Source organism: Oncorhynchus nerka, linkage group LG28, assembly GCF_034236695.1.
Source record: "Oncorhynchus nerka isolate Pitt River linkage group LG28, Oner_Uvic_2.0, whole genome shotgun sequence".
Classification (NCBI taxonomy): domain Eukaryota; kingdom Metazoa; phylum Chordata; class Actinopteri; order Salmoniformes; family Salmonidae; genus Oncorhynchus; species Oncorhynchus nerka.
The window spans coordinates 12,003,825-12,075,913 of NC_088423.1; the positions used below are offsets into that span (position 1 = coordinate 12,003,825).

The 72,089-nt window shown below is 43.7% G+C and overlaps 2 protein-coding genes across 5 annotated transcripts in view; one reads left to right on the plus strand and one right to left on the minus strand.

The window, feature by feature from the left end:
- Positions 1-1,889: 1,889 nt before the first annotated feature.
- LOC115112866 (monocarboxylate transporter 4-like) lies at positions 1,890-30,947 on the minus strand. Of its 4 annotated transcripts, XM_065012635.1 has the most exons (8): positions 14,137-14,270; positions 9,355-9,632; positions 7,957-8,100; positions 6,586-6,722; positions 5,914-6,381; positions 5,493-5,673; positions 4,005-4,225; positions 1,890-2,802 (listed from the first exon to the last, which is right to left on the minus strand). In XM_065012635.1, exons 2-8 carry the CDS (start codon positions 9,575-9,577, stop codon positions 2,755-2,757), a joined length of 1,422 nt encoding a protein of 473 aa, XP_064868707.1. In that variant the 5' UTR covers positions 9,578-9,632; positions 14,137-14,270; the 3' UTR covers positions 1,890-2,754. The 4 variants fall into 4 exon arrangements, with proteins under 4 accessions (XP_064868707.1, XP_064868706.1, XP_064868705.1 ...); XM_065012634.1 differs by lacking the exons at positions 1,890-2,802; positions 14,137-14,270 and adding an exon at positions 30,863-30,947 and having other exon boundaries at positions 3,718-4,225; XM_065012633.1 differs by lacking the exons at positions 1,890-2,802; positions 14,137-14,270 and adding an exon at positions 23,863-23,950 and having other exon boundaries at positions 3,718-4,225.
- A 38,077-nt stretch (positions 30,948-69,024) lies between these two features.
- Positions 69,025-72,089, plus strand: part of LOC115113815 (fatty acid synthase-like) — a 58,615-nt gene continuing 55,550 nt past the window's right edge. Inside the window, exon 1 of the mRNA XM_065012631.1 lies at positions 69,025-69,202. The gene's annotated coding sequence lies outside the window, so the exon portion shown is untranslated. The remainder of the gene's footprint in view (positions 69,203-72,089) is intronic.

A 72,089-nucleotide genomic window follows, 5' to 3' on the forward strand; every position in this document is an offset into this window, starting at 1 on the left:
AGGCTGTGACCCGACCTGGGAACCCTCACCAAGGTGGACTGTGGACCACCTGGGTACCTCCCTTTCACCAAGGAGGACCACACCAAGAAGGATGTGACCCGACCTGGGTTAGAAAACTGTGTCCCGACCTGGGAATCCTCACCCTGTTTGAGATGACCTGGGGAATCCTCACCAAGAAGGGGTATTGAAATCTTACCCTACAAGGTCCGGACTACTGTTGGTTTTCTCATTAATGGCTGCCACCTGGTGTCTTAAGCCTAAATGAGTCCCTGATAAGAGGGGAAGAATGACATTAAGCAGTGGAACGGTCTTTAAGGTTCCAACATTTATTATCATAGTCAAATACAAACCACTCCTGTATTCACAACCATTGACCCATAAAGGGTGATTTTGGACAGCCTTGAACATTCTCCTGGTGCTGTACCTCAACAAAAAAATGATGATTCTGCTGACTGAGATACCCTACGAAGTGTGTTTACCATTGTTCTCAAGCCGATCTCAATGTCTAGGTGCCAATCCCATCTGAAGTGATTAAGGGCCGTTGTTTATTTGGCACATTGTGCTACCACCAAGACTACCTCCATCTATGGTACTAAATACAACACATCCTGCCTATGAGGATTGGAGAGTAGGCCTTGGATTAAACACTCACTAACATGTTTGTGTTTCCATTCCCAATAGAGCATCTAAAGAGAGAGTCAACAGTCAACACGATCCAGCGTTAAAGAACCAGCCACTTTCTCCGCAGAACAGATATTTATTGGGATGGTATAGGAACACGTCAAGAAGCAGCCGTATCTCAGAAGAATATGAATAGAATAAATCCACATGAACGTTTGACATTCAACCATGAGGGTGCTCGTGGACATGGTTGTGGTTTGTAAGTGTCTGCAGATCTATAATTCATTAATACAAAGATCTCACACAGACAGACAAGATAAGCAGATCAATATATACAATATACCAACATGCAGAAACATATAGGACAATACTGACTACACACAGTTTTACAAGTGCAAAGCCAACCTTCGTAGAGCAGAGCAAAGTGCTTCACTTTGTTTAGCTGGGATAACTTATCAGGTGACATCACAGGCATTGTAATACACTGCATCAGTGTAAGAAAATATCGAAATACCACTATATATTCTATTACTGGGTAATCAGCTTTTCATATGGTCAATTTCACAGCATCCCCAGATGCCAATGTATCAGGTTTAAGGCACTACTATATAAAATAGGTCTTACTCCATATTACATCAGTGGGCTGGGGTTAGCTATGTCATATCCTGTCACATGTTAAGGGGTCCCGCTTTTCAGATCTAAAGAGATAGACAGTTGTGTAGGGTTTGGTTAAGTTTGGATACACCAACACTACACAACACAAATCTTTGTAGACTGCCAACATTCTTACTACACCTGTCAGCGTAAACAACATAGACAAATGCTTGAAATATCCTTTAAAATGTACATCTGCAGTCCGAACAAAAACACTGAAACAAGCACTGCATTCTAGCAGAAAAGTGACACGCTAATGCCCTCAGTATATATATATATATATATGTCCAGTTCAATGTGATTTATCAAACATCTCAGCTATGACAAAGTCCTTACATTGGAAGACAAACAGTGAAATATATGTAATAAAATAAGGCTTAAACTTATTCAGTTCATGGAGTAAATATATATTTATATCAGAAACTGTGTGTGTGTGTGCACGCGTGTTAGATTACTTTTATTGAAAGAAACTGACAATGATTTATGAGAGATGCGCTCATAAAATTTCACCAAGCACCTAGACCTTACTGTAACCTGTATAACTCAGTAACATTATACCATAAAGACCTAGTGCAGTCAAAAACATGATTTCTGGGGTTTTTTTTGACACGGAGGTTGGAATAATACTGTGAAATTGTGAAAATGCCCTTTAAGTGTAAGAGCTTTTGAAAAGACTGCCTGAAATTGAAGCCTGTTTTGGTGGGATGGAGTTGTCCTGCCTGGTGACATCAATAGACCAATAAGAAACAGAGTTCCAAACCTCTTTGCCAAAACTGCTAGTTTTCCCTTCCACACTCAGACCACTCTGACAGTATTATCAATATTCTTGCTTGAGAAATTGCTCTTTGCTAAGAAAGCTTTATTTTATTTGACCATTTTAATTGAAAACAATCACAGTAAGGTACTTAAATTGTTACCCAGAAATGATTTGCTATTGAGATTTTTAAAAACTGTTGCATTGGACCTTTAATCAAATAGTATATGTCACACCATCAATCATACAATAACCCATGTTGCCTGCAACCTGCCACAACATGGGTAGTTGAAATAATACTTTTGTGGCTACTTTCTCGAACACAGATCACATCTAGTCCTGAACTAAAAAACACTTTCAATTAAGAATTTCCATTGAGCATGTTTCTCAGTCCAGGACTAAGCTGAATCTGGGTTTGGGAAACCAGCTCGAGGTCTTAAAAAAATTAAATTAAAATAAAACTCTTCTCGTACAGAGATGTTTCTTGTCACTTCAAGATCTCACGTCACTGGAAGCCACTGTCACCCAGGAGGAAGGAAGTCACTTCAAGATCTCACGTCACTGGAAGCCACTGTCACCCAGGAGGAAGGAAGTCACTTCAAGATCTCACGTCACTGGAAGCCACTGTCACTCAGGAGGAAAGAAGTCACTTCAAGATCTCACGACACTGGAAGCCACTGTGACTCAGGAGGAAAGAAGAGTTCCATAGTTTCTTTCATCTCTCCTCACTGGGGAGTGTCTCCGTAAACAAATACCGTCACTGTGGAAATGTCCTGGAAATGAAGTTGTTTGTTATTATTTTCTGTATCAACAACTGATGAGTCAGGCAGTGACAAGTATTGGTTAGTTCAAGGTTGAATGGGTGTGTGTGCACATGCTCTTTGGTTCCTGCAAGTGTGTGTGGCAGTGCGAGTCCAGAAAACATTTAGTGTTCTTTCTGGTATATGCGTGCTGGTCCGTACACAGCAAATTCTCCAGTGTTAAATCTACCACTCTTCCAGTGTCTATATGGGTCCACACTTTCCAGTGTTAAATTAACAAACCGCTTAGTGTAAAGCCTTATTTTCAAATTTCCCAGGTTGTCTTTCAAGTAAATTGTGGAGTTACCACCCATGACTGTATTTGTTAATGACAGAGACATGGTTGTTGCATTTGTTCATTTTCAGTCTTGTGGCCTTCACCAACTGAGATCCTAAGCAAATGTTATCATTAAAATTGAATTCTTTATGACAATACATATTTCATAAGGCCTTATTTTGATGTATCCTGTGAGTGGCCTGAAACTCACGGTTTGGCCTGCAAGTAAATTTATGCTGGCTTGCAAAGTGATGTGTAATTCCTAATGGAATCCAGCCAGAGTGGGATATCCAACATTTGGAATGTTTTATTTTTTATTCAGAATGATTGCCAGGATTGGGAATACTAAGATACTGTAGGAGACTACCAAAAGTATCTAAACTGGAACAACCATTTCAGTAATGGGTGCAATAAGTCCAGGTAACATATTGGATTAGTTTAGAAAAATGTACGTTATATTTGAGTAGAACAAGATTAATTAATCTGCAAAAACATAAAACAAAGATTTGGAAAAAAAACATGCAATTTACCCTGCTGGGAAATATGATAATGGTTGGAGTCAAAGCTGGTTATTAACACCAACATTGGGGTTCTATTACACCACTCAGTGTTAATTTAACTCCTATATCAACACTAGATATGTTACTGTAAAAACAACACTATGTAACACTGTGCATATTAAAGTACACAACACCAAACACACCGCAATCCATCCCTCCCTCCCTCTCTCCGTCAGAGTGTGTACGCATGTCTTCCCTATTGGTGCTTCATCGGGCTCATCAGTCACTCTCTCCGTAATTCATTAGCAATCTCCCCTCTATCACAGAGCAGTCTCTGGGTTCCCCACCCCTCCACTCTTCTCTGCTCCCTCCATCGCCTTTCCCGAGCCTGCCCTCACCCCGTCCGGCTGCTCGCTCTCAGTCTTCCCTCCCTCTGGCAGGCTGTTGAGCTTCTCCATCTCTGCGGGGGCTCCATTCTCTAAATGGGCTTCGGGCTCGTCTGACTTCTTCTTGATGCACAGGAAGTTGCCCAGGCAGATGACAATAGAGGCCAGAATGACCTCACAGCCAGCAAGCAGGAACACATGCATGTAGTTATGGGTGGTGTCCAGCAGACGACCTACGCAGAGGAAAGGAGAAGAGAGAGGTTATACAGGTATGAAGAGTTCATTACCTCCTATCCATTCAAGGAATTTTATTTTACCTTTATTTAACCAGGCAAGTCAGTTAAGAACAAATTCTTATTTTCAATGACGGCCTAGGAAGTGGGTTAACTGCCTGTTCAGGGGCAGAACAACAGCTCTGGGGGTTTGAACTCGCAACCTTCTGTTTACTAGTCCAACGCTCTAACCACTAGGCTACCCTGCCGCCCTAGCGGCATAAGCGGTTTACTACTAGCTAAAGCAGTTTATTAGTAGCTAAAAAAAATTATTATGTCATTTCTGTCTATACTGGCTTCTGATTGTTTGAAGACTTCGTTCTAGACCACTAACCCAGGCTCAGCCCTAACCCCATGCCCACACCCAGGCTCAGCCCTAACCCCATATCCACACCCCGGCTCAGCCCTAACCCCATGCCCACACCCCGGTTGAACCCTAACCCCATATCCACACCCCGGCTCAACCCTAACCCCATATCCACACCCCGGCTCAACCCTAACCCCATGTCCACACCCTGGTTGAACCCGAACCCCATATCCACACCCCGGCTCAGCCCTAACCCCATGTCCACACCCCGGCTCAGCCCTAACCCCATGTCCACACCCGGGCTCAACCCTAACCCCATGTCCACACCCGGGCTCAACCCTAACCCCATGTCCACACCCGGGCTCAACCCTAACCCCATGTCCACACCCTGGTTGAACCCTAACCCCATATCCACACCCCGGCTCAACCCTAACCCCATATCCACACCCGGGCTCAACCCTAACCCCATGTCCACACCCCAGCTCAGCCCTAATCCCATGTCCACACCCCAGCTCAACCCTAACCCCATGTCCACACCCGGGCTCAACCCTAACCCCATATCCACACCCGGGCTCAACCCTAACCCCATGTCCACACCCTGGTTGAACCCTAACACTAGCCATAACCCTAATATTAACCCTAGAGTCATGTCCACACCCTGGTTGAACCCTAACACTAGCCATAACCCTAATATTAACCCTAGAGTCATGTCCACACCCTGGTTGAACCCTAACACTAGCCATAACCCTAACATTAACCCTGGCGTCATGTCCACACCCTGGTTGAACCCTAACACTAGCCATAACCCTAACATTAACCCTAGCATCATGTCCACACCCTGGTTGAACCCTAACACTGGCCATAACCCTAAGGACATGTCCACAACTAACTCTAACCTAATGCTTCCCTGTGGGTACCGACCTGCTCCAGGCGGTCCCACCAGCACAGCTATTGCCTCCATGAGCAACACCAGCCCTAAAGCGCTGGAGAACTTCTTGGTGCCCACGATGGCCATGAGAACCTCGAACTGCAGCGCCCCTACCATCCCGTAAGAGAGGCCAAAGAAGATACAGAACACCACCAGACCAGGGTAGTCTGTCGCCTGCCAAAAGAGAAGCAACATTTAGTTACATTATACGACCATAGAAATAGAATTACCATTACTGATGAATCATTTTAATTATATGGATCCAATAGCTTCGTATCTCGAGATCCGGTCAATACAGAAATGCCATAATGATACAGTAAATGTATTAAATATGATTTATGTATTGTTAACATCCATATACAGTGTAAATAAATCCATCCAAATAATATCAATCAAAACTCGTTCCAGCCTTACCTGTGAGCTGACCACGTCGGTGATGCCATTAAAGAGTATGGCGAAGCTGAACAGATACACACATCTAGGACGCACCCACTTCATCCCCGCGATCAGCCCACACGTGGGCCGGGCGAAGATATCAACAAACCCTAGGATGGTGAGGAGGAGGGCAGACTTGGTGTCTTCATTCCCCATCTCCTTGGCATAGCTCACCACAAACACAGGGGGTACAAACAGACCCAGTACCATGATGGACGCAGCTATGGCATAGATGAGGAAACCTCGGTCTTTAAATACGCTAAAGTCCAGGAGCTTCTTCGGAGGTTTGGGCTTTTTTTCTGCTTGGTCTACAGCCTGTAACTCCTGGTCCTGGGGCTTCTTGGGGCCCACCAGGGGCCTCATCAGGGCCCCACATGCGCAGCAGTTGAGCAGCAGACCTCCCAGGATGAGGAAGCCGCCTCTCCAACCGTAGTGGTACTGCAGTACCTTTGGGGGTGAAATATGAAGAAAAACATTAACAATATCGATGATCCGTAACTCCAACAGAGCATATAATTTCCCCATTGTATTTATTTTAATCGTTCATCAGAGTAGCACACATCTTTCATTGTGTTCATACATGTTTCTCCCTACATCATAATACTGATCTACAACTGCAGAGAGGGAGACTGAAGAGGAGAAGTGTAGTACCTGTCCCAGAGGCGAGAGGCAGCAGAGGGCCACGGGGCTCCCGGCAGCAGATAGTCCGTTAGCTAGAGGCCTCTTCTCACTAAAGTAACGATTCAGCATGATCAGAGATGGCTGGAAGTTCAGTGCCAGGCCCAGACCTGGTAGAAAAGGGAAACAGTTCAATTGTGTGTGTTTACTAACCCGTTATAACTCCAGTACAGAGGTAGATGTGTGTTTACTAACCCGTTATAACTCCAGTACAGAGGTAGATGTGTGTTTACTAACCCGTTATAACTCCAGTCCAGAGGTAGATGTGTGTTTACTAACCCGTTATAACTCCAGTCCAGAGGTAGATGTGTGTTTACTAACCCGTTATAACTCCAGTCCAGAGGTAGATGTGTGTTTACTAACCCGTTATAACTCCAGTCCAGAGGTAGATGTGTGTTTACCAACCCGTTATAACTCCAGTCCAGAGGTAGATGTGTGTTTACCAACCCGTTATAACTCCAGTACAGAGGTAGATGTGTGTTTACTAACCCGTTATAACTCCAGTACAGAGGTAGATGTGTGTTTACCAACCCGTTATAACTCCAGTCCAGAGGTAGATGTGTGTTTACCAACCCGTTATAACTCCAGTACAGAGGTAGATGTGTGTTTACTAACCCGTTATAACTCCAGTACAGAGGTAGATGTATGTTTACTAACCCGTTATAACTCCAGTCCAGAGGTAGATGTGTGTTTACTAACCCGTTATAACTCCAGTCCAGAGGTAGATGTGTGTTTACTAACCCGTTATAACTCCAGTCCAGAGGTAGATGTGTGTTTACCAACCCGTTATAACTCCAGTACAGAGGTAGATGTGTGTTTACTAACCCGTTATAACTCCAGTCCAGAGGTAGATGTGTGTTTACTAACCCGTTATAACTCCAGTCCAGAGGTAGATGTGTGTTTACTAACCCGTTATAACTCCAGTACAGAGGTAGATGTGTGTTTACTAACCCGTTATAACTCCAGTACAGAGGTAGATGTGTGTTTACTAACCCGTTATAACTCCAGTACAGAGGTAGATGTGTGTTTACTGTGTAGATTTTTACTAACCCGTTATAACTCCAGTACAGAGGTAGATGTGTGTTTACCAACCCGTTATAACTCCAGTACAGAGGTAGATGTGTGTTTACTAACCCGTTATAACTCCAGTCCAGAGGTAGATGTGTGTTTACTAACCCGTTATAACTCCAGTACAGAGGTAGATGTGTGTTTACTAACCCGTTATAACTCCAGTCCAGAGGTAGATGTGTGTTTACTAACCCGTTATAACTCCAGTACAGAGGTAGATGTGTGTTTACCAACCCGTTATAACTCCAGTCCAGAGGTAGATGTGTGTTTACTAACCCGTTATAACTCCAGTACAGAGGTAGATGTGTATGATACTGGTGGCCAAGGACGCCAGAATCATTCCCAAGGAGGCAAAGAGCCCTCCCACCATCATCACTGGCCGACACCCAAACTTGTTCACCAGCACACTGCACAGTGGACCTGCAGACACACACATATGCACAATGAGGTGTGTGTAAGGCCAGTACAGAGCTGAGTAATAAAAAGTGTTCCAGTTCTCTGCCCCTTCCACTTGGAATGAGCTACAAAAGGACAGGCAATTACAGGAGCCTCTCTTTGAATGAGTTTAAATCTAAAAAATGGTGGAAAATGAATTGGGGGGCTGTCAATTTCACCAAACCTCTCCCAAAAATGTATTCTGTTCAATGTAGATAATGTGTGCTTAGTGCTTTAGGTTGTAAATGTCTCTGAAATTTTGTGCTGCTATTTTGGCCAGGTCTCTCTTGTAAAAGAGAGGTTTCATTTCAATGCGACTGACCGAACATAGTAATATTGTTGTATTAGACATTTTGTAGATTTTCAGTGGTAAAGTAGTGGTGTAACAATGTGTTGTATGATGCATTGTTTAATTTAAATGTTTTGTGATGTAATTCCCTCCCCCCTTACTGGGGATCAATAATAAACCCCAGGAAGAGTAGCTACTGCCTTGGCAGGAACTACTGGGGATCAATAATAAACCACAGGAAGAGTAGCTACTGCCTTGGCAGGAACTACTGGGGATCAATAATAAACCTCAGGAAGAGTAGCTGCTGCCCTGGCAGGAACTACTGGGGATCAATAATAAACCACAGGAAGAGTAGCTGCTGCCCTGGCAGGAACTACTGGGGATCAATAATAAACCCCAGGAAGAGTAGCTGCTGCCCTGGCAGGAACTACTGGGGATCAATAACAAACCCCAGGAAGAGTAGCTTCTGCCCTGGCAGGAACTACTGGGGATCAATAACAAACCCCAGGAAGAGTAGCTTCTGCCCTGGCAGGAACTACTGGGGATCCATAATAAACCCCAGGGAGAGTAGCTTCTGTCCTGGCAGGAACTACTGGGGATCCATAATAAACCCCAGGGAGAGTAGCTTCTGCCCTGGCAGGAACTACTGGGGATCCATAATAAACCCCAGGAAGAGTAGCTTCTGCCCTGGCAGGAACTACTGTGGATCCATAATAAACCCCAGGGAGAGTAGCTTCTGCCCTGGCAGGAACTAATGGGGATCCATAATTAATACAAATACCTAGTCAAATAAAATGACATACATGAAGATCCTGTCAGTTTGGTATAGACTCTGGAGGTTGTAACGCCCAGGTCTGACACCTTCTCTGCTCTTTCTTGTACTAGCTCACCATTGGGAAAACACTTCAGTTGGATATACACAATACCAGTATGCATGCGTGTGTGTGTACCTGTGCCATAGAGCATGGCCAACAGTATAGAAGAAATCCATGCACAGTCGCTATATCCCACTCCGAACTCCCTGATCAACTCCTTGAAAAACACACTGACAGCCTTGGGGAAGGCATAGGAGAACCCAGTGATGACAAACCCTCCGGCCAGCACGGCCCAGCCCCACCCTCCGTCTGGCGCCTTCACATCACTAGGCTCATCGTCTACCACGGCTCCTCCCATGATGCTCTCTGCTAGGAGATTCCCTCAACCTCTGTCCCGTCAGCTTGGGTCAGAACTGAGAGAGAAGAGACGTAGATGTAGACAGTAATAGAGAAGTGGGTAACATCAGGGTTAGACACACAGTGTATAAGGGAGGGTCAAGTTATTACTACAAGTTATGAGATTGGGGCACCAGTCCATTATTGGTCTTCAAAGTATAACTCCATAAGACTAAAACATTAGTAATACTTGGTAGTGAGCGTTAGATCTGTCTGGTACCAGAAACAACACTCCTGTAAAAAAACACATTTGTTGAAAGATAACAAATACACCACAGATGATACAGAATAAAGGAATGGTGTTTTGGGATAGGGATTTTCTATAAAGTGAAAGCTACTGTAGTTAACAATAAAACAGCATGGATACAACACTTGGCAATAGGCCGAGGCCTAGAATTTAAGAGTTGGGAAATAATGGCTTGTCTGTGGTACATAAGCTCATATTTTAGCAATGTGTATCAATTATCAATAGGCAGAGTCATAAGATAAGGCCTACAGCTTAACGCCAACAAGCAAAGAAAGGCAGTTGTGTGCTTATTTATCTGTGTTGAACTCTGGGAGCTTCTCAGGGGCTCTGGTACACATTCCAAAGTTCTTCCTTCCATATAAATCCATAAAGTGGAGAGGACTCAATGTCCTAAGGGTGTCTATCAAGAGCTCAAAAACATATTTGTGTGCTACAGAGGTCATCCAGGAGGGAGTCCCCTATGGGACATGGACAGTTTGACAACAATTGAATAAAGGCATTCACAGTATTTTATAGTTCTAGGGATGGTTTGACTCAGCCTACGTGACCTCTGATTGGCCGAGCTTCAGGTCAGTCCTTCCATTTGAGTCACAGTGTGAAAGAAGGTGTGACTGAGTTAGGTCATGTTCATAACAATGATGTCCATAACTGGCTGTACCTTCAGTCACAGAACCTGTTTCAATGTTCATGTCATTTCCTTCTGTTTCCGTGGATACCAAAATTGACATAGATCATGATTAAAACATTTTTTTTTAAAGTTATTACTATCTGAAATAAAAATGTACACGAAGCATAGTGAAAGACATAGCATAGTAACACAATGATATCGGACATTCTCAAAAGGACACTCGGAGCCAAAGAGTAGGAAATGTAAGGTTTTGGCACTCTGTGTCCTTTGGGGAAGAGAATGTAAGGTTTTCAGTGAGGTTCAAACTCTTATTATTGTAGCAGTCTGGTCCCATGTTGTTTTCCAGGGACTACACTCTGCAACATCTGGTTGTTGTGCAAAGTAGAAGGGTTTCCATTGATAGAGGCCATTTGCTGCCGGGTCCAAGGCTAGTTCCATTGTTATTCAATGGTGCCATTTGGGTGGCTGTAATCTCAATTTGAAAGGGGGGGAGACAGAAGAGGGAGAAGGGTATTTCTCTGTGTGTTCCTGGATGAGCTGAAACCAATGAAGAACTATAACAGCAAATCAAAACAAGGAGACATCCTGTTCCAGCACCCACACCCTGCAGAAAAGACACAGCAGCGTCCTCCACAGTACAACAACAAAAAAAGCGCGCAGACTTTCACATCAATTGACTTACGTCAATGGGACACTTCTGGGAAAATTCAGATCTGCAGTTAGACTATCGGTTATATACTCCTTCAGTGTCTATTAGCCCTCTGATCTCTCATTTATTTCTTTAGTACAGAAAAAAGGTTTGGAGTCAAGGTTTTACACAATATCTGTGATATTTTTTTATTTAACCAGGTAGGCCAGTTGAGAACAAGTTCTCATTTACAACTGTGACCTGGCCAAGATAAAGCAAAGCGACAGAGTTACAAACAAATGTACAGTCAATAACACAAAATAAAATAAAGATTTTTCTATTTATGATCCCTTGTGTGCAAATGTAGAAAATAAATAGGCGAAATAATTACAATTTAGCATCAACACTGGAGTGATAGATGTGCAAGTAGAAACAATGGGGTGCAAAAGAGCAAGAGGATAAGTAACAATATGGGGATGAGGTAGTTGGGTGGGCTATTTACAGATTGGCTATGTACAGGTACAGTGATCGGTAAGCTGCTCTGACAGCTGATGCTTAAATTTAGAGAGGGAGATAAGTCTCCAGCTTATTTTTTAGATTTTTGCAATTCGTTCCAGTCATTGGCAGCAGAGAACTGGAAGGAAAGGCGGCCAAAAGAAGTGTTGCTAACACTGCTGGAGCGAGTGTTGTGGGTGGGTGTTGCTATGATGACCAGTGAGCTGAGATAAGGCGGGGCTTTACCTAGCAAAGACTTATAGATGACCTGGAGCCAGTGGGTTTAGCAACAAATATGTAGTGAGGGCCAGCTAACGAGAGCATACAGGTCGCAGTGGTAGGTAGTATTTGGTGACAAAACGGATGGCACTGTGATAGACTGCATCCAATTTGTTGAGTAGAGTGTTGGAGGCTATTTTGTAAATGACATCGCCAAAGTCAAGGATCGGTAGGATAGTCAGTTTTACGAGGGTATGTTTGGCAGCATGAGTGAAGGAAGCTTTCCAGATTTACTTTTGGATTGGAGATGCTTAATGTGAGTCTGGAAGGAGAGTTTATAGTCTAACCAGACACCTAGGTATTTGTAGTTGTCCACATATTCTAAGTCAGAACCGTCCATAGTGATGCTAGTCAGGCGGGAGGGTGTGGAAAGCAAATCGGTTGAAGAGCATGCATTTAGTTTTACTAGCATTTAAAAGCAGTTGGAGGCCACGGAAGGAGTGTTGTATGGCGTTGAAGCTTGTTTGGAGGTTTGTTAACACAGTGTCCAAAGAAGGGCCAGAAGTATACAGAATGGTGTCGTCTGCGTAGAGGTGGATCAGAGAATCACCAGCAGCAAGAGCGACATCATTGATATATACAGAGAAGAGCCGGCCCGAGAATTGAGCCCTGTGGCACCACCATAGAGACTGCCAGAGATCCAGATAACAGGCCCTCCGATTTGACTCACTGAACTCTATCAGAGAAGTAGTTGAACTGTCCCAGTAGCCAACAGCAGTCTCTTATATAAGGAGGCTGCAGTGAAATAGTGTCAGGGAGGGTAGCCGAGGGGATGACTGTTTCATATTTTAGGTTATTACCTGCTGAGGGGGGGATAAACTTTGAGGAGGCCAGGATCATTCCCAAGGAGGCAAATCACAGATGTGGCACATCATTGTGCACGTTATGTTACACATCATGAAATATATTTATACAAATTACAGACAGTAGCCTATAAGTAGCAAAATAGAAATCAATTAATTGAATATGAAATGCATTTCACAGTGATTGACATAGGCCTATACTGTTTATATGTTAATGAAGTCAGTTTGAATAATATTTAGCCTACGTTGCTCGTTTGTGTCAATTGCAGCTCTGGAAGAGAGAATCAACACTACAGTGGTGAAAGTGGAGTGGGGTCGTGTTTTCTGTGATTTATATTCATAAAAGTATTTTTTTTACAAAAATGCATCTCTCTCCCAAAGGGCTTTATTGGCAAGGGAAACATGTCTACATTGCCAAAGCAAGTGAAATAAACAAACAGAAATTAACAGTAAACATTACACTCAAAAGGTTTCAAAGGAAGAGACATTTCAAATGTCATTATGGCTATGTAGTGTTGTAACGAGGACAAAAGGGAAAATAAATAAACAAATATGGGTCTGTAGTCAAAAATATATAGAAAATAGCATATAGCTCAACTAGGTTGGCGCTCTCCCTCCTGCCTTCCCTCACACTTCTCTCCTAAAAAGCTCTGTTAACGTCAGAGATACGCTTGTTTTTGTGAGGAAACATTAAAAATAACAGGAATTTCGCAATATGAAAAGCGTATACTAAAATACTACATGTCATGTTTTAAAATTGATATGCATCTTACCTCTATATTGTTTTATGTCCTGATTTGAGAAAGAAAAGATGACGAGTTCAACGTGAGCCTGTCAGTTTGCCTTAATTCTCTCACAGCATCTGGCCTAGCTGACACAATGCTATTTTACAGATGAAAAAAAAACACTTTTGTCCTCCATTGATTTACCCATCCTAATTTTGACCTACAAGAGTAAAAACTCCAATAACATTTTGTTTATGATAGAGACATGCGGTTTGGACCATTGGTTTTCTTAGAGGAGTATCTGCACAATGAACACATTTTACTTGTTGGTCAAAAGATGTGTTTGATTGGACACCTTATCACTATTGAATAATGCAACCAAACCATATTACAGTCTTTAAAAATGCAAAGAGGTGGGTGGGGCTTAAGAGGGTGTGCACAACGCTGAATGTGTGTAGACAAAGGAGAGCTCTCCAGTAGTACAAAAACATTCAAAAGGACATTTTCTTAACAGTGTGGTTACAAGTTTGTCAACAGAATTACTTTCCACTAAAAAGCCATCTACACATTCAGAAATACTTTTTTTGCCAGCAAGTGACAGAATAAATACAACTTGAATATTGTTGATAATCTAGCGACACTGATTAATAAATATGTTTAAAAAATCTAAGTAAACATCAGATTCCACAGCATTGAATCTGTAGCAAATCACCTACCCTTGAAGCAGCTGTAACTCTCTGAATGGGATGTGAGGTGCACGTCTGCTGTATGAACTACTCCAGTGTCGCATGTAACCGCCTGGCTCCCAACCAACAGGCAAACATACACTTCTCCCCTAGCCCCACCTCTATAACCGGGTATCCCAACCCCTCGTGCTCCATGCAGCATTCAGCCAGCACTCCACTATCAGCTCTCCTAAAATAAGATTGACATTTCCCATCCCAGGACACATGCACGATTACTAGGATCACTTTCTCTGTGGATAACAGGCAATGCTGTACAGGCGGGAAACATTCAGACCTTTAACGAAGAGGGGTGCACTGTTACCGTGTTGCTCACATTGCCTACAAGGCCGTGTCAGTTTGGGATTGGACATCCCACGGCATCAAGATCGAATGCTTTCCTGCTAGGACTTCTGCCAGGCCAAACTGACATACACCACATTTGCAAACACATTATCTCGCACACCTGTGGCACTGATCCTTGTAGACCACTGATTGACTATGACAGAGTACTGATGTCTGTTCAGAATATTCAGGGCTAAAGATCCAGTGGGACCAGGCAGGTTGTGTCACAGGCTAGATGTGTTCCCCTCTACACCAACACTATAGCTAACAGTATGGGTCTGGCACAGGACAAGCCTTGGGACCTGTTATTTTATCATCGGGGCTTCCAGAAGCCAACAAGTACCAACCAACCATATCCATGTGGCATTACGGTCTCTCTTGGCTTCAGGAATACGTTTCCTGCCAAAGCAGTGAACATCTGTTGAACCCTGATTCCTAAACCAGTAGTTAACTTAAGGCACAATGTAATGATTAAGAGTGAGAGTATTCCATTCATGGCTTGGATGACCAAGCACACAAAACACTACAATCTCGGTCACCTGTTATAACTACTGTTCTAGACCTTCTTGGACTGAAGAATGTAGGCACACCTGGACATCTCAGAATATATATAGTTCATTTACAAAGTATTCCCTTGCCTTTTTCCACATTTTGTTACGTTACAGCCTTGTTCTAAAATTGATTAAATTATTCTATACACAATACCACATAATGACAAAGTGAAAACAGAGCAAATTTATATTTAAAAAAAAACCTGAAGTATTCAGACCCTTTGCTATGAGACTCGAAATTAAGCTCAGGTGCATCCTGTTTCCATTGATCATCCTTGAGATGGTTCTTCAACCGTATTGGATTCCACCTGTGGTAAATTCAATTGATTGGACATGATTTAGAAAGGCACACAAATGTCTATACATCGTCCCACAGTTGACAGTGCAAAAACCAAGCCACGAGGTCGAAGGAATTGTCCGTAGAGGTCCGAGACAGGATTTTGTTGAGGCACAGATCTGGGGAATGGTACCAAAACATTTCTGCAGCATTGAAGGTCCCCAAGAACACAGTGGCCTACATCATTCCTAAATGGAAGAAGTTTGGAACCACCATGACTCTTCCTTTTGGGCCGGAGGTAGCCTAGTGGTTAGAGCATTGGGCCAGTAACTGAAAGGTTGATAGATCGAATCCCTGAGCTGACAAGGTAAACATCTGTTGTTCTGCCCCTGAACAAGGCAGTTGACCCACTGTTCCTAGGCTGTCATTGTAAATAAGAATGTGTTCTTAACAGACTTGCCTAGTTAAATAAAAGGTTAATTTTTTTTTTTTAATACAAATCCCTAGAGCTGGCCGCCTGGCCAAACTGAGCAACCAGGGGAGAAGGGCCTTGGTCAGGGAGATGACCAAAAACCTGATCGTCACTCTTACAGAGCTCCAGAGTTCCTCTGTGGAGATGGTGGTCCTTCTGGAAGGTTCTCCCATCTCTGCAGCACTCCACCCATCAGGCCTTTTTGGTAGAGTGGATGTCCTTGAGTGTCTCAATGTCCGAGTGGCCCATCCAAAGCCCAGACTTGAACTCGATTTAACAGGTCTGTAGAGACCTGAAAATAGCTGTGCAGCAACGCCCCCCATCCAACCTAACAGAGCTTGAGAATAGTGGGAGAAACTCCAAATACTGGCGTGTCAAGCTTTTTTTATTTGATTTAACTAGGCAAGTCAGTAAAGAACAAATTCTTATTGACAATGACGGCCTACACCGGCCAAACCCAGACGATGTTGGGCCAATTGTGCACTGCCCTATGGTACTCTCAATCACAGCCGGTTGTGATACAGCTTGTAGAGTCATACCCAAGGAGACTCAAGTACTGTGTATAGGGTCTGTGAAACCAGTTTTTTCCCCCCCTTTATTTAACTAGGCAAGTCAGTTAAGAACAAATTCTTATTTTCAATGACAGCCTAGGAACAGTGGGTTAACTGCCTGTTCAGGGGCAGAACGACAGATTTGTACCTTGTCAGCTCAGGGATTTGAACTTGCAACCTTCCGGTTACAAGTCCAACGCTCTAACCACTAGGCTACCCTGCAAATAAATTTGTCAACATTTCTAAAAACCCGTTTTTACTTTGTCATTATGGGGTATTGTGTGTAGATTGATTTCATCAATTTTAGAATAAGGCTGTAACATAACAAAATGTGGAAAAAGTCAAGGGGTCTGAAAGCTTTCCGAATGCACTGTATGTTCTGTACACTGTAAAAAATGTTTTGAGTCAACTTAAAGCTAGAATCCTTACTTGAAACAATAACACTGCAGACACCACGCCTCTGTTTTGATAAAAAAAAGATGAGGGATGGGCCTGGAGAAATGTAACAACTCTCAAATGTATAAAACAGAGCAATGGATACAAGGACTGACCCGGCATGGAATCAAAATGAGAGTTTAAGCCATGTTGAGGCTATACATTGTTTACAAACATTGGGGTAAAACAAGCATATTTTGGGTTCTGATGGGGTATGACAGTTGAAGTAAGCTTGAGGCAAGTATAAGATAGTGGCTTGCGAAAGTATTCACACACTTGGCATTTTCCTATTTTGTTGCCTTACAACCAGGAATTAAAATGTATTTTTTTGGAGGTTTGTATCATTTGATTTACACAACACGCCTACCACTCTAAAGATGTACAAATATTTTCTTGGGTGAAATAAACAAGAAATAAAAACCCCAAAAAACAGAACTTGAGCATGCATAACTATTCACCCCCCAAAGTCAATACTTTCTAGAGCCACCTTTTGCAGCTGCAAGTCTCTTGGGGTATGTCTCTATTAGCTTGGCACATCTAGCCACTGGGATTTTTGCCCATTCTGCAAGGCAAAACTGCTCCAGCTCCTTCAAGTTGGATGGGTTCCGCCAGTGTAATGCAATCTTTAAGTCATACCACAGATTCTCAATTGGATTGAGGTCTGGGCTTTGACTAGGCCATTCCAAGACATTTAAATGTTCCCCCTTAAACCACCCGAGTGTTGCTTTAGCAGTATGCTTAGGGTCATTGTCCTACTGGAAGGTGAACCTCCATCCCAGTCTCAAGTCTCTGGAAGATTGAAACAGGTTTCCTTCAGGAATTTCCCTGCATTTAGCGCCATCCACCATCCCTTCAATTCAGACCATTTTCCCAGTCCCAGATGAAAAACATCCACCATGCTTCGCAGTGGGGATGGTATTCTCTGGGTGATGCGGTGTTGGGATTACACCAGACATAGTGTTTTCCTTGATGGCCAAAAAGCTCAATAGTAGTATCATCTGACCAGAGTACCTTCTTCCATATGTCTGGGGAGTCTCCCACAAGCCTTTTGGCGAACACCAAATGTGTTTTATTTTTATTTTTCTTCAAGCAATGGCTTTTTTTCTGGCCACACTTCCATAAAGCCTAGGTCTGTGGAGTGTACGGCTTAAAGTGGTCCTAAGGACAGATACTCCAATCTCCGCTGTGGAGCTTTGCAGCTCCTTCAGGGTTATCTTTGGTCTCTTTGTTGCCTCTCTGATTAATGCCCTCCTTGCCTGGTCTGTGAGTTTTGGTGGGCGGCCCTCTCTTGGCAGGTTTTTTTGTGGTGCCATATTCTTTCCATTTTGTAATAATGGATATAAAATGGTGCTCTGTTGGATGTTCAAAGTTTCTGATATTTTTATATAACCCAACCCTGATCTGTACTTCTCCACAACTTTGTCCCTGACATGTTTAGAGAGCTCCTTGTTCTTTATGGTGCTGCTTGCTTAGTGGTGTTCCAGACTCTGGGGTCTTTCAGAACAGGTGTTTATATACTGAGATCATGTGACACTTAAATAAAGTCCATCTGTGTGCAATCTAACTAATTGTGTGACATCTGAAGGGAATTGGTTGCACCAGATCTTATTTAGGGGCTTCATAGCAAAAGGGGGTGAATAAATATGCACGCACCACTTTTCCGTTTTTTTTTGTTCATTTCAATTCACCAATTTGGACTATTTTGTGTATGTCCATTACATGAAAAACCAAATAAAAAACATTTAAATTACAGGTTGTAATGCAACAAAATTGTAAAAATGCCAAGGGAGATGAATATTTTTGCAAGGCACTGTATATTCTTCAAGAATCAACTCCAAAAATGGATGTAGCAACCAAGGATTCTAGCTTTAAAATATCAAGGCAACAAGCTGCAATAGGATTGTGAGCTTGCTCAACAAAATAGTATTGCATTTGATTTAACATAAAATTTTAAGGCAACCAAACGCAATAGGATTGTTTAAATGAGCAATAGGAGTTTGCGCAACAATTGGACATATAGCTGAACCAACTTTCAGTTGAGTGAACATGCAATTCAACCATATTTTCATATTTCCCAGGGTGCATTGCCTTGCGAGTGAACTGAAGTTACTTACCACCCATTACTTTATTTGTTAGCGACAGAGACATGGTTGTTGTATTCAATGGTTCTTAGGCCAGGGCATTCACCATGTGATTGTCTAAGTGAATATGTCATCATAAAAATTAAACTATGACAATACATAACACAAGGTCTTTCTTTGAGGACCTCATTACACCCTAACCTAGTGGTCTGAAACTCCTGGTGTACAAGCCACATCAAGCCTGGAAGTGACATTACACTGGCTTGCAGTGATGTGTAATTCCTATTGGAATACAGTCATTGAGGATTTTCAACAATATGACATTTTAAAATCACCCGCAATCTGCATTGAGAAAGACTTCCAGGGTGGGGAATATTGATTATGGAGACTACCTAAATCTCATTAACTGGGACCGCCATCTCCGTATCAGGTGCAACAACTAATAACAGATTGAATGAGTTTAGACAAAATGTGTTATGTTTGTGTAGCATAAGATTAAATCAACGTACATGCAAAAACACAGGTATTGAAACAAACAATTGAGAAGAAAAAAACCTGCAATAGAGCATTCTGGGAAATATGATAATGCTGGGCGTGGTTTTGAGCAAACATTAATTTGTAATTTTACTCAACAAGCTGGTTCAAATTCAGCTCACTTCGAGCAGTTTGTTGAGTAAACAAACTTTAGCAAATTCATGTCCTTTTGAAGTCACAAAATAATGCTGATTAAGCAATTGGTGAATTTATATATATAGTATTTTTTTGCCTCAAATCTCACTGACTTATCTTTGCTATTAGGTCTTATTCATACTTTCCATGAAATAGCATGGGAGTCACATTGCTCCAAATGTCTTTCTGAGAGAACAGGCTAAAGGCTGAAACCATCAATCTTGTTTCAGAATTTGAACGTGTGAAATCCCTGGCGATAAAACAAGATCGGAATAATGCATAATCTCTTTCTAATGTTTAACAGCTTTTTCCTGTTGAGGCTGAGCAATGTTATGATCCGAGCCAGGGAGAGGATGCCCGCGCAGATCATACACCACAACAGCCTACGCGCTCAACATGACAGTAGCAACTTACACTGTAAACGAAAACTAATTTATATGGTTATTTTGAGAGTTATCAAAATGAAAATACTGCAACATACTGTAAATGGTGCACTGTAAAAAAAAAGATTTAAAAAACTTACTGGCAGCCAATTACCTGCAAGTTACTGAAGAAGTGCTTTCTATACAGTAATGTACTGTTAAGCTAAAGTTTCTTTGGAATTTACAGTAACTTACAGGTAACTGGCTGCCAGTAAGTTACCGTAAAAGCAAGTAACTTTTTTTTTTACAGTGCGAGGAAATAATTGCTGTATTCTCCATCCAACAAGAATAAAATACTGTATTTTTGGAGCACCAAAAACCTTTTCACCACTAGTGGGTGCATGGTATTGTTGTTTCCTAGGCGTATTAACAAATTGAGGTGTGCCTTGTAAGAGGCTATATTTGTTGCACCCGTTAGTGGGTTAGGGTTAGAGCGCTGTACCAACCTCTATGTGGTTATAGACCCCATCACTTTTAAATGTATAGGGGACAGAATGGAGTGGCAGAAAGTGGGAAACCTTTAATAGTTGAGTATTTTGATGTGTCCTTTTGGTCTGTTTTGCCCTGTAGTTGCTGCCAGTTTGGAAGCCTTTGTTAAGGCCTCCAGCTGTAAGTGTAAGTGAAATAAAACACCAAACATTCATTAATAAGCTGTCGTGTGTAAACCTGCTTGCACCAATCCCATGTACTGTAGTTACAGCTAGTGTGAAATACAAACCCCTACCCCTCAATGAATTTGATTCATTCATCCATTCAGATTACGGTAGCATTTACTCTTTTTTTAACAGTCAATAAAGTCAATCAAACAGTATTGTACGGTGTGTCATTACACAATACTTGCTTTGATACTGTATTTCATATTGCAGTACACCTACTGTAATTCTAATACAGTAACTTCCCACTAGCTGTAAGTTACTGTCAAATTCACTCTCACCTTTACAATATAGGCTATAGCCTAGTTGAGAATTCTCAACTCCACAATATGTAAATCACACCTCATGGAGTTGAGTGGCGATGGGTTTTGGCGGAGTGTACCTCCAACTATACTGAACAAAAAATACAAATGTAACATGCAACAATTTCAAAGGTTTTCCAGAGTTCCAGTTCATATATTGAAATCAGTCAATTGAAATACATTCATTAGGCCCTAATCTATGGATTCACATGACTGGGAATATAGATGTGCATCTGTTGGTCACAGATACCGTAAAACAAAAGGTAGGGGGTGTGGATCAGAAAAACAGTCAGTATCTGATGTGACCACCATTTGACTCATGCAGTGTGACACATCTCCTTTGCATAGAGTTGATCAGGCAGTTGATTGTGGGCTGTGGAATGTTGTTCCACTCCTCTACAATGGCTGTCCAAAGTTACTGTATATTGTCGGGAACTGGAACACGCTGTCGCACACGTTGATCCAGAGAATCCTAAACATGCTCAATGGGTGACATGTCTGGTGAGTATGCAAGCCATGGTAGAACTGGGACATGTTGAGATTCCAGGAATTGTGGACAGATCTGTGACATGGGGCTGTGCATTATGCTGAAACATGAGGGGATGGCGGCGGATCAATGGCACGACAATGAGCTTCAGGAGCAGGTATCTCTGTGCATTGAAATTTCCATCGATAAAATGCAATTGTGTTCGTTGTCCGCCTGCCAATACCATAAACCCACCGCCACCATGGGGAACTTTGTTAACAACGTTGACATCAGCAAACCACTCGCCCACATAACGCCATACACGATGTCTGTGGTTGTGAGGCCGGTTTGACAAACTTCCAAGTTCTCTAAAATGACATTAACGGCTTATGGTAGAGAAATGAACATTAAATTCTCTGGCGACAGCTCTGGTGGACATTCATGCAGTCAGAATGCCAATTGCACGCCCCCTCAAAACATCTGTGGCATTGTGCTGTGTGAAAAAACTGCACATTTTAGAGTGAGTGGGACACGATAGTGTGTCCCACCCGCCAACCCCTCTTTTACGCTACTGCTACCCTCTGTTCATCATATACGCATAGTCACTTTAACCATATCGACATGTACATACTACCTCAATCAGCCTGACTAACCGGTGTCTGTATGTAGCCTCGCTACTGTATATAGCCTGTCTTTTTATTTCTTTACCTACCTATTGTTCACCTAATAGCTTTTTTGCACTATTGGTCAGAGTCTGTAAGTAAGCATTTCACTGTATTTTGGCGCACGTGACAAATATACTTTGATTTGTCCCCAGCACATGGTGAACCTGTGTAATGATCATGTGGTTTAAACAGCTTCTTGATATGCCACAACTATCAGGTGGATGGATTATCTTGGAAAAAGTGAAATGTGCACTAACAGGGATGTAAAGAAGATAAATAAAGAAGAGAAATAGGAGAACTAGGAAATAAACACTTCTAAGATATACATTAATGATTTATATATGATATGTATTGGTCAATGAGAGGATTTGAAGCCACCGCTCGGCCATATTGGCACTCCCCAGAAGAAGCAGTCGTCCATAGGAATGAATGGAATTCTACAGTATTTCAATTCAAATGTTTCAAGGATTGTAGTGGGAACAGTAACATTTGTACTTTCTAAAAACTGATACATGTTTTTATATATTTTACATTTTTTGTGTTCAACCTGCATAATATAATGTAAAAGTATGTATTAAGATGTCTAATAAAAAAAAACATGTCAAAAACAAATTTAGATATTAATAAATGCATTTCTATAGCTTCTAAAATATGTTTTACAACTGTGGGTGAGTGCCAAGATGGCGGCGCGGTGTTTTTAAAACAGCGCCCCCGTCAGTCATTTAGTGTATATATAAATCATTGATAAACATCCTACCGTAATATGTTAAATACCATCAGTTGTGATATGGAACTTCACCTGTTTGACTTTGCCTAAAAACACATCTTCCTATCACAACAACCTGTTTGGCTACTAAAACTCATCACATCTACTAGTCTGAAGATCCTACTTTGAATTGCATTGAATTCTACGTTTGGCATAAATGCGCGTTTGGATCATTAAAGTTTCATTATGTTGAATAAAATTATATTTTAACTTACTTCAACGGTTGGCCGTGTGGTTGGTCCTTTTGTATGTAGGAATGTGAGACAATATATACACAGGAAAGTATAATTACATCAATTTTTCAAAGCGCTGCTTATTCAAGCCATTATGTTGAATAAAATTATATTTTAACTTACTTCAACGGTTGGCCGTGTGGTTGGTCCTTTTGTATGTAGGAATGTGAGACAATATATACACAGGAAAGTATAATTACATCAATTTTTCAAAGCGCTGCTTGTGAGTTCATATTTCTATCACCCGAAGCATGGCACAAGATGAAAATACATGCATATGAGACCCATGCATATTTTCCGAGCTCTGTGCATGATTCAGGTGGTGGAAATCTGGACACATTACCAGCCCTTTGAAAAGTTGATGTAATTATACTTTCCTGTTGATATATTCTCACATTCCTACCTGCAAAAGGACCAACCACATGGACAAACGATAAAGTACGTTAAAATATAATTTAATTCAACATTCTTGCTTGTAGAGGTTGTGAGATGAAACTTACTTGATCCAAACGCTCATTTATGACTGACATTGAATCAATCCAAAGCAATTCAACGTCGGGTCTTTAGGCTACACAGCTACAGTTGTGCAAAAATGACCATAGGTGCATACAGACAAAAATAATAAGTCATGCAATATGGATATGAAGTGATGACTTTGTATTAAAGCTCTTATAATGAAGCTTTATAATAAACACCACTGAATGAGGCTGCAAGTCACGATTTATCGACAAAACGGACCTCAGCAATCGGTGACATACAAAATTATCAACGGGTATGGAACTTCAATCATGCCAATGTTCAGCAGTTGCCTAATTCTCAGGGTTGTTCATACCTGAGGATGCTTTGTCTTCTGGTCCGGACCATGAGTTCACGCCTCCTTCTCATGCGCGTTTTTTATTTTAGGGAATGATCTAGAAAACTTGCGTAAGAGGGCTCGGTCCTAAAGCCCTCCTTTTTCACATATTTATTCCATGTCTGTGGGTTATACGTTGGTATGATACCCATTTTGTCGGAGGTAGCTAAATGTTGTGTAATAATTTTTTGTCATTGTGGGCAGGAGTTTACTTTTTGTTCTTCACAAACCAATTTTGTACTTGGAATAATTACACAGATGGACAACGCCAGGGTTTCCACAGAAACATGCGATCAAGTTTGCATTCAACGCTTTGTTTACATGCTAACGGTGATACATTTATAGCTAAATATATATATATTTGCATCATGTAGGCTAGGAGCTATATTAGTTGCATGCTGTCGAGGTAGCGTTAGCCAACCACCTGCTAGCTTAGCCCTCCTAATGTAGCTAACATCAGCTACGAATATCTGCTGGCAGCTGTCATGTGTATCTGTGTATCTGAAATGTATGTCTCTCTCTTTCTCGCTCTCTCTCTCACTCTATTTGAGTAATGTTCAAATCAAATTGTGTTAGTCACATGCACCCGAATACAACCTTAGAGTGAAATGCTTACTTACGAGCCCCTAACCAACAATGCAGTTTAAAAAAAATACGGATAAGAATAAGAAATAAAAGTAACAAGTATATTAAAGAGCAGCAGTAAAATAGCAAGACTATATACAGGGGGGTACCGGTACAGAGTCAGTGTGCAGGGGCACCGGTTAGTTGAGGTAATATGTACATGTAGGTAGAGTTATTAGAGTGACTATGCATAGATGATAACAACAGAGAGTAGCAGTGGTGTAAAAGGGGGGGGGGTTGTAATGTATTATTTATTATGTATCTCATGACTCCTTGCAGCCTGCATAACACAGGCTGTAGCTAGAGAGGCGACAGCCCCGTCGATGATAATGGGGGCGTGCTCGGTCAACCTTTTCTTGTAGTCCACAATCATCTCCTTTGTTTTGATCACGTTGAGGGAGAGGTTCTTATCCTGGCACCACATGGCCAGTTCTCTGACCTTCTCCCTATAGGCTGTCTCATCGTTGTCGGTGATCAGGCCTACCACTGTTGTGTCGTTGGCATGCAGTCCTGGATTTGGAAAGGGACACACCCGTCTATATAAGATCCCACTGTTGATATGCATGTCAGAGCAAAAACCATGCCATGAGGTCGAAGGGATTGTCAACAGAGCTCCGAGACAGGATTGTGTCGAGGCACAGATCTGGGGAAAGGTACCAAAAAAGTTCACAGTGGCCTCCATCATTCTTAAATGGAAGAAGTTTGGAACCACCAAGAATCTTCTTAGAGCTGGCCACCCGGCCAAACTGAGCAATCAGGGGAAAAGGGCCTTGGTCAGGGAGGTGACCAAGAACCCGATGGTCACTCTGACAGAGCTCTATAGTTCCTCTTTAGAGATGGGAGAACCTTCCAGAAAGACAACAATCTCTGCAGCACTCCACCAATCAGGCCTTAATGGTGGAATGGCCAGGCGGAAGCCACTCCTCAGTAAAATGCACATGACAGCGAGCTTGGAGTTTGCCAGAAGGCACCTAAAGGTCTCTCTGACCATGAGAAACAAGATTCTCTGGTCTGATGAAACCAAGATGGAACTCTTTGACCTGAATGCCAAGCATCACATCTGGAGAAAACCTGGCACCATCCCTACGGTGAAGCATGGTGGTGGCAGCATCATTCTGTGGGGATGTTTTTCAGGGGCAGGGACTGGGAGACAAGTCAGGATCGAGGCAAAGATGAACAGAGCAAAGTACAGAGAGGTCCTTGAGGAAAATCTACTCCACAGCGCTCAGGACCTCAGATTAAGGTGAAGGTTCAACACAGGAGTGGCTTCGTGACAAGTCTCTAAATATGCTTGAGTGGCCCAGCCAGATTATAGGGTCTGAATAGTTAGGTAAATGTATTATTTCATTTTTTTTTAATGTAAATAAATTAGCAAACATTTATAAAAACCTATTTTTGCTTTGACATTTTGGGTTATTGTGTGTAAATTTATAAGGGGGAAAATAAACTATTTAATACATTTTTGGATAAGGCTCTAACCTAACAAAATGTGGAAAAAGTCAAGGGTTCTGAATACTTTCCGAAGGCACTGTAAGTGATTTGAAGTTTTAACTGTCTAAGACTGTCACTTTGCCTGAAATATGTGAAAGCCCTCTCCATGTTTCTTCCGTGTTCTCAATTTTGAGAGGTCATCTAGTGTCATGGTGGTGTCAGTGACCGGTGTAAGTGTATTTCCTGATGTCATGGTGGTGTCAGTGACCGGTGTAAGTGTATTTCCTGATGTCATGGTGGTGTCAGTGACCGGTGTAAGTGTATTTCCTGATGTCATGGTGGTGTCAGTGACCGGTGTAAGTGTATTTCCTGATGTCATGATGGCTTTTGCATCCAGTGTGCATGTGTACCTTCCAGTGCCATGAGGGCTTCGGCCTCTTGTGAGTGACTGTATGTGTGTGTCCTCTTTCTGTGACTCAGCGCTCAGGCTGGTGACATTCAGAAGCAGAGAGAGGAGTACGAAAGGATGAAATGAGATCTCCAACATAAGGCCCATGAGGTGGAGGGAGAGCTGGCTATACAGAACCAGGTACACAAACACAAACACACACACACACTTGACAAGGGAAGTGGGAAGGTGCAGTGCTACTCTCTAGTTTTAACATAAGAGTGTCATCATGTTTTCACCACATCAGCCAGATGGGAGAGACCTTTACATTCACAACCTAGACAAAAGAGCAGTTAATCTACCTTGATTAAATCAGTCAATCACCATTAGACCACCTTCCTGCCAAGCCTATGTTGAACCTGATTCTGTGTGTATTTCAGTCTAAACTCTGGCATGCAGTGTGTCCTGCTGCTGGCTGTTGTCCTGGCTCTTTGCTGTGTCACTCAATCTCTAGATAAAATACAATTTCACAACCTAGACAAAAGAGCAGTTAATCTACCTTGATTAAATCAGTCAATCACCATTAGACCACCTTCCTGCCAAGCCTGTGTTGAACCTGTTTCTGTGTGTATTTCAGTCTAAACTCTGGCATGCAGTGTGTCCTGCTGCTGGCTGTTGTCCTGGCTCTTTGCTGTGTCACTCAATCTCTAGATAAAATTAATTTAAAAAATTGAGCTGCAGTGTATGTGTGTATTTGTCTGACTGTGTGTGTATGATTGTCTGTGTGTGGGTCTGTGGTGTGTCTGTATGTGTGTTTGTGTGTGTAGTTGTCTGCGTGCGGGTCTGTGGGTGTGTGTGTGTTCGCGAATGTGTGTGTGTGATTACCCCCCTTTCTCAAATCTGTGAGGTAAGGAGAGAATCTGTGAGGTAAGGAGAGAAGGTGCTAACACCTGCTGTGATGAATGAGGTTGGGTGAGGCTAGCTGGTCTGCTGGTGCTGGCTCTGTCTATGGAGTCTAGAATAGGTCAGCTGGAAATATACCTTCCGTGGAGGTCTGTATGGGCTGTCGGAAACCTCATCAACAATTCATCATCCTCTATTTAACTACTATGACACATCCAGATGAATTTGAGGAATTCTATATACGTTAATCTCCAAGGATTTTCTCTCTATCCATCACATGTTCAGGAGATGATGACAAACTTTGACAATGAAATGGGGCAGGGAGAGCATGAGTTCAACCTGAGGATGGATCTTTAAAGACTGCTGAACAATTAATCAAATTGGCCACCCGGACTATTTACATTGACCCCACCTTTTTTATTTTGTTTATTAGTAAATATTTTAATAACTCTATTTCTGCATTGTTGGTTAAGGATTTGTAAGTCAGCATTTTACAGTAAGGTCAACACCTGTTGTATTCGGCGCATGTGACAAATACAATTTGATTTGATTTGAGATGAGATGAGAGCCGTGGTCCAGTCTCACAAACCCAGGGTAAGGAGCAGGTGTGTAGGTCTGTGTGTAAACACTGCCAGGAAAACTGCTGAATAAAATGGGATGATACGTGCTGATCCCTGACAAGCGCAAGTGTGTGTGTGTGTCTCTCCCAAGGTGAAGCTGCTCTCTAAGGAGACAGCGGTCCACTCCCAGGCCCAGGCTGTGGAGGCCCTGAAGGCCTCAGAGGATCTCTGTCAGCACACACAGCTACAGCACAGAGACTGGGAGATAAAGGACATCACCTCCGTCAAGGACGCACTTAAAATGATTCATGCCAGTCTTATTTCCCATGGTCATTTCAAAGGAGCTAGAAGACAAACTAAAAGCTATGCAGACCAAGAGGAAGAGAGAGAAGGAGAGGAAGAGAGAGGAAGGGAGAGGAGGAGAGAGGAAGAATTATACAATAAGAAGGGAGTCCTAGATCTTACCACTACTACTATACAAATGCAACAAACAGGCACAAAGACAGACCAATTAGCAGCATAGGAGTAGAAGTCCTAGACTAATGGTGGTCTATTGGATGGTGTCTTGATATTCCCATCTGTAGGCATGATGAATTGGACTGGGGAGTGTGTGAGAAAGAGGCTCAGCTGGATGCATTACGGGACGCTTACAGAGAACGGCTACGACTGGCGGAGACAGATACCGATCATCTACGGTCCCAACTGGACGCTATGCCAACACACACACACGCAGGCCCCGGAGAGACCACAAGGAAATACTGCGAAACAGACACACACAGTGTCTCACCTGTCTATGTGTGTGTGCATTCTGTGTTAACTGGGTCTGTGTTTTGACTGTGTGAGTGTGTTTTATCCATGATGTGTGTTTTTTTTCTGGTCCAAGGCCCTGGATGATCACAGTGTTTGTACATGCTCAGAGTGTGTGAGGCTGTATGAGGTCTTCAGCTTTCCCACTCGGCCCGAAATGTATAAATTATATATTTTCGAAACAGAGACCAGTTCAGAATGAACCAGACGACAGTCAGACCTGTTCCGAATGAACCAGACGACAGTCAGACCTGTTCTGAATTAACCGGATGAACGTCAGCCCTGTTCTGAATTAACCAGACGACAGTCAGACCTGTTCCGAATGAACCGGATGAACGTCAGACCTGTTCCGAATGAACCAGACGACAGTCAGACCTGTTCCGAATTAACCGGACGACAGTCAGACCTGTTCCGAATTAACCAGACGACAGTCAGACCTGTTCCGAATGAGCCGGATGACAGCCAGACCTGTTCCGAATTAACCCAGGCGACAGTCAGACCTGTTCCGAATTAACCGGGCGACAGTCAGACCTGTTCCGAATGAACCAGACGACAGTCAGACCTGTTCCGAATGAACCAGACGACAGTCAGACCTGTTCAGAATGAACCGGGCGACAGTCAGACCTGTTCCGAATGAACCGGGTGACAGTCAGACCTGTTCCGAATGAACCGGATGAACGTCAGACCTGTTCCGAATGAACCGGATGAACGTCAGACCTGTTCCGAATTAACCAGACGACAGTCAGACCTGTTCCGAATGAACCGGATGACAGCCAGACCTGTTCCGAATGAACCCAGGCGACAGTCAGACCTGTTCCGAATGAACCGGGCGACAGTCAGACCTGTTCCGAATGAACCGGGCGACAGTCAGACCTGTTCAGAATGAACCGGGCGACAGTCAGACCTGTTCCGAATGAACCGGGCGACAGTCATACCTGTTCAGAATTAACCGGGCGACAGTCAGACCTGTTCCGAATGAACCGGGTGACAGTCAGACCTGTTCCGAATTAACCGCGCAACAGTCAGACCTGTTCCGAAAGGCCCATGGAAAAATAAACCCATGCTGATGTGGCCTACTTGTCCTTAAAAACTGTCTATAACAATTACTAAAAAACTATTAGTTGTGTTTGGATGTGTAGCCTGTGGTTCAAAACTTTGTAGCCTATTGTTTTATTGGTTTGTACAATAATTATTCTCCACCTCACGGTTCAGCTGCTAGAGATTTGAGCTGGAAATGCATAAGGCCTATATTTCAAAAGTGAATATAAAGGAAGAGGAGTTTAGGCCTAACCCTAGAGAGACCGAGAGGAAGATAGAGATATGTCGGCGACATGTTCAACACCGACATGCATTTCTTTATACTTGTCACATAGGCCTATAGGCATACTGAATGAGGATAATTTGATCATTTTCTATCAGAATTATTTTCTTAATGATAAGCATTATATTGTTAGATTAACTCTGGTAGGCCTAAAACATTCTTCCTCGCCTAAAGTTGCTTAACTTTATTAGAGTAATATCAAAAGTATCGTTTAAAGAGAAAATACCAACAGGTATTAAATAAAGTTCTGCATCTCGCCCTCTGGTTTTTCCTTTTCACCGTGTGAGTGTGATTAGCACTATAGTAGATCAATCGGTATTCTATTATATTGCTGCAAACACATTACATTTGGAACTTAATTTGGGCAAAGAAAATGGCTTAACAGAATGAAACACTTGTTTCATCTTTAATGAATTGGTTTAAACCTTCAAAGGTTTTGAACAGGCTTATATTGCTGCAATTACCAACAAAGTCGAGTGCCTACCGTAGGCCTACCCAACAAATGACAGCAATAGGCTAATGCTATTTATTTTATAATAGGCTTACTTTTAACTTATCTCAAATTAATCACAGAGCACAAAATTAAAAAGACAGTTCGGACTTAATTTAGCCAAAGAAAATGTCTCAACAACATGAAACAAAACACTTTTTGCATATTTAAATAACTGGTTTAAATAGGCCTATAATAATAATAATGATAAAATAAATGCTAATAAATATGAAAATAAAACAATAAAAGTAAACAAATTGTATCAAACTTGAATAGCGAGTTGTACACATTTGGCCACTACAGTATAAAAACTTGTCCAAGGACATTCCCCTTTTCGGCTTCTTTTCACTCGTCTCCTCAAACGTTCGTTTTACAATAATACAGTGAAAATATACAGAGGAAAAACACAGCCTGCAAATTGTAACACAACAATACCAAATGGATTCAGGACTCACCTCCAGGATGCTAAAGGTACTCTTGATGAAAGGAGGTGAACATTTTAGTGTAGTTTCGGTACAACAACTAACCTGTGTTTTATTGTGTTGTGAAGGCTTCGTATGGAGCTAGAGACAATGTGTAGTGGCACGTACATCACTCAGGTCTCTAAGGAGACGGTTGTCAAGGACACAGAGCTGCTGGCCCTTCAGTAGAGAGAGAGCAAACTACAGTCCGAACTGGATCGGAACAGGGGGGAGATGGAGAGGTCTGCTTGTGTGGGTGTGTGCGTACGACATGCGTTTGTGTTAAAACCATAAGCAGTGTGTGCTTGTCCTAGCTTTAAAGGGTCATTTATCAACGTCATATTCATAATCTTCAACATATGTGAACATGGCTCATTTCTATGTTTTCTAGTAAAGAAGATAGATGAAGATACACTGCATGGCCAAAAGTATGTGGACACCCCTTCAAATTAGTGGATTCAGCTATTTCAGCCTCACCCTTTGCTGGCAGGTGTATAAAATCGAGCATACAGCATTGCCATCCCCACAGACAAACATTGGTAGTAGAATGGCCCGTACTCAAGTGCTTAATGACTTTCAACGTAGCACCGTCATCAGATGCCACCTTTCCAACAAGTCAGTTCGTCAGATTTCTGCCCTGCTAGAGCTGCCCTGGTCAACTGTAAGTGCTGTTACTGTGAAGTGGAAACATCTAGGAGCAACAACGGCTCAGCCACAAAGTGCAAGGCCACACAAGGTCACAGTACGGGACCAGCGAGTGCTGAAGCGCGTAGTGCATAGAATATGTTATATGTTCTCAGTTGCAACACTCACTACCGAGTTCCATGCTGCCTCTGGAAGCAACGTCAGCACAAGAACTGTTCGTTGGGAGCTTCATGAAATGGATTTCCATGGCCGAGCAGCCGCAAACTGCCTAAGATCACCATGCGCAATTCCAAGTTCGCCGTCATTGGAATCTGGAGCACTTTATACTCGTTCTCTGTAGTGATGAATCACGCTTCACCATCTGGCAGTCCGACGGACGATTCTGGGTTTGGGGGATGCCAGGAGAATGCTACCTGCCCAAATGCATAGTGCCAACTGTAAAGTTTAGGGGAGGAGGAATACAGTGTCTTGCAAATGTATTCACCCCCTTGGCGTTTTTCCTATTTTGTTATATTACAACCTGTAATTTAAATGGATTTTTATTTGGATTTCATATAATGGACATACACAAAATAGGTGAAGTGAAATGAAAAAAATTCTAGAAAATAAGAAACAGAAAAGCGTGGGTGCGTATGTATTTGCTATGAAGCCCCTAAATACGATCTGGTGCAACCATTTACCTTCAGAAGTCACATAATTAGTTAAATAAAGTCCACCTGTGTGCAATCTAAGTGGCACATGATCTGTCACATGATCTCAGTATATATATACACCTGTTCTGAATGGCCCCAGAGTCTGCAACACCACTAAGCAAGGGGCACCACTAAGCAAGCTGTCACGCCCTGACCTGAGATATCTCTGTTTTCTTTTATTTTGGATAGGTCAGGGTGTGACTAGGGTGGTTACACTAGTTTTTGTATTGTCTTGGGTTTTTTGTATGCCTAGGGTTTTTGTAGGTCTAGGTGATTTGTATGTCTATGGTGGGATCTTGTCTATGTGTAGTTGCCCCGTTTGTATAGCTTCACATTTCGTTTTGTTAGTTTGTTCAGTGTTCATTCTTTAAATAAATAAGAATATACGCATACCACGCTGCGCCTTGGTCCGATCCTTATAACGAACGTGACAGAAGATCCCACCACAAAAAGACCAAGCAGCGTGTTCAAGAGGAGTGGACATCCTGGGCCCGGGAGAAAGATGAGTGGAGGACATCCTGGACCTGGGAGGGGACAAGACCCTGCCATGGAAGCAGGTGGAGATAGCGCAGGAGGAACGGCGACGATACGAGGGGACACGGCTAGCACGGAAGCCAGAGAGGCAGCGCCAAAAAATTGGGGGGCACACGGGTAGATTGGCTGAGTCAGGGGTTAGACCTGAGCCAACTCCCCATGCTTACCGTGGGGAGCGTGTGACTGGTCAGACACCGTGTTAGTGATGCGCACGGTGTCTCCAATTCGCATTCATAGCCCGGTGCGCTCTATTCCAGCTCCTCGCATTTGCCGGGCTAGAATGGGCATCCAGCCAGTACGGATGGTGCCGGCTCAGCGCTCCTGGTCTCCAGTACACCTCCTTGGACCAGGATATCCTGCGCCGGCTCTGCGCACTGTGTCTCCGGTGCGTCTGCACAGCCCAGTGCGTCCTGTGCCTGCTCCTCGCACTCGCTCTGAAGTGCGTGTCTTCAGCCCGGTTCCACCTGTACCGGTCCCACGCACCAGGCCTCCAGTGCGCCTCCATAGTCCAGTACATCCTGTACCTGCTCCCCGCACTCGCCCTGAGATGCGTGTCTTCAGCCCAGTACCACCAGTGCCGGCACCACGCATCAGGTCTCCAGTGCGCCTCCACAGTCCAGCGCTTCCGGCGACAGTTCCCAGTCCAGAGCTTCCGGCGACAGTTCCCAGTCCAGAGCTTCCGGCGACAGTTCCCAGTCCAGAGCTTCCGGCAACAGTTCCCAATCCAGAGCTTCCGGTGACAGTTTCCAGTCCAGAGCTTCCGGTGACGGGCCACAGTCCGGAACCTCCAACGACAGGCCATAGTCCGGAACCTCCAACGACGGGCCACAGTCCAGAACCTCCACCGACGGTCCACTGTCCGGAACCTCCACCGACAGTCCACAGGTATGGGGCTGTTTTTCATGGTTCGGGCTAGGTCCTTTAATTCCAGTGAAGGGAAATCTTAATGCTATAGCATGGGGCTCCCGAGCGTTCTAATGCACTGCATCTCAGTGCTAGAGGCGTCACTACAGACCCTGGTTCAATTCCAGGCTGTCTCCACCGACTGTCCACAGTCCGGGGTCTCCACCGACGGTCCCCGGTCCGGGGTCTCCAGCGATGATCCGCAGTCCAGAGCCTCCGGCGATGATCCACGGTCCGGTTCTACAAAGGCGGAAGGATCAGCGTAAAGAGGGGGGGCTGCGTCCAGAACCGGAGCCGCCACCGAGGGTAGATGCCCACCCGGGCCCTCCCCTATAGGTTCAGGTTTACGGCAGGGAGTCCGCACCTTTGGGGAGAGGGTACTGTCGCGCCCTGACCGTGAGATATCTCTGTTTTCTTTATATTTTGGTTAGGTCAGGGTGTGACTAGGGTGGGTACGCTAGTTTTTGTATTGTCTTGGGTTTTTTGTATGTCTAGGGTTTTTGTAGGTCTAGGTGATTTGTATGTCTATGGTGGCCTGATATGGTTCCCAATCAGAGGGAACGTGACACAAGCAGCACCATGAAGACTTAGGTAGCGCCCCAAATAGGTCACGGATAAAGTTGTGGAGAAGTACAGATCAGGGTTGGGTTATGAAAAATATCAGAAACTTTGAACATCCCACGGAGCACCATTAATCCTTTATTTTTTTAAAATTAAGAATACTTCTAAAGCAACAATCGAGTGGTTTAAGGGGAAACATTTAAATGTCTTGGAATGGCCTCGTCAAATCCCAGACCTCAATCCAATTGAAAATATGTGGTATGACTTAAAGATTGCTGTACACCAGTGGAACTCATCCAACTTGAAGGGATTGGAGCAGTTTTGCCTTGAAGAATGGGCAAAAATCACAGTTTTCAGTTATTTTTTGTCTTATTTCTTGTTTGTTTTTTATCTTCATGTTGTGTAAATCAAATGATTTAAACAAAAATCTAGTTTAATTCCAGGTTGTAATGCAACATTTAACATTTACATTTAAGTCATTTAGCAGACGCTCTTATCCAGAGCGACTTACAAATTGGTGCGTTCACCTTATGACATCCAGTGGAACAGCCACTTTACAATAGTGCATCTAAATCTTTTAAGGGGGGGTGAGAAGGATTACTTTATCCTATCCTAGGTATTCCTTAAAGAGGTGGGGTTTCAGGTGTCTCCGGAAGGTGGTGATTGACTCCGCTGTCCTGGCGTCGTGAGGGAGTTTGTTCCACCATTGGGGGGCCAGAGCAGCGAACAGTTTTGACTGGGCTGAGCGGGAACTGTACTTCCTCAGTGGTAGGGAGGCGAGCAGGCCAGAGGTGGATGAACGCAGTGCCCTTGTTTGGGTGTAGGGCCTGATCAGAGCCTGGAGGTACTGAGGTGCCGTTCCCCTCACAGCTCCGTAGGCAAGCACCATGGTCTTGTAGCGGATGAGAGCTTCAACTGGAAGCCAGTGGAGAGAGCGGAGGAGCGGGGTGACGTGAGAGAACTTGGGAAGGTTGAACACCAGACGGGCTGCAGCGTTCTGGATGAGTTGTAGGGGTTTAATGGCACAGGCAGGGAGCCCAGCCAACAGCGAGTTGCAGTAATCCAGACGGGAGATGACAAGTGCCTGGATTAGGACCTGCGCCGCTTCCTGTGTGAGGCAGGGTCGTACTCTGCGGATGTTGTAGAGCATGAACCTACAGGAACGGGCCACCGCCTTGATGTTAGTTGAGAACGACAGGGTGTTGTCCAGGATCACGCCAAGGTTCTTAGCGCTCTGGGAGGAGGACACAATGGAGTTGTCAACCGTGATGGCGAGATCATGGAACGGGCAGTCCTTCCCCGGGAGGAAGAGCAGCTCCGTCTTGCCGAGGTTCAGCTTGAGGTGGTGATCCGTCATCCACACTGATATGTCTGCCAGACATGCAGAGATGCAACAAAATAGGAAAAATGCCAAGAGGGGTGAATACTTTCGCAAGCCACTGTAATGGTATGGGGCTGTTTTTCATGGTTCGGGCTAGGTCCTTTAATTCCAGTGAAGGGAAATCTTAATGCTACAGCATGGGGCTCCCGAGCGGTCTAAAGCACTGCATCTCAGTGCTAGAGGCGTCACTACAGACCCTGGTTCGATTCCAGGCTGTACCACAACTGGTCGTGATTGTAAGTCCCATAGGGCGGAGCACAATTGGCCCAGCGTCGTCATTGTAAATAAGAATTTGGTAAGGATTTGTTCTTAACTGACTTGCCTAGTTAAATAAAGGTTAAATAAAATAAATAAACAATGACATTCTAGACGATACTGTGCTTCCATCTTTTTGGAAAGGCCCTTTCCTGTTTCAGCATGACAATGTGCCCATGCACAAAGCGAGGTCCATACAGAAATGATTTGTCGAGATCGGTGTGGAATAACTTGACTGTTCCATGTTCCAACATCAAATGAAAAGCCTTACCAGAAGAGTAGAGGCTGTTATAGCAGCAAAGGGGGTACCAACTCCATATTAATGCCCATGATTTTGGAATGAGATGTTCGATGAGCAGGTGTCCGCGTACCTTTGGCCATATAGTGTAAGTGATTCCAATTAAATCGTCAACCAGTTAATAGACTATGCCTACACATAATTAGTTAAAATTACACAATGCACACCGATGATGTCATTTCACGCAGACATATGTTGATCTTTGGGTGGTGCTGTAGAATATGAAGTTGAAACATTTTGGAATTTCCCATTAACTTGTGTGTGTTTGCATGTGTGTGTTTGCATGTGTGTGTGTCCGCGTGTATGTGTGTGTCCTCAGACTAGTGCAGAGCTGAGAGAGAAGGAGATAGAACTACAGGACATGGTTACGGCACACTGTTACCATGGAGAGAGACCAGGCCCTGGGTCGGCCACTCAGAGAACAGTTGAGAGACCAGCTAAAACATGGGAGGGATGTCGTCCAATCATGTTAGAGCTTTAACTACTTGTCACAGAGTGAAAGGTGATAGTGATGGGTTACAGTAACATGACAGGCCTGTTATGAGAGAGAGAGAGAGAGAAGATGTTTAGGGACAGTCGTAGCCAGATGTCCTTCTGTGCATCTATTTCTGTGTGTAAGAGACATGTTCAGTATTACTAACCCCTTCACCCCAGAAACCAGTGTTGTTCAACAGTTATTCTAGAAAGCAGCAGGAGTCCTCCACTTGTAGTGGAAGTTGGAGTAGGGTGTTAGAGTAGCATACTGTGGGGGACTATAGTGTTGGAGAGGGGGAGGGTAAAAAGGAATGGCTGTGACTGACATTACCCCAGGACCCCTAAAGCTTACTACAAGCTCTACGAAGACGAAAGATTCGGAGTGTTGCGAAGTCATTTTCCGGCACAAATAATATGTAATACGCTCCGGCATTCGCCATACTTTTCTGTTACCTGAAAATGTAGACACGCCATATTATTCCTTCCACAGCCGTGGGGGCAGTGTTGTCTCTTGGTTCCTCTGTCTGATCTTTAGGTTATTCATCAAAGTAGCCTTTTTTGCACTGATAACCAGGCTACGAGCTAGCTACTATTAGCAAGGGAAGATGACTCTTCCTTGTTTTCACAAAATGAAAAGACTTGTAGTAACCTTAACCCTCGAGTGATGTTACCACAGCTATTCTGAAGAACAGCAGGAGCCCCAAACGTGTCCTGGATAGTGAGAGAAGGGGAGTAGGGTGATAGACAGAAGCATGGGGAGGAGGGGAGTTTGGGTGTGAGAGCTGGATTTTTTTTGAGGGACCTTAGCTAGGGCATGACTGAAACAATATCCCCTCGCCCCAGGCTGGCCATTCATCTTGAGCATTTAAAGGTCTTTAAATAGTTCAACCAGTGATGCTGCAGCCCACTGACAGATCGGCATGTACCCTCTCTCTCACACATTCTGACTGATCTTATGCCACGCCAACAGACTACAGCCACCCTTACTCTTTCACATTTGTTCTTTTTTAATCTTTATTTTAAATAGGCCAGTCAGTTAATTAAGAACAAATTCTTATTTACAATGACGGCCTAGGAACAGTGGGTTAACTGCCTTGTTCAGGGGCAGAACGACATATTTTTACCTTGTACGCTCGGTATTCGATCTAGCAACCTTTCAGTTACTGGCCCAATGCTCTAACCGCTAGGCTACCTGCCGCACCCGAGCTAACAGACAACAGCCAGGACAAAGTGACAGACTGGAAGGGAATGGGGGGATTATGACAGAGACAGGAGGGCTGTTGCCAAGTGAGGAGAGGTAGCCTTTAAATGCCCCTCGGCTCCTGTTAACCTCTACGGGATCGGCGACCCCCCCCCCCTCCCACTGGACGGTTCAGCTAACGTGCGCTAATGTGATTAGCATGAGGTTGTAAGTAACAACAAAATTTCCCAGTAGATAGACATATTTGATATGGGCAGAAAGCCTAAATTTTTGTCAATCTAACTGCACTGTCCAATTTACAGTAGCTATTACAGTGAAAGAATACCATGCTATGCTATCAATAAACCAATTAGGCACTGTCACGCCCTGGTCTAAGTATTTTGTGTTTTCTGTATTATTTTGGTCAGGCCAGGGTGTGACATGGGTTATTTATGTGGTGTGTTTTGTCTTGGTGTTTTTTAGGTTATGGTCTATGGTTGCCTAGAGTGGTTCTCAATCAGAGGCAGGTGTTTATCGTTGTCTCTGATTGGGAACCATATTTAGGCAGCCATATTCTTTGAGTGTTTCGTGGGTGATTGTTCCTGTCTCTGTGTTTGTTTGCACCAGATAAGGTTGTTTAGGTTTTTCACGTTACGTTTATTGTATCGTCATTATCTTTATTAAAGATGTATGAAGATAACCACGCTGCATTTTGGTCCTCCTCTCCTTCGACGGAAGAAAACCTTAACAGGCACATCTGGGCAGACTTGATACAACACTTTGAACAGAAATGCAGTGGTTTATTTGATCAGTCTTAAACTTTGCACATACACTGCTGCCCTCTAAATTGCGCCTAAACTGGAATAATATATTGTGGCTTTACTCTTGCATTTCAAAGATGATGGAAAAAAATTTTTTTTGTAAAATGCATGTTTTTTCTTTGTATTATCTTTTATCAGATCTAATGTGTTAATTCTCCTACATTCTTTTCACATTTCCACAAACTTCAAATTTTGTTCCCTTTCAAATGTATCAAGAATATGCATATCCTTGCTTCAGGTCCTGAGCTACAGGCAGTTAGATTTGGGTATGTCATTTTAGGCGAAAACTGGAAAAAAAAGTGTCCGATCCTTAAGAGGGTTTAACACCACCTCTATTGCCACAGCATGTGGCTGTTAACACCACCTTTATTACCACAGCATGTGGCTGTTAACACCACCTTTATTACCACAGCATGTGGCTGTTGACACCACCTCTATTACCACAGCATGTGGCTGTTGACACCACCTCTATTACCACAGCATGTGGCTGTTGACACCACCTCTATTACCACAGCATGTGGCTGTTGACACCACCTCTATTACCACAGCATATGGCTGTTGACACCACCTCTATTACCACAGCATGTGGCTGTTGACACCACCTCTATTACCACAGCATGTGGCTGTTGAAACCACCTCTATTACCACAGCATGTGGCTGTTGACACCACCTCTATTACCACAGCATGTGGCTGTTGACACCACCTCTATTACCACAGCATGTGGCTGTTGACACCACCTCTATTACCACAGCATGTGGCTGTTGACACCACCTTTATTACCACAGCATATGGCTGTTGACACCACCTCTATTACCACAGCATGTGGCTGTTGACACCACCTCTATTACCACAGCATGTGGCTGTTGACACCACCTCTATTACCACAGCATGTGGCTGTTGACACCACCTCTATTACCACAGCATGTGGCTGTTGACACCACCTCTATTACCACAGCATGTGGCTGTTGACACCACCTCTATTACCACAGCATGTGGCTGTTGACACCACCTTTATTACCACAGCATATGGCTGTTGACACCACCTCTATTACCACAGCATGTGGCTGTTGACACCACCTCTATTACCACAGCATATGGCTGTTGACACCACCTCTATTACCACAGCATGTGGCTGTTGAAACCACCTCTATTACCACAGCATGTGGCTGTTGACACCACCTCTATTACCACAGCATATGGCTGTTGACACCACCTCTATTACCACAGCATGTGGCTGTTGACACCACCTCTATTACCACAGCATGTGGCTGTTGACACCACCTCTATTACTACAGCATGTGGCTGTTGACACCACCTCTATTACCACAGCATGTGGCTGTTGACACCACCTCTATTACCACAGCATGTGGCTGTTGACACCACCTCTATTACCACAGCATGTGGCTGTTGACACCACCTCTATTACCACAGCATGTGGCTGTTGAAACCACCTCTATTACCACAGCATGTGGCTGTTGACACCACCTCTATTACCACAGCATGTGGCTGTTGACACCACCTCTATTACCACAGCATGTGGCTGTTGACACCACCTCTATTACCACAGCATGTGGCTGTTGACACCACCTTTATTACCACAGCATGTGGCTGTTGACACCACCTCTATTACTACAGCATGTGGCTGTTGACACCACCTCTATTACCACAGCATATGGCTGTTGACACCACCTCTATTACCACAGCATGTGGCTGTTGATACCGGACTCTATTTGATTTATCACTAATGTTATACAGTTTATATAGGTGTATACACCACTTTTCCTCCGACTCCTGACTCCTGGCCTGGTGCTACTGAGCTTCCTGGTCTGAAGTTCTCAACCTTCATCTGATACTAGACCCTCTTACCTCTCATCTCATCCTATTCTTCCTCTTCTTCAAAAGGGCCCTATGTCAGGGTGCTCTCCACAAGTAGTACCCTATTTTTTACCTCAAAAAATGAAGTTTCACTGATTTCTTTCATTCAGTAGTTTCACTATTCTATCAGTCAATACTTTCAACAGTTTATTATTCATTTTTTCAATAGTTCTACTGTTCTGTTTTCCATTCTTCGTTGAAGCTACTTGGCTCGACTTTCGGAATGGCGACTGACTGAAGGGGACCAGGGCTCCACGCTGACCTTATTTACAAGGAGCACGTTGGAGCAAGTATAAAAAATGTAGGTGCACACAAAGAAATTTAGGAGTACAATGAAAAAATATATGAGGTAATAAAGTTAGAATCATACATTTTTCTATGCGCACTGGTGCTCCTAAATTAACATTCTTGGTTGCACAGCAAAATATTTAGGCACATATGCAAGTAAAATGGAGGCACTGTAGAGCCCTGCAGGATGTGGGGAGAAGCTATTAAATAATAATTTTACTGCACATTACAGATTCACTAAGTAAAAGGTAGATACTAAATGATGTCTGGTAAACATAAAGAAACCGGGAACTTTAACAGTCAACACCCCGCAAAACTAGTTAACTATGGCGGCAGTGACTAGACCACTTCCTCTCTGGTAGCTGAATTGGAGGAGAACTGTGCTGCCCTCTCAGCTGAGATGGCAACCTGGCTAACAATGTCCCTCCCACCCATGTAATCATCCCTGGATGTGGTCCAACTGACAGTAGAGTTACTTGGCTTTCTTCAATCCCCAGATTCCACTCTTGATTCTCAATATATTCCATTTAGCAGACGCTTTTATCCCCAAAGTTAATTCTCCCATTCCACACGCGCGTGCGCGCGCGCACACACACACACACTTCAGTGTTCTCTCCCCTTCTGATGCCCTTCTGTTTCTAGAGAGGGGCTCTGATCCCGTCCACATACTTTTTTAAGTGGCGCCCTTTCCGTCAGCATCCCAAGTGGTCTGATGCCCTTTCATATTGGCTGACCAACATGCCTGTCCCTGTTGCCTCTATGGCACTTACCCTGCACCCTCAGCAAGACTTTAATGCCAAAACATGTTGGGTTTGAACTTGAACTTTCATTTTGTTCCCAAGAGTGGCTATCCTTCGTCAGCCTATGGGACCTAGATATCAAAGGGTATTTGTCACATGCTTCGTAAACAACAGGTGTACACTAACAGTGAAATGCTGACTTACGGCTCCTTGACCAACAATGCAGAGTTAAAGATAAAGATATATATATAGAAGTAGTGGCACAAGGAATAAATACACAGTTAATAACAATAATGACTAAAAATAACATGGTTATATCTTGATTAGACAATTATTCAACCCCGAATACTATGTAGAAACATATTTGGCAGCGATTTAAAACTTCTTATGGATCAAATCAAGTTAACGGGGTCCATTTGACAACATCCGGTGAAATGTCAGAGCGCCAAATTCAAATTAAATTATTCTAAATATTTAACTTGCATACAATCACAAGTGCAATACACCAAAATAAAGCTTAACTTCTTGTTAATCCAGCCATCATGTCAGATTTCAAAAAGGCTTTACGGCGAAAGCACCCAATCAAACAAACACATGACAATCATATTTCAACCCGCCAGGCGCGACACAAAACTCAGAAATAACAATATAATTCATGCCTTACCTTTGAAGATCTTCTGTTGGCACTCCAATATGTCCCATAAACATCACAAATGGTCCTTTTGATTGATTTATTCCGTCGTTATATCCCCAAAATGTCCATTTATTTGGCAGGTTTGATTCAGGAAAACACTGTTCTAAATCGCCCAACATGACTACAAATTATCTAATAAATTACCTGTAATCTTGGTCCAAACATTTCAAACAACTTTCCTAATCCAACTTTAGGTATTTTAAAATGTAAATAATCAATAAAATTTAAGACGGGATAAACTGTGTTCAATAGCCGATAAAATGAAAGTGTAGCGAGCGCCAGGTCGTGATACCCAAACAAAAGATTCCACTTGGCTCGACTCCCAGAAAGGAAAGGGGTAATTATTCATTACTCAAAGGAAAATCATCAACCAATTTCTAAAGACTGTTGACATCTAGTGGAAGCCATAGGAACTGCAAGCATATTTCTATTAAAACGGGCTTGCCATAGAAACTTAATGGAAAACAGCTTGACCTCAAAAGAAAATTCCCTGGATGGATTGTGCTCAGGGTTTCGCCTGCCAAATCAGTTTTGTTATACTCACAGACATTATTCAAACGGTTTTAGAAACTTCAGAGTGTTTTCAATCCAAATCTACTAATAATATGCATATCCTAGCTTCCGGGCCTGAGTAGCAGGCAGTTTACTTTGGGCATGCTTTTCATCCGGACGTGAAAATAATGCCCCCTATCCCAGAGAGGTTTTAAAGCTGTGAGTCTTTCTGGGTTAGTCTCTAATAGCTTTGCAAACCTGGATTGTATAATATTTGCCCATTATTCTTTAAAATATTATTCAAGCTCTGTCGAGTTGGTTGTTGATCATCGCTAGACAGCCATTTTCAAGTCTTGCCAAAGATTATCAAGCCAATTTAAGTCAAACCTTTAACTACTCAGGAACATTCAATGTCGTCTTGGTAAGCCACTCTAGTGTAGATGTGTTCTAGGTTATTTTCCTGCTGAAATATTGTATTTTCAGCTGTTTGAAGCTGGTGTACAAAACCGAAAGTAAAAGAGGCAAGAATGTCACTTAAGAACAGGTAGCATAGAAATTGCGCACATAGAACAGATATACAGCTTTAGACTTGCTTTCAACGCTAATGACAGATCTACAACTTACCCTTCTATATGAACTTGGTCGGGTTGGCCAAAAAGTTACATATTGCAGCTTTAAATGGTTGAGCATTTTGCCATGTCCTTTTGGTCTGTTTTGCCCTGTAGTTGCTGACCGTTTGGAAGCTTTTTTTAAGACCTCTGTACGTGTAGATGATATAAAACCCCAAATATTCATTAATATGCTGTAATGTGTAGACACTTAACCTATTAGCCCGCCTGCTTGCACCAATGGCTTGTAATTACAATAAAATCATGTGAAATACAAACCCCTCCCCTCAATTAATTTCATTAATCCATTCATCCATTACACTCATCCATTACATTCATTTATTCATTCGTCCATTCCATTCATCCATTATATTAATTCATTCATCCATTACATTCATCCATTATATTAATTCATTCATCCATTACATTCATCCATTCCATTCATTCATTCATCCATTCCATTCATTCGTCCATTCCATTCATCCATTATATTCATTCATCCATTACATTCATCGATTACATTAATTCATTCATCCATTGCATTCATCCATTATATTCATCCATTACATTCAATCATTTACTTTTTTACAGTATCCTACAGTCAATTTTACGGTATTGTATTGTGTGTCATGACACAGTACTTGCTTTGATACCATATTTATATTACAGTAGGTGTACTGTAATATGAAAAACAGAATTTTACTTCCCACGAGCTGCCTGTAAGTTACTGTCAAATTCATGGCAATCCCTTTGCAGTGTAACCTTAAACATCAACATTCTGAAACAGTATCTTACCGATTCCTACCGACGGTGTATATGGAGGGTCTGAAACTGGACACCCTATTGTCCTAGGGCCTAAGGTCAGGTGTCTATGGCTTCCTGAAAAGGTCGCCACCCCAAGTTGAATTTAGAACAGGCAAAAACTCAGTATCGGTTTTCACTCAGCCGGTCATATCGTTTGTCAAAGTGATGTACTTTGTTTGGGTGTTTTCTAAAGGGCACTTTCCCTTTTAGAATGAATACTTAGAACAATCAACGATAATATACAGCAGTAGTTCCCAAACGGGCACGCAAGGGACCGCCCCACCCAAAAATAATACTAAATAATAATTATATATATATATTAGTACCAGTCAAAAGTTTGGACACACCTACTCATTCAAGGGTTTTTCTTTATTTTGACTATTTTCTACATTATAGAATAACAGTGAAGACATCAAACTATGAAATAACACATATGGAATCATGCAGTAACCAAAAAAGTGTTTAAAAAATCATATATATTATATATTTCAGATTCTTCAAAATTGCAACCCTTTGCCTTGATGACAGCTTTGCACACTCTTGGAATTCTCTCAACCAGCTTCATGAGGAATGCTTTTCCAACAGTCTGTAATGCTCCGGGTGTCGTGGGTGTGGAGTCAGACGCAGGAGACAGAGAGTGCAAGGCTGTGCTCTTTTAATGCACCAACGCACCACAGGGTGCTCACAATAATAACGGCCCCAAACACGGGGAATGAGAAAGGTACAACTGAAATTTCACGACCAGGAACAAACACGTTCCTCTACATTAGAGCCGAAGGTTACAATCATTAACCTGTTGAACCTATGGGGGCACTGTGTCATTATTGGATAAAAAGACGTGCCCATTTTAAGCTCAATATTTTGTCACGAAAAGATGCTCGACTATGCATGGAATTGACAGCCTTGGAAAGACACAACTCTGACGTCTCCAAAACTGCAAAGATATTATCTGTGCGTGCCCCAGAACTAATGCAACAGGTGAAACCAAGATGAAGTTTCATACAGGAAATGCCCCGGATTCTGAAGGCGCTGTGTTCCAATGTCTCCTTATATGGCTGTGAATGCGCCAGGAATGAGCCTGCACTTTCTGTCTATTCCCCGAGGTGTCTGCAGCATTGTGACGTGTTTGTAGGCATATCATTGGAAGATTGACCATAAAGAGACTACATTTACCTGGTGTCCCGCCCGGTGTTCTGTGTGCGTAATCTGTAGGTCCATGCGCGTTCCATTTCTTCAGAATTGAAAGTAAACTGCCACGATGGATTTTATCGTCGATAGATATGTGAAAAACCCCTTGAGGATTGATTCTAAACATCGTTTGCCATGTTTCTGTCGATATTATGGAGTTAATTTGGAAAAAAGTTTGCGTTTTAATTACTTTTTTTTTTTCCTTACCCAAACGCGATGAACAAAACGGAGCGATTAGTCGACACAAATAATATTTTTTGTAAAAACGAAACATTTGCTATCTAACAGAGTCTCCTCATTGAAAACATCTGAAGTTCTTCAAAGGTAAATGATTTTATTTGAATGCTTTTATGGTTTTTGTGGAAAATGTTGCATGCTGAATGCTAATGCTAAATGGTACGTTAGCCATCAATACTGTTACACAAATGCTTGTTTTGCAATGGTTGAGAAGCATATTTTGAAAATCTGAGATGACAGTGTTGTTAACAAAAGGCTAAGCTTGAGAGCAAATAGATTAATTTAATTTCATTTGCGATTTTCATGAATAGTTAACGTTGTGTTATGCTAATGAGCTTGCTGATAGATTTACACAATCCTGGATACAGGTTTTTTTTCGTAGCTAAACGTGACGCAGAAAACGGAGCGATTTGTCCTAAACAAATCATCTTTCAGGAAAAACTGAACATTTGCTATCTGAGAGTCTCCTCATTGAAAACATCTGAAGTTCTTCAAAGGTAAATGATTTTATTTGAATGCTTTTATGGTTTTTGTGGAAAATGTTGCATGCTGAATGCTAATGCTAAATGGTACGTTAGCCATCAATACTGTTACACAAATGCTTGTTTTGCAATGGTTGAGAAGCATATTTTGAAAATCTGAGATGACAGTGTTGTTAACAAAAGGCTAAGCTTGAGAGGAAATAGATTAATTTCATTTCATTTGCGATTTTCATGAATAGTTAACGTTGCGTTATGGTAATGAGCTTGAGGCTGTAGTCACGATACCGGATCCGGGATGGCTCGACGCAAGAAGTTAATCCCGCACAACAACCAGGCGGGCCGGCTGTCTAATAAAGACAAACTAATCATTCACCAACAGGTGCTACCCATAAACATACAAGGAGGGGGAGGAAAGACAATCAGTGGCAGCTAATAGGCCGGTGACGACGACCGCCGAGCGCCACCCGCCCGGGAAGGGAAACCACCCTCGGTCGGACTCGTGACACAGTCTTGAAGGAGTTCGCACATATATTACTCTGCACCCTGATCTCTCTTTTGATGAACATATCAAAAATATTTAAAGGACAGCTTTTTCCATCTTCGTATACATTGCAAAAATCTGAAACTTTCTGTAAAAAAAATGATGCAGAAAAATGTATCCATGCTTTTGTCACTTCTGGATTAGACTACTGCAATGTTCTACTTTCCGGCTACCCGGGTAAAGCACCAAATAAATTTCAGTTAGTGCTAAACCCCGCTGCTAGAATCTTGACTAGAACCCCAAAATTGTATCATATTACTCCAGTGCTAGCCTCTCTACACTGGCTTCATGTTAAGGCTAGGGCTGATTTCAAGGTTTTACCGCTAACCTACAAACCAGTACATGGGCTTGCTCCTAGCTATCTTTACGATTTGGTCCTGCCGTACATACCATACCATACCATACACATACAAGACGCAGGCCTCCTTACTGTCCCTAGAATTTCTAAGCAAACAGCTGGAGGCAGGGCTTTCTCCTATAGCTCCATTTCTATGGAATTGTCTGCCTACCCATGAGAGAGCGCAGACTCGGTCTCAACCTTTAAGTCTTTATTGAAGACTCATCTCTTCAATAGGTCCTATGATTAAGTGTAGTCTGGCCCAGGGCTGTGAAGGTGAACGGAAAGGCACTGGAGCTACGAACCACCCTGCTGTCTCTGCCTGGCCACTTCCCCTCTCTCCACTGAGATTCTCTGCTTCTAACCCTATTACGGGGGCTCTTCCATGCTGTCCCTAGGAGGGGGGCATCACATGAGAGGGTTGAGTCACTGACGTGATCTTCCTGTCCGGGTTGGCGCCCCCCTTGGGTTCGTGCCGTGGGGGAGGTCTTTGTGGGCTATACTCCTTGGCCTTGTCTCAGGGTAGTAGGTTGGTGGTTGAAGATATCCCTCTAATGGTGTGGGTGCTGTGCCTTGGCAAAGTGGGTGGGGTTATATCCTGCCTGTTTGGCCCTGTCTGGGGGTATCGTCGAACAGGGCCAAAGTGTCTCCGACCCCTCCTGTCTCAGCCTCCAGTATTTATGCTGCAGTAGTTTATGTGTCGTGGGGCTAGGGTCCGTCTGTTATATCTGGAGTATTTCTCATGTCTTATCCGGTGTCCTGTGTGAGTTTAAGTATGCTCCCTCTAATTCTCTCTATTTTTCTCTCTCTCTATTTTCTCCCGGAGGACCTGAGCCCTAGGACCATGCCTCATGACTACCTGGCCTAGAGCTAGTTAGAGACAGCAGGTGCGGTAGAGAGAGAGTCCAAAACAGCAGGTCCGGGACAAGGTAGTTCATCCAGTGAACCTGTCAGGGTTCCATAGCCGCAGGCAGAACACTTGAAACTGGATTTTCAACTGTTCTGCCTGATGCTATAGAACCGTGACCTGTTCACTGGACGTGCTACCTTGTCTCGGACCTGCTGTTTTGAACTCTCTCTCTCTCTACTGCACCTGCTGTCTCTAACTAGCTCTAGCTGTATAAATTCATTTCATTGATTGATATGCTGAGCACTTGTTGGCTGCTTTTCCTTCACTCTGTGGTCCAACTCATCCCAAGCCATCTCAATTGGGTTGAGGTCAGGTGATTGTGGAGGCCGGGTCATGATGCACACTCCATCACTCTCCTTCTTGGTCTAATAGCCCTTACAGCAGCGTGGAGGTGTGTTGGGTCATTGTCCTGTTGAAAAACGAATTATAGTCCCACCAAGCGCAAACCAGATGGGATGGCGTATAGCTGCAGAATGCTGTTGTAGCCATGCTGGTTAAGTGTGCCTTGAATTCTAAATAATTAACCGACAGTGTCACCAGCAAAGCACCCCCACGCCATCACACCTCCTCCTCCATGCTTCACGTTGGGAACCACACATGCGGGGATCATCTGTTCACCTACTATGTGTCTCACAAAGACATGGCAGTTAGAACCAAAAATCTCAAATTTGGACTCATCAGACCAAAAGACAGATTTCCACCAATATAATGTCCATTGCCTGTGTTTCTTGTCCCAAGCAAGTCTCTTCTTCTAATTGGTGTCCTTTAGTAGTTGTTTCTTTGCAACAATTCGACCATGAAGGCCTGATTCACGCAGTTTCCTCTGAACAGTTGATGTTGAGATGTGTCTGTTACTCAAAGCATTTATTTGGGCTGCAATCTGAGGTGCAGTTAACTCTAATGAACTTATCCTCTGCAGCAGAGGTAACTCTGGGTCTTTTCTGTGGCGATCCTCATGAGAGCCAGTTTCATCGTAGCGCTTGATGGTTTTTGCGACTGCCGTTGAAGAAACTTTCAAAGTTCTTGACATTTTCCGCATTGACTGACGTTCATGTCTTAAGCTAATGTCTTGACCTTTATGTCTTAAAATAGGGGCCCGGGGCGGCAGGTAGCCTAGTGGTTAGAGCATTGGGTCAGAAACCAAAAGTGTTGCTAGATCGAATCTCCAAGCTGTAAAAATCTGTTGTTCTGCCCCTGAACAAGGCAGTTAACCCACTGTTCCTAGGCCATCATTTTAAATAAGAATTTGTTCTTAACTGACTTGCCTAGTTAAATAAAGGTAAAAAAATATATAAAAAATTATTGATAATATGGACTTGGTCTTTAACCAAATCTTCTGTATACCACCTCTACCTTGTCACAACACAACTGATTGGCTCAAATGCACAAATTAACTTTTAACAAGGCACACCTGTTAATTGACATGCATTCCAGATGACTACCTCATGGAGCTGGTTGAGAGAATGGCATGAGTGTGCAAAGCTGTCATCAAGGCAAAGGGTGGCTACTTTGAAGAATCTCAAATACACTGCTCAAAAAAATAAAGGGAACACTAAAATAACACATCCTAGAACTGAATGAATTAAATATTCTTATCAATACTTTTTTCTTTACATAGTTGAATGTGCTAACAACAAAATCACACAAAAATTATCAATGGAAATCAAATTTATCAACCCATGGAGGTCTGGATTTGGAGTCACACTCAAAATTAAAGTGGAAAACCACACTACAGGCTGATCCAACTTTGATGTAATGTCCTTAAAACAAGTCAAAATGAGGCTCAGTAGTGTGTGTGGCCTCCACGTGCCTGTATGACCTCCCTACAACGCTTGGGCATGCTCCTGATGAGGTGGCGGATGGTCTCCTGAGGGATCTCCTCCCAGACCTGGACTAAAGCATCCGCCAACTCCTGGACAGTCTGTGGTGCAACGAGTCATGATGTCCCAGATGTGCTCAATTGGATTCAGGTCTGGGGAACGGGCGGGCCAGTCCATAGCATCAATGCCTTCCTCTTGCAGGAACTGATGACACACTCCAGCCACATGAGGTCTAGCATTGTCTTGCATTAGGAGGAACCCAGGGCCAACCACACCAGCATATGGTCTAACAAGGGGTCTGAGGATCTCATCTCGGTACCTAATGGCAGTCAGGCTACCTCTAGCGAGCACATGGAGGGCTGTGCGGCCCCCCAAAGAAATGCCACCCCACACCATGACTGACCCACCGCCAAACCGGTCATGCTGGAGGATGTTGCAGGCAGCAGAATGTTCTCCACGGCATCTCCAGACTCTGTCACGTCTGTCACATGTGCTCAGTGTGAACCTGCTTTCATCTGTGAAGAGCACAGGGCGCCAGTGGCGAATTTGCCAATCTTGGTGTTCTCTGGCAAATGCCAAACGTCCTGCACGGTGTTGGGCTGTATGCACAACCCCCACCTGTGTACGTCGGGCCCTCATACCACCCTCATGGAGTCTGTTTCTGTTTCCGTTTGAGCAGACACATGCACATTTGTCGCCTGCTGGAGGTCATTTTGCAGGGCTCTAGCAGTGCCCCTCCTGCTCCTCCTTGCACAAAGGCGGAGGTAGCGGTCCTGCTGCTGGGTTGTTGCCCTCCTACGGCCTCCTCCACGTCTCCTGATGTACTGGCCTGTCTCCTGTTAGCGCCTCCATGCTCTGGACACTACGCTGACAGACACAGCAAACCTTCTTGCCACAGCTCGCATTGATGTGCCATCCTGGATGAGCTGCACTATCTGAGCCACTTGTGTGGGTTGTAGAGTCCGTCTCATGCTACCACTAGAGTGAAAGCACCGCCAGCATTCAAAAGTGACCAAAACATCAGCCAGGAAGCATAGGAACTGAGAAGTGGTCTGTGGTCACCACCTGCAGAACCACTCCTTTATTGGGGGTGTCTTGCTAATTGCCTATAATTTCCACCTGTTGTCTATTCCATTTGCACAACAGCAAAGTGGACAGTTTGATTTCACAGAAGTGTGATTGACTTGGAGTTACATTGTGTTGTTTAAGTGTTCCCTTTATTTTTTTGAGCAGTGTATAAAATATATTTGGATTTGTTTAACACTTTTTCGGTTACTACATGATTCCATATGTGTTATTTCATAGTTTGGAAGTCTTCACTATTGGAAAATAGTGCAAATAAAGAAAAACCCTTGAATGACTCGGTGTGTCCAAACATTTGACTGGTACTGTATATACAGTGAATTTTGAAATTATTCAGACCCCTTCCCATTTTCCACATTTTGTTATGTTACAGCCTTATTCTAATAATAATATATATACGCGTCTGTGAGCAGTTTCAACCAATGACCACTTGATGGGGGTAAGGAACTGATTGTAGTCGATGAGTGATGGCTGCCATCTTTTTGATGAGTGATGGCTGGCAAACATTTTTTATAAGTATACATATATACAGTTGAAGTCGGAAGTTTACATACAGTCATGGCCAAAAGATTTGAGAATGACACAATTATTAATTTGTTTGTTAATTTGTTTGCTGCTTCAGTGTCTTTAGATATTTTTGCAGATGTTACTATGGAATACTGAAGAATAATTACAAGCATTTCATAAGTGTCAAAGGCTTTTATTGACAATTACATGAAGTTGATGCAAAGAGTCAATATTTGCAGTGTTGACCCTTCTTTTTCAAGACCTCTGCAATCCACCCTGGCATGCTGTCCATTCACTTCTGGCCACATCCAAATTGTTCCTGGATGATTGGGAGAAGTTGCTCTCGGAGGATGTGTTCGTACCATTCTTTATTCATGGTTGTGTTCTTAGGCAAAATTGTGAGTGAGCCCACTCCCTTGGCTGAGAAGCAACCCCACACATGAATGGTCTCAGGATGCTTTACTGTTGGCATGACACAGGACTGATGGTAGCGCTCACTTTGTCTTCTCCGGACAAGCTTTTTTCCAGATGCCCCAAACAATCGGAAAGGAGATTCATCAGACAAAATGACTCTACCCCAGTCCTCAGCAGTCCAATCCCTGTACCTTTTGCAGAATATGAGTCTGTCCCTGATGTTTTTCCTGGAGAGAAGTGGCTTCTTTGCTGCCATTCTCAGTCTTTGCCTCACTGTGCGTGCAGATGCACTCACACCTTCCTGCTGCCATTCCTGAGCAAGCACTGTTCTGGTGGTGCCCCGATCCCGCAACTGAATAAAATTTAGGAGATGGTCCTGGCGCTTGCTGGACTTTCTTGGGCACCCTGAAGCCTTCTTCACAACAATTTAATTGCTCTCCTTGAAGTTCTTGATGATCCGATAAATGGTTGATTTAGGTGCAATCTTACTGGCAGCAATATCTTTGCATGTGAAGCCCTTTTTGTGCAAAGCATAGATGACGGCACGTGTTTCCTTGCAAGTAACCATGGTTGACAGAGGAAGAACAATGATTCCAACCACCACCCTCCTTTTGAAGCTTCCAGTCTGTTATTCAAACTCAATCAGCATGACAGAGTGATCTCCAGCCTTGTCCTCGTCAACACTCACACCTGTGTTAATGAGAGAATCACTGACATGATGTCAGCTGGTCCTTTTGTGGCAGATCTGAAATGCAGTGGAAATGTTTTTGGGGGATTCAGTTCATTTGCATGGCAAAGAGGGACTTTGCAATTAATTGCACTTTATCTGATCACTCTTCATAACATTCTGGAGTATATGCAAATTGCCATCATACAAACTGAAGCAGCAGACTTTGTGAAAATTAATATTTGTCATTCTCCGAACTTTTGGCCACGACTGTACACTTAGGTTGGAGTCATTAAAACTCGTTTTTCAATCACTCCACAAATTTCTTGTTAAAAAACTATAGTTTTGGCAAGTCAGTTAGGACATCTACTTTGTGCATGACACAAGTAATTTTTCCAACAATTGTTTACAGACAGATTATTTCACTTATAAGTCACTGAATCACAATTCCAATGGGGTCAGCAGTTTACATACACTAAGTTGACTGTGCCTTTAAACTGCTTGGAAAATTCCAGAAAATTATATCATGGCTTTAGAAGATTCATGTAGGCTAAATTACATAATTTGAGTCAATTGGAGGTGGACCTGTGGATGTATTTCAAGGCCTACCTCCAAACGCCTCTTTGCTTGACATCATGGGAAAATCAAAAGAAATCAGCCAATACCTCAGAATTCTTTTTTAGACCTCCACAAGTCTGGTTCATCCTTGGGAGCAATTTCCAAACACCTGAAGGTACCACACTCATCTGTACAAATAATGGTACGCAAGTATAAACACCATGGGACCAGGCAGCCGTCATACCGCTCAGGAAGGAGACGCGTTCTGTACTTTGGTGTGAAAAGTGCAAATCAATCCAAGAACAACAGCAAAGGACCTTGTGAAGATGCTGGAGGAAACAAGTACAAAAGTATCTATATCCACAGTAAAAACGAGTCCTATATCGACATTACCAGATAGGCCACTCAGCAAGGAAGAAGCCACTGCGCCAAAACCGCCATACAAAAGTCAGACTATGGTTTGCAACTGCACATGGGGACAAATATGGTACTTTTTGGAGAAATGTCCTCTGGTCTGTTGAAACAAAAATAGAACTGTTGGGCCATAATGACCATCGTTATGTTTGGAGGAAAAAGGGGGAGGCTTGCAAGCCGAAAAACACCATCCCAACCGTGACGCACAAGGGTGGCAGCATCATGTTGTGGGGGTGCTTTGCTGCAGGAGGGACTGGTGCACTTCACAAAATAGATGGCATCATGAGGGAAATTAATGTGGATATATTGAAGCAACATCTCAAGTCAGGAAGTTAAAGCTTGGTCGCAAATGGGTCTTCCAAATGGACAATGACCCCAAACATACTTCCAAAGTTGTGGCAAAATGGCTTTAGAACAACAAAGTCAAGGTATTGGAGGGTCCATCACAAAGCCCTCAATCCTATAGAAAATTTGTGGGCAGAACTGAAAAAGTGTGTGCGAGCAAGGAGGCCTACGAACCTGACTCAGTTACACCAGCTCTGTCAGGAGGAATGGGACAAAATTCACCCAACTTATTGTGGGAAGCTTGTGGAAGGCTACCCGAAACATTTGACCCATGTTAAGCAATTTAAAGGCGATGCTACCAAATACTAATTGAGTGTATGTAAACTTCTGACCCACTGGGAATGTGATTAAAGAAAGAAAAGCTGAAATAAATCATTCTTTATACTATTATTCTAACATTTTACATTCTTAAAATAAGGTAATGATCCTAACTGACTTAAAACAGGTAATTTTTTCTTGGATTAAATGTCTTGAATTGTGAAAAACTGAGTTTAAATATATTTGGCTAAGGTGTATGTAAACTTCTGACTTCAGTTGTATATACAGTACCAGTCCAAAGTTTGGACACACCTTCTCATTCCAGGGTTTTTCTTTATTTTACTATTTTATACATTGCAGAATAATAGTGAAGACATCAAAACTATAAAATAACACATATGGAATCATGTTTTAACCAAAAAAGTGTTAACAAATCAAAATATATTTTAGATTTGAGATTCCTCAAAGTAGCCATGCTTTTCCTTGATGACAGCTTTGCATACTCTTGGCATAAAGGACCTCTACCCTAACCTCCAGCACAGAGCTCAGCCAAGCCCACTGATAGCGCTGCACAGCCTAGCCCACTGACAGCGCTGCACAGCCTAGCCCACTGACATTCCTGCACAGCCTAGCCCACTGACAGCGCTGCATAGCCTAGCCCACTGATAGCGCTGCACAGCCTAGCCCACTGACAGCGCTGCACAGCCTAGCCCACTGACAGCGCTGCATAGCCTAGCCCACTGATAGCGCTGCACAGCCTAGCCCACTGACAGCGCTGCACAGCCTAGCCCACTGACAGTGCTGCACAGCCTAGCCCACTGACAGCGCTGCACAGCCTAGCCCACTGACAGCGCTGCACAGCCTAGCCCACTGACAGCGCTGCACAGCCTAGCGCACTGACAGCGCTGCACAGCCTAGCCCACTGACAGCGCTGCACAGCCTAGCCCACTGACAGTGCTGCACAACCTAGCCCACTGACAGCGCTGCACAGCCTAGCCCACTGACAGCGCTGCACAGCCTAGCCCACTGACAGCGCTGCACAGCCTAGCCCACTGACAGCGCTGCACAGCCAGGTATAAACACTGTTTACTCACAACCCCTAGAAGTTCCACACAGTCTTGGATCAACCCACACCTCAACACCAACCTGTTGACAGATCCCTAAAGCAACAGCCCAAAGAATGTCATCACCATGTCATCACCAGCATGTCTCACTGCTTACTCTGTGTTCGCTCACACCGACAACCCCTCCCATCTCCTCCCCTCCTGCATCACAAACAAATCTACCATGCATGCTGTATCCCTAACCCATCCATCACCAGCCCCCATTCCAATCACCTCCCACCACAAAAACCACGCGCATCCTACCAGAACCCTTAAAAAGCATCACTATCACATGCCTCCGCTACCAACTAGCCTAAAGCCCAGGCCAACAGGTGTCAACACTAACCCTTCACACAGCTGAGTGCCGACCTGTAAGGAGGGTATTAATGTACACAGACAGACAGTTAAAATGTAATATGAGTATTTATGGTTACAGCTAGCTAATAATGGACTGGCTGTGGAGGCATAACCCTCAACCTCTAGCATATAGAGACGGGTAGTAATATAATGCCTGAGTAACCTGTGTGTGTGTGTGTGTGTGTGTGTGTGTGTGTGTGTGTGTGTGTGTGTGTGTTCTCTCTGTGTTTATCAGCGGCAGGTACGCCAGAGTACACCCAGGTTCTAGAAGAGGAGGTAGCAGGGCTGAAGGCCCGGTACTGGCGCATAGAGGACCGCTAGAGGGCTCCACCAGACCACTCAACACTGCTTTCGTTATCCCGGCAACCACACTCACCCCCATTGACTCCACCAGACCACTCAACACTGCTTTCGTTATCCCGGCAACCACACTCACCCCCATCGACTCCACCAGACCACTCAACACTGCTTTCGTTATCCCGGCAACCACACTCACCCCCATCGACTCCACCAGACCACTCAACACTGCTTTCGTTATCCCGGCAACCACACTCACCCCCATCGACTCCACCAGACCACTCAACACTGCTTTCGTTATCCCGGCAACCACACTCACCCCCATCGACTCCGTCAACGCATACCTCCAGAACCACATCCGCTCCCTCAATGAGACATTTCAATAGTATACTATATAGTGGTACTAGGACAGAGATAATGCTGTCACTTGGCACACTTTATCTAGTTCTGACTAGAGATCTGAAAATGGTGGTTACTTGTGTTTCAGTCTACTGCTTTGCAAAATATGTTTTATTTCTATTCATCAATGATGATAGGAATTTGTCTTGGTGTTGTAAGTATAAGAAACGACGACAACATAAAATTCATAGCCATTATCTACATGATGTTTTCTGCAGGTGGTCTGTAAGTGGAAAAGATGGCCAACGCTACAGCTCGGGCTAGCTAATCTGGAGGCTGCCCTGGCCTCGCTCATGCAACAGGTACTGACTCTCTCCAGTCAGGGTATCTCAGCTGGAGACTACCCTGGCTTCGCTCGTGCAACAGGTACTGACTCTCTTCATCCCAAATCCAGCCCTTCTTTAAGTTAAACTGCAGGCACTGGTATATGTTTAGCTATTATTGAAGGACTTGAAAACAGTATTAGTAGCCATTATCCACCCGCAAACCCTCTCTCCCCACAGTGCCACTCCAAGATGGAGGGGGAGGAGCTGCGTCTGGAGCTGGCCAATCAGAAGAGGAGCTGGCCATCTGAGGAGACAGGACTATGTTGGTGTCTGGTTGCTGTGGAGATGGAGCTGGAGGAAGTGAAGTAGGAGAAGGAGGAGTACCAGAAAGAAAGCATCCTGAACAACCTGGACTCTGTCGCCCTGGATAACCAGGTAAGGCTCAAACATAAGACTTTAAATCAACCCTAAACAACCACATACATTTTAAACAAGAGACAATGCATGTAAATAGCAACAAAATGTTGTTGCCGTTTTAATCCTCTGCCAGAACACTTTAATAATGAGAATTGAGGTCAGGTTATTATCCGCTTGTAATAACTGACTTTACACTGCCATGACACAAACTGTTGTTGTGTACAGGTGTCTGCACTGAAGATGGACATCACCAACAGAAGGGATCCCATCATCTGTGAAGAGGTAAACCATCTCAGCCAGCAGAGGGGATCCCATCATCTGTGAAGAGGTAAACCATCTCAGCCAGCAGAGGGGATCCCATCATCTGTGAAGAGGTAAACCATCTCAGCCAGCAGAAGGGATCCCATCATCTGTGACGAGGTAAACCATCTCAGCCAGCAGAAGGGATCCCATCATCTGTGAAGAGGTAAACCATCTCAGCCATCTCAGCCAGCAGAAGGGATCCCATCATCTGAAGGGAAACCATCCCATCATCTCTGTGAAGAGGTAAACCATCTCAGCCAGCAGAAGGGATCCCATCATCTGTGAAGAGGTAAACCATCTCAGCCAGCAGAAGGGATCCCATCATCTGTGAAGAGGTAAACCATCTCAGCCAGCAGAAGGGATCCCATCATCTGTGAAGAGGTAAACCATCTCAGCCAGAAGGGATCCCATCATCTGAAGGGAAACCATCCCATCCCATCATCTGTGAAGAGGTAAACCATCTCAGCCAGCAGAGGGGATCCCATCATCTGTGAAGAGGTAAACCATCTCAGCCAGCAGAAGGGATCCCATCATCTGTGAAGAGGTAAACCATCTCAGCCAGCAGAAGGGATCCCATCATCTGTGAGGTAAACCATCTCAGCCAGCAGAAGGGATCCCAAATCCCATCTCAGCCAGCAGAAGGGATCCCATCATCTGTGAAGAGGTAAACCATCTCAGCCAGCAGAAGGGATCCCATCATCTGTGAAGAGGTAAACCATCTCAGCCAGCAGAAGGGATCCCATCATCTGTGATCCATCTCAGCCAGCAGAGGATCCCATCATCTGTGAAGCCAGGGGATCCCATCATCTGTGAAGAGGTAAACCATCTCAGCCAGCCAGCTGTGAGAAGGCAGATCCCATCATCTGTGATCTCTCAGTCCCATCATCTGAAGAGGTAAACCATCTCAGCCAGCAGAAGGGATCCCATCATCTGTGAAGAGGTAAACCATCTCAGCCAGCAGAAGGGATCCCATCATCTGTGAAGAGGTAAACCATCTCAGCCAGCAGAAGGGATCCCATCATCTGTGAAGAGGTAAACCATCTCAGCCAGCAGAAGGGATCCCATCATCTGTGAAGAGGTAAACCATCTCAGCCAGCAGAAGGGATCCCATTGTTTGTGAAGCGGTGTTGGTGGAGAATATGTTCCATTGTGTTGCATCCACTGTCCATATTCATGTTGGTAACAAGTATGTTGACCCACAATTACATTTGTTTATTTTTCAAGCTATAACAAACTATATGTTACATGAAGCAGGTTTTTAAAGGACTAAAAAGTTTAGTCTGTTTTGTGTTTTCCTTTTTGCCATGGAAAATCAGGTATTGTAGTGACAACCCTAGTCCATATACACCTATCCCTCTCTCTCTCCCTTCCTCTCTTCCTTAAGGGTGAGATGGTCAGGCAGCTCCAGAAGGAGAACTTGTGTTTTAGACAACAGCAGCCGACCCAGGGCCTGAAGCCTGGTGTGGCAAGGGGGTATGGGCCAGGGTGTGGGGAGGTAAGCTCAGCGCCCATCTCAGTGACCATCTCCTTTAGTCCCAACTGAAGCCAGCAGTACAGTGTATCACCCGTCTGACCAGAGACAAGCAGCAGCTGATTAAGATGTGCAACAGGCTCTGGGCACAACTGGCCGACGCTGGACTGGAGGGTAGGATTGATGCTACTGTAGAAAACACATACTAACACTGCTTAACCATATCACATAATTAAAAGACACAGCTCTTTCTGCATGATGAGTGCTAGGCTATATAGACAAGATACCAGATAACCATACTGTGTTGATGTGGTTCTAAGGGATGGTTTACGACACTCTTTTACTGTGTTACTTTGTTAGTTCCAGCAAGCAAAGACCACCATCACCATCAATCATAGTTATTCCGCCATTGCCACATATATACCATAGGAGTCGTAAAAGAGTGTCGTAAACCATCACTCAGAACCACATCAATACATCTTCCTTTTTTTAACGTTATTTGTTTCGCTGTCGTATTCAACAGCAAGGTGAAATGTTTGACGTCTTTCTTACAGATTTGAAATTAAAAGCACAGGCGTGTAATTTTGTAGACCTAACCTCATCTATGCTTCGAGGTCAGATTGTGTTTGGTATAAGTGACTCCAGAGTTAGAGAAAGATTGCTGCGGAAAAGTGAGTTAAATTTGAACACTGCAGTAAAAATATGTCATGTGAATGAGCTGGCACAATTGCATATTAAAACCTTTAGCTCCACACCAGCAAACACTGCTAGGGAGGTGGAAAGTGCAGCAGTTGCTTTTGTAGACAAGGACACAAGGGGGCGCTATGAGCAAAGGAAGCCACAAGCAATATGACTGATCAAAGGAGCCACAAGCAATATGATTGTAACAGGTGTGGCACCATGCCAGGAAGTGTCCTGTCTTTGGAAAATGTTGCTACAAGTACAAGGGGAAACATTTCTTTGGAAAAATATGTTTAGCAAAGGACAAGTAGTGGAGACAAAATGTTCACACCATTGTCTGTAGGAGGAGGAGAATGAACAAAGTGATTTATTTTTGGGCACTGTGGATTGCATGGAGGACAGGCATTGGTGACCACTGGGTTGTACCATTAGTGGTCAGTGGTACAAGTTTGACCTTCAAGCTGGATACAGGAGCTAGAGCCAAACTAATCATCATGCAAAGGCTGTGTGGCTCTCAAAGCCAAGCAATTGAGACTTTTGTGTCCGCTAACTGTAAAGGGGAAAACAAGAAGCCACGCACTTATGTTTGTGATAGTACCAGAGGGGCATGATTCTCTTTTCGGGGATACAGCATGTGAGTTGTTGGGACTTGTTAAGTACGTGTACCCCAATGAATGACTTGGACTGGCTGCACAGTGTTCAACGGGTGACAAGTGATCAAAATGGTGAGGAGATTAAAGATATTCAGATGTGTTCACAGGATTTGGAGCATTGTCTCTCATTCACTCTGTTGCTCTCACAGAGAATGCCAAGTCAGTGATTCATGCACCACCCAGAGTTCCGGGGCCACTACAGAAGGATCTAAAGGAGGAGTTGGGAAGAATGGTGAAACTCAATGTGCTCGTGAAATCAGAGGAGCCAACAGACCGGGCCAATTCTATGGTGTGTTTGGAAAAGGAATGGAGTTCTGAGAGTCTGTATGGACCCCAAGGACCTTAATAAATGTATCAAAAGGGAGCATTTTCAGATTCCCAAGAGGGAGGAGATGGTGTGTGAAATGGCTGGTGCACACTATTTCTGCAAGTTGGATGCAGCACCAAGCTTTGTAGAGTCAATACCCCCTTTGGAAGATATTCCTTTAAGAGGTTACCTTTTGGCATAAGTTCTGCCCCCGAGCTCTTTCATAAGGTCATGGAAAGGGTCATTGGGGGGTTAGAGTTAGTTTGAGTGTATGTGGAGGATTGCGTGGTCTGGGGGTCCACTATTCAGGAACACAATGAGCGGCTAAGAGGGTACAGAAGCATGGTTTGATGCTAAATCGGGCTAAATGTCAGTTTTGTGTGAAGGAAATCACATTTCTTGGGGATAAACTGTCCTCGGAGGGTTTGTAAGCCTGATCATGCCAAGGTCAAAGTGGTGAGGGAGATTGCTAATCCCACAGTTAGGAAATGCATTCAGCGTGTTTTAGGTATGGTCAATTATTTGGGGAAGTTTGTATCAAACCTGTCAGCTAAAACAGTGAATTTAAGGACACTCCTTCAGGACAAGACAGAGTTCTCATGGAACAGAGAACATGAAAGAGAGTGGAACAATGTGAAGAACATTTTGGCTGAAGAGCCAGTGCTAACTCTTTTAGAACCTGACAGGCCTACTGTCCACAGAGTCCTCCAGCGATGGCATTGGAGCCGTGCTGTTTCAGGAGCATCAAGGTGTGTGGAAGCCTGTGGATTATGCAGCCCTCCCTTTGACTGATGCTGAGAAGCGTTATGCTCAAATAGAAAAGGAATGTCTAGGGTTGGTCGTTGGTCGTGAGAAGTTTGACTGTTACATTTATGGCTTTCCAAAGGTGATTCTAGAAACAGACCATGAACCCCTTATTCCAACCTCTCTAACAAATCTGAATGACATGCCTCCTCGTCTCCAAAGGATGATGATGAGGTTGCAACGCTGTGATTTTGTTCTAACTTATGTGCCTGGGTCAACTTTAGTGGAAGCAGATGCCCTCTCAAGGGCTCCACCAGTGGTGTCACAAATCAGCCTCAGTCAGGAGTCTATGGAGGAGGTTGTCTTGCATGTGAATATGGTCAGGGAGTCACTTCCTGTTTCTGAGCAGCAGCTAAGGAGAATAGCTTAAGAGACCACAACAGATCCCATTCTTTGCAAAGTGATCCATAATCTGGAAATCTGGAAAATGGCTGGCAAAAGGCTCTTGTAAGCAGTACTTCCCACTAAGGGCAGAGCTGTCAGTGGTCAATGGAGTGATGTTGATGAACAATAGAAGGGTGATACCTACTTCAAAGCACCAGGAGATGCTACAGAGTGTGCATGAAGGACATCTGGGAGCTGATTGACCAAATATAAATTCAGACATTGAGAAAATGGTGGGAAATTGTGATGCATGTCTCAAATTTCATTATAGACAGCCCAAGGAGCCCATTGCTATTGGAGAGGTACCCACCACAGCCTGGAAGAAGGTTGGAGTCTTCTTGTTTCACTGCAACGGTAGGACTATTTGTTGACTATCGGCTACTTGTCAAATTACAATGAAATTGCACTCTTGTCCAGCACAACAGCAAAGACTGTCCTTTTGCACTTTAAATCATGTTTTGCTTGGCATGAGATTCCCCTAGTGGTGGTTTCTGATAATGCTCCTCAGTTTGCTTGGCATGAGATTCCCCTAGTGGTGGTTTCTGATAATGCTCCTCAGTTTGCTTGGCATTAGATTCCCCTAGTGGTGGTTGCTGATAATGCTCCTCAGTTTGCTTGGCATGAGATTCCCCTAGTGGTGGTTTCTGATAATGCTCCTCAGTTTGCTTGGCATGAGATTCCCCTAGTGGTGGTTTCTGATAATGCTCCTCAGTTTGCTTGGCATGAGATTCCCCTAGTGGTGGTTTCTGATAATGCTCCTCAGTTTGCTTGGCATGAGATTCCCCTAGTGGTGGTTGCTGATAATGCTCCTCAGTTTGCTTGCAGTGAGTTTGAGATGTTTGCAGAGCGTTATGAGTTCAGACATATAACCTCTAGTCCTCTATATCCTAAATGTAACGCAAAGACTGAAAAAGGTGTGCAAATCGTGAAGAGACTCTTAAAAAAGGCAATTTCATGGCACATGGTTTATGAACTGGTACAAAAAACTACACTTCACTCAACAGAGTTTTTCAATTGAATTATTCTATAACATTCTTGCCCCCAAAGAATGATATATGGGCCATACAACAATCTCAGCTCTGTAGATTTAGTTGCGAAGAGACAGAATCGATAGATCATTTATTCTGGTATTGCCCCTATGTAGCTTGTTTCTGGTCACAGCTTCAGGAATGGTTAAAAAATCACAACATGCACTTAAAATTAACCTTATAAATAGTAGTGTTAGTCGATTTGGAAAGCCATAGTCAGTCAATAAATAATATAATAATACTCGTAGGAAAGGTTTTAATCTTTAGCTCACAATCTGTGGATACTATACGATTAGAAATATTCAAACATTTTGTAAAACATCACAGCACAATTGAAAAGTGTATGACACATGGGCATCAAATGAGGGTGTTTTATAGTGATAGGTGGTATGGTCTGAGAGTGGCTGAGGGTTGGTCTATGGTGATAGGTGGGATGGTCTGAGAGTGGCTGAGGGTTGGTCTATGGTGATAGGTGGGATGGTCTGAGAGTGGCTGAGGGTTGGTCTATGGTGATAGGTGGGATGGTCTGAGAGTGGCTGAGGGTTGAGATTAAAGAGCTGAGGTCTATGGTGATAGGTGGGATTGGTCTGAGAGTGGCTGAGGGTTGGTCTATAGTGATAGGTGGGATGGTCTGAGAGTGGCTGAGGGTTGGTCTATGGTGATAGGTGGGATGGTCTGAGAGTGGCTGAGGGTTGGTCTATGGTGATAGGTGGGATGGTCTGAGAGTGGCTGAGGGTTGAGATTGAAGAGCTGAGGTCTATGGTGATAGGTGGGATTGGTCTGAGCGTGGCTGAGGGTTGGTCTATGGTGATAGATGGGATGGTCTGAGAGTGGCTGAGGGTTGGTCTATGGTGATAGGTGGGATGGTCTGAGAGTGGCTGAGGGTTGGTCTATGGTGATAGGTTGGATGGTCTGAGAGTGGCTGAGGGTTGAGATTAAAGAGCTGAGGTCTATGGTGATAGGTTGGATGGTCTGAGAGTGGCTGAGGGTTGGTCTATGGTGATAGGTGGGATGGTCTGAGAGTGGCTGAGGGTTGAGATTAAAGAGCTGAGGTCTATGGTGATAGGTTGGATGGTCTGAGAGTGGCTGAGGGTTGGTCTATGGTGATAGGTTGGATGGTCTGACAGTGGCTGAGGGTTGGTCTAGGGTGATAGGTTGGATGGTCTGAGAGGGGCTGAGGGTTGAGATTAAAGAGCTGGTGTTTGGTAATGTATTATTGTTATGAGACAGCTTTATATAAAAGTACCATGTATGTAAAATGTATGTATATGTAGCAAAAAAGCTGTAAAAAATACTACGATATTTGTCCTCCGAAGAGTGTTAATAAACAGGTAAATAAAAAAGGCAACACACAGTGGGGCTTATCCACACTTGGCTTTATTGTCGTACAGAGCAGCGCCCTTGGAATGTGGCCGGTCACCTGCAGAAATCTTAATGGGACGCAAGTTACATTCCAGGTTGCCCAGTTTCTGCCTGAATGACTGCTCATTAGCTGTGAAGGACAGGGCCCTACTGCTGAAGGCAAGACAAAAACTCTATGACAAAACTGCTAGAGTGTTGCCACCTTTAGCAGCTCAGGATGTGGTTTGAATTCGTGGTCTGGATTCATGGGATAGAAAGGCGAGTATGGGAGGAGGGTCCACCTCGGTCATATACATTCAGGACAGAAGATGGGGCTGTGTATCAATGCTATAGGCAAAACGTTTTGAGAACACAGGAGACGTTTGAGGACGCTCAGGACAGAGGCATACCTCCACTGGACACACAGAAAAAAGAAACAAGAACAAGTTGTCATGTGGCAGAAGGTACTGGGAGTGGGACAGAGGCTTCGGACACAGTGCCTCAGACCCTGCACAGGTCTGAGAGGGCCAGCAGGCCTCCAGAAAGATTGAATATTCACTGGTGATGTTTAACGGACCCAAGACTCATTCAGCTTTTGGGGTTTGTTTTGATATTTTCACTATTGACTATTTTGAAACAGGGATGAATTGGTATTTGTGAATTGACATTGCTTGTTGATGAAATGTGTATGTTTGTAAAATATATATATATATATATATATATATATATACAGTTGAAGTCGGAAGTTTACGTACACTTAGGGTGGAGTCATTAAAGCTCGTTTTTCAACCACTACGCATTTATTGTTAACAAACTATAGTTTTGGCAAGTCAGTTAGCACATCTACTTTGTGCATGATACAAGTCATTTTTCCAACAATTGTTTACAGACAGATTATTTCACTTATAATTCACTGTATCACAATTCCAGTGGGTAAGAAGTTTACTCACACTAAGTCGACTGTGCCTTTAAACAGCTTGGAAAATTCCAGAAAATTGTGTCATGGCTTTAGAAGCTTCTGATAGGCTAATTGACATAATGTGAGTCAATTGGAGGTGTACCTGTGGATGTATTTCAAGGCCTATCTTCAAACTCAGTGCCTCTTTGCTTGACATCATGAGAAAATCAAAATAAATCAGCTACGACCTCAGAAAATGTTTTGTGGACCTCCAAAAGTCTGGTTCATCCTTGGGAGCAATTTCCAAACGCCTGAAGGTACCACGTTCATCTGTACAAACAATAGTACCCAAGTTTAAACACCATGGGACCACGCAGCCGTCATACTGCTCAGGAAGGCGACGCGTTCTGTCTCCTAGAGATGAACGTACTTCGGTGCAAAAAGTGCAAATCAATCCCAGAACAACAGCAAATGACCTTGTGAAGATGCTGGAGGAAACAAGTACAAAAGTATCTATTATTCCCAGTAAAAACGAGTCCTATATTGACATAATCTGAAAGGCCGCTCAGCAAGGAAGAAGCCACTGCTCCAAAACTGCCATAAAAATGCCAGACTATGGTTTGCAACTGCACATTGGGACAAAGATCGTACTTTTTTGAGAATTGTCCTCTGGTCTGTTGAAACAAAAATAGAACTGTTGGGCCATAATGACCATCATTATGTTTGGAGGAAAAAGGTGGAGGCTTGCAAGCCGAAGAACACCATCCCAACCGTGAAGCACGGGGTGGCAGCATCATGTTGTGGGGGTGCTTTGCTGCAGGAGGGACTGGAGCACTTCACAAAATAGATGGCATCATGAGGAATTAAAATTATGTGGATATATTGAAGCAAAATTTCAAGACATCAGTCAGGAAGTTAAAGCTTGGTCGCAAATGGGTCTTCCAAATGGACAATGACCCCAAGCATACTTCCAAAGTTGTGGCAAAATGGCTTAAGGACAAGAAAGTCAAGGTATTGGAGTGGCCATCACAAAGCCCTGACCTCAATCCTATAGAAAATTTGTGGGCAGAACTAAAAAAGCGTGTGCGAGCAAGGTGGCCTACAAACCTGACTACACCAGCTCTGTAATGGGCCAAAATTCACCCCACTTATTGTGGGAAGCTTGTGGAAGGCTACCCGAAACGTTTGACCCAAGTTAAACAATTTATAGGCAATGCTACCGAATACTAATTGAGTGTATGTAAACTTCTGACCCACTGGGAATGTGATAGAATGATTTATTTCAGCTTTCATTTATTTTATCTACTATTATTCTGACATTTCACATTCTTAAAATAAAGTGATGATCCTAACTGACCTGAAACAGGATTTTTTACTAGGATTAAATGTCAGGAATTGTGAAAAACTGAGCTTAAATGTAGTTGGCTAAGGTGTATGTAAACTTCCAACTTCAACTGTATATTACAAACATACATATAACCTCCAGTCCGCTATATCTTAAAAGTAACGGAACAGCTGAAAAAGGTGCGAAAATCGTGAAGAGGCAATTGAAAAAGGCAATTGTGGATTGACATTGCTTGTTAATGAAATGTGTGTTTGTAAAAAATAATATATACATATATATATATATATATATATATATCTCACACATTTCACCAACAATCAATGTCAATTCACAAATACCAATTCATCCCTGTTTCAAAATAGTCAATCGTGAAAATATCAAAACAAACCCCAAAAGCTGAATGAGTCTTGGGTCCGTTAAACATCACCAGTGAATATTCAATCTTTCTGGAGGCCTGCTGGCCCTCTCAGACCTGCGCAGGTTCTGAGGCACTGTGTCCGAAGCCTCTGTCCCACTCCCAGTATACACTACCGTTCAAAAGTTTGGGCTCACTTAGAAATGTCCTTGTTTTTGAAAGAAAATAAGAAAATAATTGTCCATTTAAAATATCATCAATTGATCAGAAATGCAATACAGACATTTTTAATGTTGTAGATGACTATTATAGCTGGAAACGGCAGATTCTTTATGAAATATCTACATAGGCATATAGAGGCCCATTTTCAGCAACTATCACTCCTGTGTTCCAATGGCACGTTGTGTTTGGTAATTTTAAAAAGATGTGTTGTGATTTGTCTGGTGGTGTGGTCCAGTTGTGATTGGTTGGGTGGTGTGATCCAGCTGTGTTGGGATTGGTCGGGTGGGGTGGTCCAGCTGTGTTGTGATTGATGGGGTAGTGTGGTAGTGTTGACAGTTAGGACAGGAAGTATTCTCCCCTGTGTTGTTCTACCACCCCGCCAGGCACCCTGATCCCCCTGCTCTGCGGGATTATGGGGGATTCAGCAAAGATCACACGCAGCGCCAGGGGCCGGGGAAAAAATACAAACACCCTGGATGCCTCCTCTCACACATGCGCACACACCCCGACACACACACACCTCTCCATTCTATTTTCTCACACCTTATCTCTCTCTCTGTTCTCCAGTCTGCTCCCAAACCCTCCCTGGCCCCAGTGTCTATGGAGCCAGAGAGACACCCATCCAGAGACACCCAGCACCAGCAAGGTCGACTCTCTGCCCTGGAACAACTGCAGTACCAGCTCAACACACAAGTCTGACCTCTCACCTCTGACCCCTAATCGTTGACCTCTTACACCTTGATGTCAACAAGACAGCAGTGAGAAAGTGACATTGTCATATCTCAGGTTAGGACTCATAATGTAGTGCAGTGCTCTGTATGCCCATCAGAGGGATCGTTTCTCTCCAGGAACTGCAGTAAGCCACATTTCTCTCCACGAACTGCAGTAAGCCACGTTTCTCTCCAGGAACTGCAGTAAAGCCACGTTTCTCTCCAGGAACTGCAGTAAAGCCACGTTTCTCTCCAGGAACTGCAGTAAGCCACGTTTCTCTCCAGGAACTGCAGTATGCCCACAAAAAGCAGAGAAAGAGGGGCCCTAAATTGGTGAGGCCTCTCTTCTCAGAGAGCGACAGCGGAGACAGAGACCGGGTCACCGAACCCTGGGGCCAGCAGCACAAGGACAAAGACAGACGAGGTAGCAACAGTAATATCTGTCTACACAGTCTGATACCACCTGACTTGAGGACCAATGATGCAAAAGCTAGGCCTCTCAACTCACTTGATAAATATACAGAGTTGATGTCTGGGCTATAAAGGATTATTAACTTTAGCAATAGAGGAAAAATGGCTCTGAAATCATACTCCGCTTCAACATGCTGGGCAAAATGTTTTCACAACACTTTATCGTCACTTCTTTCTCTCCTATCTTCCTCAGCATCCTAGCACTAAGGAGAACACCCATCCTCCTCCTCTCAGCCAATCACAGAGTTCCCTGCGGCTGGACCTCGGGTCATGACCCCCTTTCAGCCCATCGGGTCCTCTGCTGCTGTTGTCAGTGGCTATGGAGAGGTTACTGAGGGAGATGTGGCAGATACTGGACCGAGGCCTCAGCCCCTCCATACTCACACCCCGGGAGAGCTGCTCTGAGAGAGGTGAGATCTCTCTCACTTTCTTTCTTTAACTCTTTCTTTCTTTCTTTCTTTCTTTCATGGATTGACATTAAAGTCTGAAAAGAATTTGCCCAAAGATTATTATCACTTGCCCAAAAATCTTAATTAGCTATTTACAGGCAGAAGTGCCTGCACATAGGGGTGGAATCAGAAAGATCACTACTGAAATTCTTAGTATATTGGTTGTTATCAGTAAAATACATTCCCAGAGCAGGCTCAACTTGCCCGACAACCATGAATGCCATTAATTGTCTGTCTTTCACTTATACAATGGGGAGGAACCAGAAAGATCAGAACCAGAAAGATGTGATTTAGGCTCCTGGAATTCTTGACTTTAGGGGCAATCTCACTTGGCCCAGGCAATAGAGTAACCCTTTATATCAATCCCTGCCCTCTCTCTCTTTCTTTCTTTCCATCTCTATCTCTCTCCTTTTCTCTCTCTGGGTGTACTCTGTGAGTCACACCATTATAAAACAACTTGTGTGTCTGCATTCTATTGGGCATTTAGCACATAGCAGATTATCTGGCACAGGAAGTCTAGTATTACTCTGTCACAACACACACACACACCCATACACACACACCAATGTTAGTGACATCTGCCATGTACATCAGTATGTGTTAACTAGACCACAGACCGTAAGGCTCTTTGTATGAGATAATAATCGTGTTTATAATTTCACATAGCTGAGGTTTCAGTAAAGACAGCGTGGCAATCTGGCCACAGAGGAGGAGGCAGGTTTCCCAACTGGTGGCCTTGAATCTGTCCAAAATGGCACCCTTTTCCCTATATAGTGCACTACTTTTGACTAGAGTCATATGGGCCCTGGACAAAATGAGTGCAATACATGGGGAATAGGGTGCCATTTGTAAAAGAAACGGTAGAAAAGGCCCATGGAGTTGGTGGAATAATCCTTTAATTCATTGCCATTTACTCAGCTGGGCCAGGGGCGATTTAATTAGGTCAGGTGGAAATGTCCGACAGATCTCAACTCTATAAAAGGAGGAAATTGCCATCGCCTGATCTCGCTGCTTTCTCTTTCTTAACTCCATCTGATCCAGAAGTTCTGTGCGTCCATGAATCCACGTAAGTCCACCGACTCTTACCTTTCATCTGAACTATCTGTGGCGATCCGGAGATGGGCCATCAGTTATTGTTTATAGTTATTACCGCGGAGCGCGGCTTGGAGCGCACGCTTCAAACATATTGTGTAATGTGAATTGTCAATGATCACGGCCCTACGGATCCTCATAGGCCAATTATGCACTGGATATGGTTCATGTGTATTGAAATTATTTATATGTACACATGAAGACCATTGAAAGAGTGAAATGAGAAACGTCATTGTTTGCTAACTGATCGACTTTGATAATGGGGATTATAGATTGAATAACCATTCACTGTTTGTATTCTTTTATGATTTATGATAAATAGTTACGAGCCTAAATGACTCACGGATGATTACTATTGACTTCATAATGAACTGGACTGTTGAACTCCCTAAATTATGTTAATAATGAATGATATGATTTGATCTTTGATTATGAATTTGATTGGATACATGTTATTTGTTTCCTTTGTGATGCAGCACAGACTACTCAGTAAATATACCACTTTATGGTTAAAGGAATTCCTGCCTCAGTCTCATCCATTCCTCTGTCACCTGACACATGACCACCTGTTCACCTTCACTGTCAGTCATCCTACCTGTCCAGCTACCCACACAGATTCCACTAATCTTTAAATAACCTTGTGTCTGGTGCCAGATCACAGAGGTGACAGGGTGAAGGCTCTGACCAGGGACTGTTCTGCACTGGGAAAAGTTTCTCAATCAGTGGACAGTGGAGCCACTCATGGTTTAGGTCTGGCTCTGTTGACACTGGTGTTGTTTGCAGAGCCCAGGGCACTGGCCAGGCCTGGCTGGCTGGCTGGCACACACATCCACTGCCTGCTGGAAGAAGTGCTGACTGATAGCCTGGCTCTAATGCCTCAGCAACAGACACTGCAACAGCTCACAGACAGTAGTGAAGGTCATCCAACACAGTGTGTCTATCTTTCAGATTAGATTCAGATCAGAGACATTGCTTCACAGTTAGCTCAGCAGTAGACTGCCAAGAGTTTCCACATTATGCTGAGTAAACGTTGAAAAGAAGATACTCTGGGGCTGGGGAGGATTGGGCTAGGAGGGGATGTGGCTAGGAGGGGATGTGGCTAGGAGGGGATGGGGCTAGGAGGGGATGGGGCTAGAGAGAATTGGGGTTGGGGGAGGCATGCAACACACAAGTATACCATCAGAGACTTCAACTAATCTTTAGAAGCGTTGTTATAGATTCATCAAATCAAACTTTATTTGTCACATGCGCCGAATACAACAAGTGTAGACCTTACCGTGAAATGCTTACTTACATGCCCTTAACCAACAGTGCAGTTCAAGAAGAGTTAAGAAAATATTTACCAAATAAACCAAAATAAAAAAAGAACAAGAAGTAACACTATCATAACAATAACGAGCTATATACAGGGGGTACAGAGTCAGTGTGCGGGGGTACAGGTTAGAGGTCATTTGTACATGTAGTTAGGGGTGAAGTGACTATGCATAGATAAAAAAAACAGCGAGTAGCAGCAGTGTACAAAACAAATGGGGGGGGGTCAATGTAGTAGTCTGGTGGCCATTTGATTAATTGTTCAGCAGTCTAATGGCTTGGGAATAGAAGCTGTTAAGGAGACTTTTGGTCCTAGACTTGGTGCTCCGGTACTGCTTGCCGTGCGGTAGCAGAGAAAACAGTCAATGACTTGGGTGACTGGAGTCTCTGACAATGTTATTGGCTTTCATTTGACACTGCCTATTATATAGGTCCTGGATTGCAGGAAGCTTGGCCCCAGTGATGTGCTGGGCCATACGCAGTACCATACCAGGTGGTGATGCAACCGGTCAAGATGCTCTCGATGGTGCAGCTGTAGAACTTTTTGAGGAACTTGGAACCCATGCCAAATCTTTTCAGTCTCCTGAGAGGGAAAAGGTTTTGTTGTGCCCTCTTCACAACTGTCTAGGTGTGTTTGGACCATGATAGATCACTGGTGATGTGGACACCAATGAACTTGAAACTCTCGACTCGCTCCACCACAGTCCCGTTGATGTTAATGGGGGCCTGTTCGGCCCGCCTTTTCCTGTAGTCCACGATCAGCTCCTTTTTCTTGCTCACATTGAGGGAGAGGTTGTTGTCCTGCCACCACACTGCCAGTTCTCTGACTTCCTCCCTATAGGCTGTCTCATCGCTGTCAGTAATCAGGCCTACCATTGTTGTGTTATCAGCAAACTTAATGATGGCGTTGGAGTAGTGTTTGGCCACGCATTCATGGGTGAACAGGGAGTACAGGAGGGGACTAAGTACACACCCCTGAGGGGCCCCAGTGTTGAGGATCAGCATGGCAGGTGTGTTGTTGCCTACCTTTACCACCTGGGGGCATCCCAACAGGAAGTCCAGGATCCAGAGGGAGGTGTTTTGTCCCAGGGTTCTTAGCTTATTGATGAGCTTCGTGGGCACTATAGCATTGAACGATGAGCTGTAGTCAATGAACAGCATTCTCACATAGGTGTTCCTTTTGTCCAGGTGGGAAAGGGCAGTGTGGATTGAGATTGCGTCATCTATGGATCTGTTGGGGCAGTATGCGAATTGGAGTGGGTCTAGGGTATTCGGGAGGATGCTGTTGATGTGAGCCATGACCAGCCTTTCCAAGCACTTCATGGCTACTGACGTGAGTGCTACGGGCGGTAATAATTTAGGCAGGTTACCTTCTCTTCCTTGTGCACAGTCAGGGAGAGGTTGAAAATCTCTGTGAAGACACTTGCCAGTTGGTCCACACATGCTTTGAGTACACATCTTGGTAATCCATCTGGCCTGTTACTTTGTGAATGTTGATCTGTTTAAAGGTCTTGCTCACATCGGCTACCGGGAGCGTTATCACACAGTCA

What these genes read in the sequence shown, in the direction of transcription:
- LOC115112866 (XM_065012634.1), bottom strand. Translation starts at nt 9,577, where the DNA reads ATGGGAGGAGCCGTGGTAGACGATGAGCCTAGTGATGTGAAGGCGCCA. An exon ending in CTGTACTGGAGTTATAACGG is followed by an intron (nt 6,723 to 7,956) that starts GTTAGTAAACAC and finishes CTTTTCTACCAG; the next exon opens with GTCTGGGCCTGGCACTGAAC. An exon ending in CCGACGTGGTCAGCTCACAG is followed by an intron (nt 5,674 to 5,913) that starts GTAAGGCTGGAA and finishes CTCTTTTGGCAG; the next exon opens with GCGACAGACTACCCTGGTCT.